Here is a 72089-nt window from a genome sequence, read left to right as displayed (position 1 = left end):
GCACCCTAGGGAACAAGGACGAATAAAACAGGCACATTCTCTGCCCTTATGGACCTAGTCTAGGGCGTTAGGGAAGACAGACTATCAATCAAATAACCCCACAAAGAGAAAATTACAAAAGGCTAAGTGGAAAAGGTTTCCATCCCCACCAGTAGTAACAAAGAAGATGACCTGGTTTGTCAGGAAAGGCTTCTCTAAAGAAGTAATGCCCCAGCTGAGATATGAAGAGGTACAGGGATTCACTAGAGGATGAAGGGTTTGGAAAGAGCATTCCACAGAGAGGGAACAGCAGATGCAAAGGCCCTGAGGCAAGATAATGTATCACCTGTGCAGGTGACAGAAAGAAAAGCCAAAGGGCCACTGGGCAGAGGGAATGGGGAGGGCCGACCTGGGAGACACAGGGAGCAGGTGTTCTGTCAACTGCCAGGAGCAGCGCCTGATCCAGCCTGGCTTCCTATCAATGTGCACCAGAGAAGTGACTTTATGTTAGCCTGACCTACATGCATCAGTAAATAGATTCCACTATGAAGTTGTAAAACCCAGAACCAGGAAAAGACAAAAGAGTGGCTGAGGACATATCACCCTGAAAAGGCTCCAAAAAGCAACCTAAACCCAAAAACATTCTGTTAAGGTGTGTGTGCCTAGGCAAGGTTAGGGGACAGGTGCATATATTTGCTACAGTAGAGTGTCAGGTGATTATTCTTGGCTTTTCTGTCATGTGAAATGTTCACAAACAGAAAAATAAGAGCCAACCACCACTCTGTGAAATGAAAATGAACAATTAAAATACTGTTGTGTGTTTTAAAACTAAATAAAGAGCTAATAGTTGATAATGCTCTGATTTGGAGAGGGATAGTTGGCATTTGGGAATGTGGGAAATAAATTGGAAATTCAGAATTTTCTACAGGTCCTAGAACATTTAGTCTGGGAAAACAGTCATGGATTTGGAGACCCTACTTGCCATACATTTGAAAAATGCAGGGAAAACAGTCCCCTCTGTGGAGCATTAAAGAGCTGGCAATTCAACTGAAATGGCCATGATGCCCTGGGATTCTACCTGAGGAAACCTAACTATGTCAAAAGAATTTCTTGTAAATTACTAACTTAGAGAAAAACGAATCTTAGGCTTAACCAACCACAAACAGCCAATAAAGATCTGACTACTGTTAGGGACAAACCGCCCCAAAAACAGCTTCTTGGTACTGCCAACATCCCCCACCCAAACCTCTCCTTGCCAACCCTCCCCTTCTCCCAAGCCTTTGTACATTTTGAAGTCCTTATCTAAGCGCAACTGTGAAGCCAGTCGACTTTACCTATCAGGCCTTGCTTCAATAAAGCAAACACCAATTACAAACCATCTGGACCACACAAAGGGAGGTCGTGGAAGCATAAACAAACTTTACCTACACCTTTTAGTACCATAAACATCACAAGGTAATATGTGGCAGAAAAACAAACAACACTGGGATGCTGCCATAACAAAGGACTCCCTCAAACTCCCTCCCCCAATATAAATCCCTCATTCTGTAAGCTTGGGGCTGCTTTTCTTTACTGTTAAGGGGGCAACTGGCAGGTTTAATAAACTTACTGCCTGAACTTGGGTGTCTCTCTCTCTCTCTCTCATTCTTTCTCTCAGATAACCCTACGTTCTGGTACCAAAAACCGGGAAGGGGATAGACACTGGCCAGGACTCTCTTTCTTTCCTTTTTTTCTCTTTCTCTCTCTCGCTCGCTCTTGCTCTCTCGCTGTCCCCTATCACTCCTCTCCTGGCCAATCTCCCCTTCCCTGAACCTGCCAAAAACCCAGAGAATCTCCTAGACTCTCCCATTGTTGGTGACTTCATCCACCATCAAAGCCTCCATCAGGACGAGGAAAAAGAGACTGTTGCTGTTCCCTGGAACCCTTGACCATCAGTCTCTCCATTTCTGAAAGACTCAGCGCTGGGCCAAGGGCTTCCTTCTGCCTCTGGGCCTCTGGTTCCTCCGTTTCAGGGACGCCTGACTTGGTGGTTACCTCCTCTATTCTGGACAAGTTCTGCAGGAAAGACAGGTTCTCTTCCACCATCCTTGTCACTGACAGTCTCTTTCTCCTCTACCCTCCCCTCCTCCATTCACTATAGAAACCTCTCAGTCCACCCCTTCCAAGACCACCCCCCTTGGGTGTCTCCTCTGCAATCTCAGTGCTCTCGGCCTTGGTTCAGAGATCTAAGAGGCTTATCTTTCTCAATGTACTTAAAGACAGACAACTTTTGCCATCGCCATGGAAAATGGCCTGAGATTCCTTATGTTCAGGCTTTCTTCCCTCTCTGTAACTGCCCTTCCTTCTGTCAGTCCTGTTCTACTTTTCAAATTCTCCTCGCCCACTCTAAACATGATTCACCTCCTGCTTCCCTCACCCCAATAGCCCCAGCTATGACTTCTCCTTCGATCCTGCCAATCTCTCCCCTCCTCGACAACACCCTAATTCCCCACCAGAACAGCATGACCTCCCACTGTATGCCTCCCGCTCTGTCTCTACCTCTCTGTCCCCCTCTCTCCAACCATCCCGCCTCTGACTCTAAATCCTCCCCATCTCCACCGCTTGTTCTCAACCCCAGTATGTCCAACAGCCCTTGCTTCCTCTCTGGGAAGTGGCAGTGGCCAAAGAAATCGTCCATATTCACATTCTCTTTTCCCTCTCCAATCTCTTCCAAATTAATAAATGTCTCAGATCCTACACCTCCAGTCCCAGCACTTATATTAAAAAATTTAAATATCTTTACCAGTCTTAGGAACTAACCTGGAATGACCTCTATGTTATCCTCTCTTCTACCCTCACCCCAGAAGACCTAGACCATATCTGGATCCTAGCTCAGGCACATGCTGATACCATTCATCACCAGGCTCCTGCCCAGCCTACTGGCACAGAGGCAGTCCCTAACCAAAACTCCCACTCAAACCCCACAACAAGACCTTCTTAACTTAGCCTTCAAAGCCTTTAACAATCATGATGAGGAAAAAAAAGGCAAAACCAGGCAGAGTTTCAAATGCTTGCCTCTGCCATCAGGGACCCTGCAGGCCCATGGGGCTCCACACAGAAACCTCCTAGCAATCCACCTCTGCTTGGCGCATGTTTCAAGTGCAGCAGCCAAGGCCACTAGTCCAGACAATGCCCTAACCCAGGTAAGCCTACCAGGCTGTGCCCCCTCTGTGGAGGACCCCACTGGAAGTCGGACTGTGAGCGGCCCCACAAGGACCGTCCCCATCCCTTCCTAAGCCGGCCAAAACCTCCTACTCAGATCTCATAGGCCTTGCCACTGAAGACTTACAGTGCCTTGGAACGAATGCCCCAGCAACTACCATCACTTCATCTGAGCCAAGGGTAATCCTGATGGTGGCAGGTAGGCCAGTATTTTTTTTAATCAACTCTGGGACAACCTACTCTGCTTTACCTAGTTTTTCAGGACCCACTGAGTCCTCCCAGGTCTCTGTTGTGGAATTAGTGAACAAGTCTCCAAATCCCAAGCCACTCCTCCACTCTTCTGCTCCCTGCACACCTTTTCCTTCACTCACTCTTCCTTAGTCCTGCCCTCATGTCCAACTCCGCTCCTGGGCAGAGACATCTTTTTCAAACTCCAGAATATTCTCCACCTCCATGGTAACCTTCTTAGGAATTCAACTTTCCCCTGGGGCCAAGCTATGACCCCAGCCTGAACAGCATTAAAACATAATCTACCGCCACCCTCTTCCAAAAGCAAAATCCTTTCCTTCCTAGGGCTAGCAGGCTTTTTAAAAATATGGATTCCCGACTTTGCCCTCCTAGCTCTCCCCATCTATAAAGCAGCCAAAGGTTCTCTCAATGAACCCCTAAATCCCTCACTTAATATACTTCCCAGCTTCTGCAAACTCCAAACTACTCTTGTCACTACATCAGCTCTGTCCTTACCTGATATCTCCCAATCTTTCACTCTATACTGCCAAAAGCCAAGAAATAGCCCTTGGTGTCTTAGGATAACAGAAAGAAAATCCTCCTTCCTTTGCTCTTGTAGCCTACCTCTCTAAACAATTAGACAGCACAGTCAGAGGATGGCCAACCTGTCTTAGAACACTAGCAGCAGTGGCCAACTTAGTTCTAGAAAGCAGGAAACTAACATTCAGCCAAAATACCACTGTTAACAGTTCTCATAATATACAGGATCTCCTCTCCTCTGAGCATTAGGCTACCTTCCTCCTTCCTGAATTCAATTAATCCATGCCATCTTTATTGAAAATCCTGAATTCAGTCTTGCCAAAAGTGCTCCCCTCAACCCAGCATCCTTACTCTTACTCATCCTTACCCTGTATACTCTTCCCCTCCTACTCATTCTTGTGCTGACAACCTAGATCACTTGCAGCCACAATTTCCAAACATTTACTCCGAGCCTCTCACCAACCCTGCTGACCAGCTATTTAAAGATGGCTCCTCTTCCGGGCCCACTGGCTCCCTCAAAATTGCTAGGTATGTGGTTATTTCCCTCGACCGAGTAATTAAAGCTAAGCCCCTACCTCCAGGAACCTCTTCTCAAAAGCCAGAACTCACAGCTCTCACCAGAGCCCTAACACTTCCCAAAGGCAAACAAGTCAACATTTACACAGACTTCAAATATGCATATCACATTCTTCATTCCCATGCTGCCATCTGGCATGAGAGGGGATTTCTTACTGCCAAAGAGACCCCCATCACTAATAGCTGCCTTATTTACCAACTCCTTCAGGCTGCACACCTCCCAACTGAAGTGGGAGTTATACACTGTTGGGGACATCAAATAGGAACAGATAAATTCTCAAGAGGGAGCAGAAAGGCTGATGAGGCAGCAAAAGAAGCCTCTCTTTCTTTCCCTTTGGTCTCCCTCCTCCTCATTACCCCAGCAATCCCATCTCAATACTCCCCCACCGAAAAGGCCTTATTACTACAACAAGGAGCCTTCCTTCGGGGGAATGGATAGTTAAGGACCAGAAGCTAGTCCTTCCTCAAGGCCAAACCAACAAAATCCTAACATCTCTCCACCAATCCTTCCATATTGGTGCACTTTCCCTGTATCTCCTCTGCCACCACCCGTATTTCTTCTCCCCTCACCTATTCACCTCACTAAAAAACATAACTTCAAACTATCATATATGCTCTGTTATCTCCTCTCAAGGAGCCCTCCATTCCCCATCTATTATACTACTTACTCTATTGTTTACAGTGAAATTATATAATGTAACTCCTTACAATTGGAATACCAGCCAAAAAGTCTCCCTCATTTTAGGCTTCTGCCTAATTGTTATCCTTATAGCAGAAATCACAATCAGTAACAAACAAACATTCCCACACCCTCGCTAGATGCCCTGCTTTTGTCTATCCTTCACACCCTCACACAAGATATTTCCTGGTTCCGCCCACAGAACACCACCCTGGAAGCCTTTTTTAGAGTGGATAACCGACATTTTCTTCCCAGGCTCTTGCTATGGCTTTGCTCCAGGTGAAACCAACATTTACTTTTCTGCTCACTCTGTGCCTTTCTAACCTGCCTCATAATCAATGCCCCAACACTTCTTTCAGCCCAACCAATACCTACAACCCCTGAACACCTACACAGAACACTTAATCTCACACACTCCTTACTAAAAAATTCCAATTCCTCCCTAGCAAAAAACTGCTGGCTCTGTAGATCCCTCCTCTCCACAACATACAATGCAATCCCTGCCTCAGCCTATAACTTGACTTCCACCCAAGTAACCTAACATCCCGAAACAGCCCCCACAAACTCAACATACAGGCATTAACAAACATCTCCCCCCAGTTAGCTAGCAGGTTTGGTCTGGCTATTACATTTCTACTTATACAACCTATCCCCCTACCACAGTCATAATAAACCCATAGTAGGAGTTGTAACAACCCACACAATCTTATCCTATCCAGCACCACTGTACATCCAACAACATCTACCCTCTGGCATTCCCCTTGGACACCTAAATTCCAATCTGTGCAACTATACCCTACAACTCAAACCTTCCACTGAACATACTACTCTCAAGGCCGCCAACAATAGACAGGCTTCACTTCTCTAGTCCCTCAGCCCTTGACACCTCCCACCTCCTTAACAAAAATCAGAGTACTGCAATGGCCGACACTTCCCCTATTTATCACTCTTTCCTTGGCTCTCCTCTCCATGCATCATTCCTACACCCACAACCCGAAACTGTCTCCTTGTACCAACATTCAACAACACTCCCACATGCATCATAGTGGATACAAAATGCTTCCTCTGACACTGGAAAAAAACAAAAGCCTCCCAGCCTAAACCAAACACCCCTTTACAACCACTTACAGCAGCAGCCCTAGCCAGGACTCTAGGAGTATGGATGCATAAAAACAACAAAATAGTACATCTTTTTAGCATACACAACCAGTTCTGTCTACTAAGCCAAGACATACTTTTCCTATACGGTACCTCAAGTTATATTTGCCTCCCTTCTAACTGGACAGGCAACCGCACCCTGGTTTTCCTCAGTCCAATCCATTAAAACTCTCCAATCACAAATAAATTCTTTAGCAGTGGTAGTTCTTCAAAACCACAGAGGCTTAAGCTTACTCACAGCCGAAAAAGGAAGACTCTGCCTTTTTCTAAATGAACGCTGTTGCTTTTATCTTAATAAATTCAGCTTAGTACAAGATGCTGTAAAAAGACTAAAGGACTGAGCACAAATAATTAAGGAAAACGTCCCCTGATGGCCAGCATGTCCCTCCTTTAGTACCTGGTTCCCATGCCTAATGCCCCTCCTAGGCTCACCCATAACAATTCTTCTCTTTCTAGCATTCGGCTCGTGTCTCCTGAGCTTTCTCACCCAGTTTTTACAGGACCATATCAGAGCCTTCACCCATAGGACAATACAAGATATGACGCTGCTCCAGGAATACCAACAGCTCCAAGAACAGCAGTCCGTACCATCCAGCCTCGCCCCCACAACCGTTGCCCCTTCCCAGCAGGAAGCAGCCAGATGACAATGGCGCCCCCCTTCTATTACCTATTAAAAGACAGGAATGTTAGGGACAAACTGTCCCAAAAAAGCTTCTTGGTACTGCCAACCCCCGATCCCCAACAAACCTCTTCATGCCACCTCTCCCCTTCCCCCAAGCCTTTTTACATTTTGAAGCCCTTATCTAGGTGCAGCAGTGAAGCCAGCAGACTTTACCTATCAGGACTTGCTGTGATAAAGCAAACACCAGTTACAAATCACTGGGACCACACAGGGGTAGGTCATGGGAAGCATAAACAAACTTTACCTACACCCTTTGGTGCCATAAATGTCACAAGGTAATATGTGGCAGAATTAACCAGCAAACAACTCTGGGATGTGGCCATACCAAAAGACTCCCTCAAACTCCCTCCCCCAATATAAATCCCTCATTCTGTAAGCTTGGGGCTGCTTTCCTTGACTGTTAAGGTGGCAGCTGGCAGGTTTAATAAACTTACTGCCCCAAACTTGGGTCTCTCTCTCTCTCATCCTTTCTCTTGGATAACCTTACAACTACATAACTGGAACATTTCCACCTGATGAGTGCAAATGCAATATATAACTGTATCAAACCAAATATTTAATTTGGTTTGCTTCCTCATGCTTCTTACAAAAGACTTTTCTTCAAGTCCCACCTTTGAGTTCACAAACAACAAACCATAGCTGGGTGCTGTCTGATTTATAAAATGCTGTTTGGGTAAATAAATGGTTTGTATTAATTCATTCCTGCATTTTTATAAAGAAGTAACTCAGACTGGATAACTTATAAAAAACAGGTTTAATTGACTCATGATTCCACAGGCTGTACAGAAAGCAAACACCAGCATCTGCTTCTGGGGAGGTCATGGGAAGCTTAAAATCATGGTGGAAGGCAAAGCAGGATCTTGCAAAGAGGGCAAGAGGTATGAGGAGTGGTATACACTTTTAAATGACAAGATCTCCTGAAAACTTACTATTGAAGAGACAATACCAAGAGCGGTGCTAATAAACTACTTATGATAAATCTGTCCTCATAATCCAATCACACCCACCAGGTCCCACCTCGAAAATTGAGGATCTCATTTCAATTTGAGATTTTTGCCTGGGAAACACATCCAAACTATATCACTGCTTAACATTCTAAAGATACCTAAATTTAGGCTGGGGCAGTGGCTCCGGCCTGTAACTCCAGCATTTTAGGAGCCCCGAGGCAGGCTGATCACTTGAGCTCAAGAGTTCGAGACCAGCCTGGGCAATGCAGCAAACTCTGTATCTACATAAAAATACAAAACTTATCCGGGAGTGGTGGCACATGCCTGCAGTTCCAGTTACTTGGGACCTGGGGTGAAAGGATCACCTGGGCCCGGTAGGTGGGGACTACAGTAAGCCCTGATTATGCTACCACACTCCAGCCTAGGTGGCAGAGTGAGATACCACCTCAAAAAAAAAAAAAAAAAATCTCAATTTAATTTTTAAGTGGAGAAAGAAGGAACTGCTGGCCCCATGGCCCACCACTTCGTCCACGGAAAAACTCTGGACCCCAAGTGGGGATTCCCTCCCCTCAGTCTTTCCAATGGTCTCCACACAATCTGAAGGAGACTAGCGGTTGCGCACAGAGCTGCCCAGAAAGAGCTGGGGAGTAATTAGCGCTCATGGACCGGGGAAGACCCACGGGATCTGGCTACTGGCTCAGCCCCTAATCTGTGATGGAGGTCACGGAGGGCCTAGCTGTGCCAGAGGGAACTGGGGTCTGCAGACTCCAGAACTGACCACAAGGTCCAGATCCCACCGCAGCCTCTTCCCCCGTCTCAGGACGCCCGCCCTGTGCACTCACCATTTTCCAGCCTCCGGATGTTCCGGTGTCCTCCCTAGGGATGTCCCAGTAGCTGCAGGTCACAGAACAACAGGTGTTGTGGTAGAGTCACCTACGAGTTCCTGGAGCAGAGGAGATGGAACAATGGAGACAGGAACTGAACTCAGATCCCAGTCGCTAGGAGACAAAGACCCCTGCAGATTGCAGAGGCCGCCTCTTCCTATTTTGCTGGGTGCCTAATCGGACAGTTTTCATGCTAGGGCCAGTAATTGGCTAGGGTTCCAGGCCCCAACTCTTCTGGCCTTGAGCGACAGGAGACGTAATCAGATCCTGGGTTGAATAAGGTGACAGTGGCAGGTTTTTGGCTGCAGAGTTTCCAGGCAGAGATTCCTCCCCGTACTGGGACCTGGCCTTGCCTGAGGGACATTAGCATTTAACCTTGCATGTATGATTATATCACTTTCTGAATTATATTTGTGTGAGTAAATATATGCACGCTTACACAGTACACGTATGTTACTCACAAATTAAAACAATATAATGACAATTATTTGAAAGTTTCTGATCTCATAACCTTCCTGGTCTCTGGTCTTCTGATCAGGCAACCTGAGCTTTAAAAAAAGGCAGCAATGGGAGGCAGAGGCGGGCGGCCAGGCAGGTCGAGAGGGTGAGTGGGGCGTGCGGGGCTCTGGGTCAGAGCTGGAGTCGGGTGGGCGTGTGGTGGGGCTACGGCAGGGTTTGGTGCACTGCAAACGCTCCCACATCAAGGTGAACCTGGTGGAGGAGGCGCAGCTGCCGCCGCTGATGGTACAACCGCAGGATATGCTCAGAGACCTAAGCGCCCAGCTGGTGACCCGGACCCGGAGCTCATGAGATTACACCTTCTACTACCACGCGATGGCTGGACGACCACTCGACGGTGTGCCAGTGCCTACAGGATGGCCAGTGCTGCTACTCCTTGGTGACCCCAGGTAGTCTGGGCTGGGAGGGGTAGAGCCATGACCAAGGAGACCCGGGTACTGGCTGAAGGAATAGGCAGTGATAGGGGGCACTTTGGGAAGGCACTTCTCCCACCTCCTGGGAGCTTAGACGTCACTCCAGGGTCTGGGGCTCCCTGGCTAACAGTGGAACACTGGCCTGACTGACTGATGCACACTGCCTCGGACTCTCCCGCTGGAGCCCCAGCCCCTGACATTGACCTAGGACATTGCTGTTCCTGCCCAGCCTATTAGGAGGGAGCTTTGAGCCTTCCAGCTCTACTGTGTGACTTCAAGGCTGTTGCTCCCCTCTTGGGGCCCTGGGTGTCCTGTCTTCAGTGGAAAGTACGCCATCTTGGAAGGTTCCCATGGGCAGCCAGAAGGCATCACATACAGAGTGGCACAGAGAGGACAGGAGAGGAGCTCTGGAGCACCTATTCTTTGCCCAGGACATTCAACCAGACCTTTGTCCTAGCCATGCCCCCTGCCTGGAGCACCTTTCAACCTCTTCTCTGCAGCTTCAATCCACCTGGGATTGCAGCCTCTTTCAGGAAGTCTTACCGAATTTCCTCCTTCCCAGCCTGAGAGCACCTAGCTCTCTTTGGGGCCCCCATAAGACTTTTGTTCAGTGGGAGCCTCAACTGCAGGCATCTACCTTTCAACTCCTGTTTGCCTGAGAGGAGGGAGAGATGGAGAGGAAGACAGAGAGGGGGATCCCCCACTTCACTCCTGCAGGTAGACCTGTTGGACCTGCTATGCAGAGTGACTTGGGTCTTGCAGGCCCTGGGGTGTGCCTGAAGGGGAGTCTTTCTGTACCCCCATCCCTCCCTACGTGCCTAGCCCAGGACCCTGTCCCCAAAGACCCCACCATGTGCCCCAGGGGCTCCTCCTAGAGCAGTGTCTTCTAGCCCCTGTTCTTCAGTGGGTAAACTGAGGCCCAAGGAGGTTGTCAGGGACACAGACCAGGGAGAGGCAGCCCAGATCCCTGTGCATGTGTGGCTTGGGCCTCTGCCAGAGCTGGGTCACATGCATATATCTTGAGCTTGGGTCCCCTCCATCATATTCCCTTGTGCATATTCGGGGACCTCCCTCTGCCAGGGTTTGGCAATAAAATGGGGCATTTTATATCACCCTGGTAGAGAAAGAAAGGAGGGTTTCCTGCTTCTCAACTGTAGGTGGAGGTGAGAGAAAGCATTTTCAAGGTGTTTTGACATTTAACAAACAGTATGCAATTTGCATGCAAATCATCGCCTATTTCTTAAGCGTTGACAGCACTGGTTGTTCTGAAATAATGTTGTACTTGTCCCTTGGTGATGGCCTAAGTGGGGAGGTGCACAACCTTTTCCTTCCTCCCTCCTCTCTTCCGATCCCATCTCTTCTTCTTCCTTTCTCCCTTCCTTCGCTTCTTTCCCTCTCCCTCCCTATCTTCCATTTTTTCTCTTTTCTACCTTCACATCATTTGTCAAAGTCCTCCCTGGTCTGAGATGAACATAAGCAGCAAAAGTGTCTTCCAGCAGCCCATTTATCAGATTGGGAAACTCAGGCACGGGCCTGAGGTCCATAGACACACTGTTGAAAGCAATGCCCACAGAGTGTCATTGTGCACGAAAATGCATGGTCCCTGTGACCCAAGGAGGAGAGATGACAGTGGCTGAAGAAGTCAGGGCTGCATCAAAGAGGCTCCAGGCCTGACAGGGCTTGACAGAGCCAAGTGGAACTATTGTGGTGTTTCTTGGCCTTGAGTGACAGGCTACCAATCTTGGATCTGGAGAAAGCTCACACTGACTCTTCCTGCTCCTCCAATCTCTCTTTCTCCTGCTCATCCATCCACGTGTCCCTGAATTCTGGCCATAGTTCCTCCACTTGGTTTGCATGTCCCATCTTCTCTGTTTGGCAAGCTCCTATTCATCCTTCAAAGTCCTAGCTTAAATGGCCCCCTCTTCATGCAGCCATTTCTGTTCTTTCAAAATGAGCATACATCCCTTAGGGCTCCTGCTGCTTCTAGTCTCCCCTTCTGGCTCACCCGGGATCCATCAAACTGGGAGGTCTGTGTCTTCTCCTAGCAGTCAGAGTCATTACTACTTTTGGGGCCCCAGGATCACCCAGCTTGGGACTAGATACACAGATGTCATTTTGAGAGTGTAGTGAATAAAAGATTAAATGTTTGAAAACAAAAAACAGAAAAATTAAAAATTAAAATATTAAATTAAAAATTGAAAATAAAAATAAAAAGGAAGCAATCTTGTAAGGCAGCAATGTCTCCTATAAATAAAGTGTGAGTCACACATGTCATTTAAAATTTTCTAGGCTGTGTAGCAGTGGCTCACGCCTGTAATCCCAGCACTTTGGGAGGCTGAGGTTGGTCGATCACGAGGTCAGGAGTTCAAGACCAGCTAGACCAACATGGTGAAACCCTGTCTCTATTAAAAATACAAAAATTAGCAGTGTATGATGGTGTATACCTGCAATCCCAGCTACCCAGGAGACTGACGCAGGAGAATTGCTTGAACCCGGGAGGCAGAGGTTGCAGTGAGCTAAGATCACACCACTGCACTGAAGCCTGGATGACAGAGCAAGACTCCATCTCAAAAAAACAAAATAAAGTAAAAATAAAATAAAATAAAATATTCTAGGAGCTGCATAAAACTAATGAAAGAGAAATAGATAAAATTGATAGGAATAATTAATTATCCCAATATAACCAAGATATTGATTTAATATGTAATCAGTATAAAAGTATTAGTGATATATTTTTGGTACTTGATCTTCAAAATTCACTGTATATTTGAATCTTCCAGCACTTTGGTTCAGAATAGCCACATCCCAGGTTCTCAGTAGCTATGAGGGGTCTAAGTCCCCTGACCTTAATAAGGTGAAGGACCTGAACCCCCTTACTACCAGAGGTGAATAAACACCCCTCTCTGTTAACATCTCTCTTTTAAGGCACAAGGGTGTTAAAGGCGGTACCCCAAGAGAGAGCAGAACACTGCAAGCAGAAAGTGTCCACAGGTGAACCACAGCTGCCCACCTGCTACTTCATGGGGGTCTATCCACATTCCAGGAAGCAGACAGTGAACATAGAATAATGGAGCTGCAGTAAGAGAAAACACCATGTCTTTAGATTTGTTCACAGCCTTGACCTCCACAATTTAGATGTGGAGAAAATATATTAAAGGCAAAATTCTTATTTTGTATTTTAGTTTTGACCCTAATTATCAGGCTATGGTTGTATTTCTTCCTGTGGTGTGAAGAACTTTCTCCATTTAAGCACCAATTAAATGCATATGTGTCTGCATCTATTCCTGGATATCTCAACAACATCTAACAAAAGATATACCTTTAACTAAGGGATAAAGAAAACTAGTACCTCTACAGTGCCTATTGTTTGTCAGGTAACTTGCAATCAAACTGTCCTTGAATGACAGGAGATGCAATCAGACACTGGGCAGAATGAGGCAAAAGTGACAAGCATTTTTTCTGTAGCCTTTCAGAATTCCCACACTTTCCTTGAATCCTGGCACCCTGTCTGCAATGGGTGTATGTATTAATTGGCTATCACTGCACAACAATCCACCCTAAACTTACAAGTTCATGATTGAGCTGGTCAGCTATTTAGGTTTGGCTCAGCTAGGCTCCTTCAGGCATGTGCAGGCAGCCATTGGTTGATAAGGTGGCTGTTTTTGTGGGTGAGCTGGGTGTCAACAAGACAACACACTGAGCAAGACCTGGAGACTGGGATCTGGAGGCTGTAGGGCAAGTGTTTGAGGGAGGCAAGAAAGAGTGAGGTTTAAAGGAATTCTGGGCCATGGTATGTGTGTTTGTGTGTGTGTCTGTGTGTGTGTGTGTGTGTATTTTCTCACTGAAAGTTTAGTTGAAAAATATCAGTGATTAGCTGTGTCTAGTCTGGACTAATAGGAAAAGAGATTTGTTTGTTCACAGGAAAGTGGTGGGTGTGGAAACTGGAGGCGCTGGTAATAGGATGTAGTGACAGCAGCTGGGCTGTTGAACAAAGATAATGAGCTGTGGAATTAGTAGGTTTCTGCCTCCCATACTGGTCCATTCTGCTGCCAAGTGGCTTTGTGTAGGCTCTTGAGGGAATGTTTTAGGTGGGGCTTCCTTTCTTCTCTAGAGTAGTCTAGGATAACCCCAGGGAGCCAGTCCCCTAGTGCTGCTTCTGTCTGCACTGCTCCTGCTCCTCCACAGGGAAGGGCACCCAGCCTGCACTAGAGATGGGGATGAGAGACTCAAATTTCTTTTTTCAAAGGAGAAAAAAACTTGAGAGTGCTTATGTCTGGAGGAATGATGGTGAGAACAATGGTTATAGCTACACGAAACTGTGCCCTCAGGACGTCCTGTATGTAGGTAGGGTCTCCATCTGATATGGTTTGGCTGTGTCCCCACCAAAATCTCAACTTGAATTGTATCTCCCAGAATTTCCATGTGTTGTGGGAGGGACCCAGGGGGAGGTAATTGAATCATAGGGGCAGGTCTTTCCCACACTATTCTCGTGAGAGTGTATAAGTCTCCTGAGATCTGATGGGTTTATCAGGGGTTTCCACTTTTGCTTATTCCTCATTTTCTCTTGTGGAACTTCAAGTCCAATTAAACCTTTTTTTTTTTTTTTTTTTTTTTTTTAATTTCCCAGTCTCAGGTATGGCTTTATCAGCAGTGTGAAAACAGACTAATTGGTACCAGTAGAGTGGGGTGTTGCTGAAAAGATACCTGAAAATATGGAAGTGACGTATCTTCAGGAAAAGATACCTGAAAATATGGAACTGGGTAACAGGCAGAGGTTGGAACAGTTTAGAGACAGGAAAATGTGGGAAAGTTTTGAACTTCCTGAAGACTTGTTGAATGGCTTTGCCCAAAGCGCTGATAGCAATATGGACAATAAGATTCAAGCTAAAGTGGTCTCTCAGATGGAGGTGAGGAACTTGTTGGGAACTGGAGCAAAGATGACTCTTGTTATGTTTAGTGAAGAGACTGGTGGCATTTTGCTCCTGCCCTTTTGTGGAACTTTGAACTTGCTCCTGTTCTTTTGTGAAACTTTGAACTTCAGAGAGCTGACTTAGGGCTTAGGGCAGAAGAAATTTCTAAGCAGCAAAGCATTCAAAAGGTAACTTGGGTGCTGTTAAACACATTCAGTTTTAAAAGGGAAACAGCATAAAATTTCTGAAAATTTGCAGCCTGATGATGCAGTAGAAAAGAAAAACCCATTTTTTTTTTTTTTTTTTTTTTTTTTTTTGCGGGGGAAATTCAAGCAGGCTGCAGAAATTTGCATAAGAAGCAAGGATCCCAACGTTAATCCCCAAGACCATGAAGAATATGTCTCCAGGCCATATCAGAGACCTTCATGGCAGCCCCTCCCATCACACGCCTGGAGGCCCAGGAGGAAAACGTGGTTTCATGGGCTGAGCTCGGGGTCCCTGTGCTATGTGCAGTCTAGGGACTTGGAGCCCTATATTCCAGCAGCTCCAGCTATGGCTGAAAGGAGCCAATGTAAAGCTAAAGCTGTGGTTTCAGAGGGTGGAAGCTCCAAGCCTTGGCAGCTTCCACAGGTGTTGAGCCTGTAGGTGCACAGATGTCAAGAACTGAAGTTTGGGAACCTCCATTTAGATTTCAGAAGATGTATGGAAACACCTGGATCCCCAGGTAAAAGTTCGCTGCAGGGGCAGGGCCCTTGTGGAGACTCTCTGCTAGGACAGTGAGGAAGGGAAAGGTGAGGTGGGAGCCCCCACACAGAGTCCCTACTGGGGTAGTACCTAGTGGAGCTGTGAGAAGAGGGCCACTGTCCTCCAGACCCCAGAATGGTAGATTCACTGACAGCTTGCACTGGGCACCTGGAAATGCCACAGATACTCAATGCCAGCCCATGAAAGCAGCTGGGAAGGAAGTTGTACCCTGAAAAGCCACAGGGGTGGAGCTGTCCAAGACCATGGGAACCCACCTTTTGCATCAGCATGACCTGAATGTGAAACCTGGAGTCAAAGGAGATCATTTTGGAGCTTTAAAATTTGTCTGCCCCGCTGGATTTTGGACATGCATGGGGCCTGTAACCCCTTTGTTTTGACCAATTTCTCCCGCTTGGAATGGCTATATTTACCCAATACCTGTACCCCCAATTTATCTAGGAAGTATCTAGCTTGCTTTTGATTTTACAGGCTCATAGGCAGAAGGGACTTGCCTAGTCTTACATGAGACTTGGGAGTGTGGACTTTTGGGTTAATGGTGAAATAAGACTTGGGGTAACTGTTGAGAAGACATGATTAGTTTTGAAACGTGAGGACACGATATTTGGAGGAACCAGGGGCAGAATGATATAGCTTGACTGCATCCCCACCAAAATCTCAGGTTGAATTGCTTCTCCCAGAATTCCCATGTGTTGTGGGAAGGACCACAAGGGGGAGGTAATTGAATCATGGGGGCCAGTCTTTCTTATGCTATTCTTGTTATAGTGAATAAGTCTCATGAAACCTGATGGGTTTATCAGGGGTTTCTGCTTTTGCTTCTTCCTCATTTTCTCTTGCCACCGCCATGTAAGAAGAGCCTTTTGCCTCTGACCATGATTCTGAGGCCTCCCCAGTCATGTGGAACTGTAAGTCCAATTAAATCTCTTTCCCTTGTAAATTGCCCACTCTTGGGTATGTCTTTATCAGCAGTGTGAACACGGACTAATACACCATCACACTTTTGAGTTGTGAAAACAGTCTCAGGGAGGCCCAGCTGCATGCCCAAGGTTACACACTCAGTGAGTGTTGGGAGCCGGAAGTGAACCTAGAATCAGAGCTTATTGGAGATGGTGGGAGCATTGTATCAGCTGACTCACGCCAGTTATCCAGGATACTAGTTCAGTGTGACTGGGATATAACTGCTTGAGGAGAGCATAATCTCATTGACCTTGTCCTGACCCTGGCAGTCGGGGACTTCTAAGTTAGCCACCCTGGAGAAGAACACACAAAAATCCCAAATGTTGCAAAAGCACCAAAAAGGCAGTGTCCCTGTAATGGGGAGGAACTCCAGGGAGTCAGAGAACAAGCCTCCTCTTTCCCAGCTGGGGGCCTTTACTTCAAAAGAGCAAGGGGCCTTCCTCTCCTAGCCCTTCTTTTCTGTGGCCACAGTCCCTGAAATGCCTCTATAAAATAAATAAAAGTCCTGGAAGAGCTGGACTCAGAGTGGAATCTGGAAGTGGTGGGGCCAGGGATCCTATAACATTGTGACATGTTAAAATCCCACCACAGAGGTAACAAGGAGGTGCTTGGTGTTCTTGGAGGCCAGCTGTGAGTGGGGAGAGAGTTGAGAAGAGGCAGCTGAATGTCTTTGCATCTTCCAAGTAGGAGATCTGGGTAGGGGGTATCCAGGAGACAGGGGCTTATGAGATTTCAAGCGATAGGCCTTGGGTAGACACCCAAAAGTGGGGGCTCATCATCATTACCACCTCAATGGCACAAAGTGTTGCCCCATCCTGGGCACATTTTCCAGTGATCTGGTGATGGTAGACACTGCCAGGAAGGATTATGTGGATGGGAATGAATCTGGGATGGGCAGGGCTGGGACCAGAATCCTGAGGCTTGGGAAGGAGCCCCAAACTGCACACTTAGATCTCAGCACTTGGCAAAGCTTCTCTCATGAGAGCCTCACAGCTGCGCCTGTGAGCTGAGGCATCAGGCTTATCTCACCCATGACTGCCGAAGACTGGATATCAGCCACCATTCCCTGCTCCCCAAGTGGTGAAGTTGCAGAGCTGCCTGCTTGCAGAGCTCAGTGAGCTTTGGCCTGAGCTAGACTCAGACTTTCTCTCAGGTGGCGTCCGTTAAAGGAGAGTTAAACTTATGCCCCTCCAAGGGCATGCAGCTCCTATGTGGATAGGAGTATCTCATTTGTCATCACAGAGAGTTGGGGCAGAAGGCCCCTGAGGCCCAGCTCCCACTGCCCCCTCCTCTAGACCCAAGAGCCTGATGCAGGCTCAAGTCCTGTTTTGTGAACATTCCCTGACCCTGAACCTGGTGAACCTAGTAGTAATGCAGTATACAGGAAGTGGGGAGGGGACCTAGTCAGGGTCCAGGGGACCTTTCTGATGGACTTGGGCTCTCTGCCTTCCAGGGAAATATGATTGACACCCAGGAAAGGAGGAAGGTGAGCAGCTGGGGCAACACTGGGGGAGAGTAAGGACAGAAAAGACAGAGATGCCCCTGGAGAGGACACTCTCTGGCTCCATCCACTGCATCTTAGATTTATTGAAAAGGTTTGATACACAGAAAAGGAGGAGACCTAACACAATGGAGGGTGAGTAGGGTATTAAAATCAAGAACCAATCCCTGGAGGAGCTGTTTGTATCCAACTCTGAGGACACAGTGAAACTGCAGGAGATTGTAGAAGAGGAACAGGCCCCTTGAGAGATAAGGCCCCAAAGCCAGCCCCTGCTCCCTCTTTTTCCCACAAGACCCCTTTAACATCTTTCACTCAGCCTCTGTCAGCATCCTGTCCTTCCCTTTAATTGCAGGAGATTAATGTCCTCCAGGAGATGCACCTGCTCCAGCTAGCTGCAGACAATTATCACATTCAGTCTGTGGCACACTTTTGAGTTTGCTTCCAGTTAATGGAGTGGTTCAGTAAGACTGAGAGGTAAGGGCCTAGCAGACTGATGGAGGGCACAGAGAATATTTATTTTGGGCCAGCTTCCAAGAGCCTATGGCCATGGCTCCCTGGTCAGTGTCAGGCCCTGCTACATGGTGATGACTGGGGCCTAGGATTCCAGCTGGGCAGGCATTGGGAGGGAGACCTGGGGTGTAACATCTGCCTCTCTGACCTGTAGTTACAACCTGTCCTGCCAGCTTGAACTCCCATACCAGTAGGCCAGCAATACCACCCTCAAGGCCATGGGGAACATGCCATGATGAATCGTAGAGGACACTGAGTGCCTGGACCAGCAGGAGTGGAGTGCCTCAGCACTCAGTGACATGTGGGCTAGGCACGGGCTCTGGGTGTCAGACAGCTACACTGGGCTCCCAGCTCCATCACTGACCAGCACTTACTGGGGCAGAGGACTCACTGCTATGGTACTTGAGGCACCATTGTCATGAAATTTAATGCAACCTGCCAATTTCTTCTTCTCTTACATCTGTTTATTTATAATAATTATGTACTTCTGATCTCGGTGATTTATTCAAATTAATAAACATATGCTAAACATTTTTATCATTCTTCCTTATGATTTCTTTGCTACACTGTATGATTCCGCTCGTGTGTGGTATTAAGAGTAGTTAAACTCACAGAAACACAAAGTAAAAGAGTATTTCCCAGGAGCTTGAGGGAGAATAACAAGGAGCTGTTGTTTAATGGATATAGAGTTTCAGTTTTGAAAAATGAAAAAATATTCCCTATGTATAGCGATGATGGTAGCAAAACAATGAGTATACTTAATTCATCTCACCTGCACACATAAAAATGCTTGAAATAGTTAATTTTATGTGTATTTGAACATGATGATTAAAATTATTTATATATATATGAGACTCTTGCTCTGTTGCCTAGACTAGAGTGCAGTGGTACCATTATAGCTTCCTGTGGTCTTGAACTCCTGGGATCAACTGATTTTTCTGACTCAGCCTTCTGAGTAGCTGGGACTACAGGCATATGCCACTATGCCTGTCTAATTTTTAAATTTTTTTTAAGACGTGTCTCACTATATTGCCTAGTCTGGTCTCAAATTGCCAGCCTTGAGGGAACCTCCCACCTCAGCCCCCAAAAGCACTGAGATTATAGGCATCAGCCACCATGTTCAGCCTAAAAAAATATATATATATTTTTAAATTTATTTATTATTATTGTACTTTAAGTTGTAGGGTACATGTGCATAACGTGCAGGTTTGTTACATATGTATACTTGTGCCATGTTTAAATGAACAAACTATAGCTATCTGCAGCAGCATGGATGAATATTACAAATATAATGTACAAAATAAAGGAGATGTAAAAGCACATATACTATATAATTTCACTTATATAAAATCCAAAAAGAAAAAAATGAGGTTCTAGTTTTCAGTATTGGTGGAGTAACTTGTTGAACTAATATCCTGAGAGATAATGGTAAAATCTAGACACAATATTATATATTGTTACATAGAAACACACATCTATAAATAATAAATATGAGATATATATGGTTATAAAAACTGAGTGAGGATGTTAGCTGTGCCCACTGCAGGGAAGACAGGTATCTGAGTTTTAATGCAGCCAAATTAACTTCCTCTTCAAAAAATAACAACACTCTTCAGAGGAATACAACAGAATCCAGATTCTCTATAAGTATTAGGTGTAGTTTCTATTCTACAATTTTAAAATTTATGAGACATGAGAAGAAACACAAAAATGTAATCCAGGCTGGGTGTGGTGGCTCATGCCTGTAATCCCAGCACTTTGAGAGGCTGAGGTGTGTGGATTACCTGAGATCAGGAATTTGAGTCCAGCCTGGCCAACATGACAAAACTCCATCTATATTAAAAATGCAAAAATTAGCCAGCTGTGGTGGCATGTTTCTGTATCCTGGCTACATGGGAGGCTGAGGGGTGAGAATTGCTTGAGTCTGGGAGGCGGAGGTTGCAATGAGCAGAGATTGTGCCACTGCACTCCAATCTGGGTGACAGAGTGAGACTCCATCTCAAAAATATAAAATTAAATAAATAAAATAAAATAAAATGTAATTCATATATAAGATAAAAAGTAGGCATTCTAAGCTATTTCCAAAATGTTCAAGATGTTGTAATTACCAATCAGGGTTTTGAAAGAAGATATTAAAATTATGCTCATGGGATAAAGAAAAACAGTCTCTTAATAAATGACCACATGTGGAACCTCAGCAGAGAAATGGACATTATTAAAAAGAATCAACTAGGAAGACAATGAAATTTGTATTTTTGGGTTTATTCATAGATAAGAACAATATAAATTATTCAATCTAAAGAAAAGAGTAAATAATGTTTGAAGATAATGAACACAGCCTTAGTGATCTGTGGAAAGAGTGCATTCCAGAAACAGAGTGAAGAGACAGAAAAATTAAATAGGGTAGAAAAGTAAATCAACAACTAAGAGCTGAAAACTTGCAAAAAATTGGTCAAAACCCCAAACTTTTATATCCAAACAGTCAACAAACCCCAAAAAGAAAGCAGAAGTAAAATCATATCAAAACTATATTGTGATTCAGGAAACTGGTAGGGCAGGGCTTTCTATTGACTAGCAGTGATTTCTAACTTTTACTATTTGTAATAACGGAAAATAGGTTATCCTTAGAGGTTTTAACTTGGAGAAAGTCTCACATATCAGGCACAGATGACTGACAGTTATTGAAGGTGGATGACTTTCTAGCCTTGTTTTAAAGTTTCATTTTCTTACCTTGGAAATAATTTGTTTCTTCCAAGTCTTGTAAAATTGATTCTCCAGAAAGATGTGTCTATGATATTCTGTCCTGCTGCAACCCCCTTGCCCAGAATTGAAGCTATGCCTACTCCAGCTTCAGAAATGTACAGTAAAAATTACTTGAAGTGAATCTGAAAAACTAAAAGAAAATATGAGGCCAGGTGTGGTGGCTCACACCTGTAATCCCAGCACTTTGGGAGGCCCAGACGGGCAGATCACTTGAGGTCAGGAGTTCGAGACCAGCCTAGCTAACATGGTGAAACCCCATCTCTAATAAAAATACAAAAATTAGTCAGGCGTGTTGGCGGGTGCCTGTAATCTCAGGTACTCGGCAGTCTGAGGCAGGAGAGTCACTTGAACCCACGAGGCGGAGGTTGCAGTGAGCCCTAGATTGTGCCATTGCATTCCAGCCTGGGTGATGAGAATGAAACTCTGTCTCAAAAAAAAAAAAAAAAAAAAAAAAAGAAAATATGAATTAGGATAATTATTACTGTTGCACTCCATTGGCAAATTACTAAAAGTAGTTCCAAAGGGATATTTTTAAAAGGTTATTAAGAGTTTCCAAGGGATCCCTATGCAGGGCATAAAGACGTTTTCCATTAGCTCAGTACGCAAACTTTCCTAATGTTTTGGGAAGGATCAAGGGTCACGTTTGGACCTATTGGCCTGTGTTAACACTAGGACACTTAAGTCTCGGGAATCAGCCTGTGTGGGAGTCAGAGAAGTGGTGGATGTGGCTCCCAAAGTGACTTACTGGGGTCTCTTCTCTTTGCGGCTGAGTTTCCTATGTAGATGCAGCAGGGGCCAGGCCTAGCCCCTGTGACGTTTTCTCCTCTTCATTACAGTGGCAGAAGAGTCCCTGTGAGAGGCCTAACCCAGGTGTGGAACTGTGTAGCCAGCCTGGGTGGTCCACGAGGTTTTATTGGGGTACAGGGGAGGATTTGTGACAGCTCAGAGAGACAGAGGGGAAGAGGTGGCTTTCAAAAGGCAAGTGCAGCTGGGCACAGTGGCTCACGCGTGTAATCCCAGCACTTTGGGAGGCTGAGACGGGCGGATCACGAGGTCAAGATTTCGAGACGAGTCTGGGCAACATGGTGAAACCCCGTCTCTACTAAAAATACAAAAAATTAGCTGGGCATGGAGGAGCGTGCCTGTAATCCCAGCTACTCAGGACGCTGGGGCAGGAGAATCGCTTGAACCCGGGAGGCGGAGGTTGTGAAAGGAGCTGGGCACATTCCTCAGCCCTGGGCTCAAAACTCCCTGAGCCTAGCACAAACACATCCCATCCTCCCATCCCACCACCATATATCTCTCAAACTCCCTGAGCCCAGTATAAACACCACCTGGAAAGTCTCCGATAAGGGGACAGCCGTACAAGGTTACTGAAAGCGCAGGAGCCAAAAGAATTTCTTTGTTCCCCTACAACTTTCGGGCTATAAAAAGCAAACGCTCGCATTGTTCAGGGCCCTCTTGTATACTGTGTAAAGGAGGGACCAAGTTCGAACTTGTAGTAAAGATCCTTGCCGCTTGGCTTTGACTCTGGACTCTGGTGGTCTTCTTTGGGGAACAAACAGTCTGGGCATAACAGTTGCAGTGAGCCGAGATCGAGCCACTGCACTCCAGCCTGGGCGACAGGGCAAGACTCCACCTCAGGAAAAAAAAAGAAAAAAGAGGAAAAAGACGAAAAAGAGAGAAAGAAAGAAAGAAAAGAAAAGAAAAGAAAGAAAGAAAGAAAGAAAGAAAGAGAGAGAAAGAAAGGAAAGAAAGAAAGAAAAGGCAAGTACAAACTTACCAGAGACGGGCTATTTTCATTTTAGACAGCGAACGAACGGTTTCAGACGCTTACCAGAGAGCTTCCACCTTGGGCTCCCAAAATCCCTGACAACAGCAAGGCCCGCGGGCCATTAGCTCCACCCTTACGGAGGGGCTGCACTACCCTTGTCTGAAGGGGTGTAGGGCAGAAGGGGCTGGGATGAGGGAAAGGACGAGGTGAGGAAAGTGGAGGGGTGCGCCCAGCTGCGGGATGGTAAACCTAACTATGGCACCTTTGAGCAGACTGTGAGAGGCTCCTGGCCCCTTGCAGATTTGTGAGAAATCAAACTTCCGCATAAGTCAGGAAGCCGGCATCTCGGGGAGGGGCGTGTCACAGTCAGAGTTGGAGATCTGCTGCCCTGGCCACACTCACTCCCTGCAGGCAGAAAAGACTTGGAAACAGCCAGGATTCCCCGGGCATGTGGGAACTGCTCCTGACGTGCAGAGAGGCGGAGCCAAAGCGGCGCCTTCACTGTACATGCAGGAAGCTGTAGTCTCTTAACCGCTCCTAGCCAGTTGGTGGCAAGGCTATGGGACTACAATCCCAGAATGCTCAGGTTTAGGGGGCCAGGAGAACCCTTGGGGAACTGACGGGGCAGATCGCGGCTTGCCCAGGTATGCTGGAATCTGTAGTCTTTTAACCTCTCCCAGTCCCTTGTTTGCAGGGCTGCAGGACTGCAATCCCAGCATGCTCCGGGCCTGGGGTCGGGTCACAGCCTTGGAGGGAGGGGCAGGGCGCAGCGCACCTCGCTGCGCATGCTGAGAGTTGTAGTTTCTTAACGACTCTCGGTCGTTTGGTCGCAAGGCTGTGCCACTGCAATAAGAGGCAGGGCGGTGTGGACTCTCAAACTAGGTCTGCCCGTTAACCTCTTGCTGCCCCTTCTCCATGGGAGTGAGTTGGGTGAGGGACAAGAGGAAAAAGTCTAGGCTGGATAGTGAGGAAGGTGAGACCCTCCGAAGTACACTTCACCTTTCCCCAAATCTGACCTGTCCCACTACCGGCTGTGCAGCTTGGTTTCCTCTTTCCACAGCATCAGACCTCCTCCAGCCCAAGGAGACACCTGCTTTCCTAAACTACGACGGAAACTGCCTTGATGTCTGTCTGAGACATTGTACATTGTGCCATTGGCTTCTGCTTACTCCAGGCAGAGTGCCAATTCAAGAGAACTGGGAGAAATTTGCTGCCTGGGTCGTCCATGCAGAACTTCAGCTTTGCTGGGGATAATATGGTCTGTGGTTTCCTGAAAATGTCAACCTCACGGGCCCCTTTCTCTTGGAAGTAGAAGTTGAGACATGAGGGAGAGTAATTATTGAGCTGCCCAGGATCTGCTAAGAATAGAGAAGAAAGCCCCAATATTCCCAGGCATGTGTCTGGTGGGCCATTTTCACCAAAACATGTAAGAGGCTAGGCCTGCAAAAGTCAACCTAGTGATGATTGCTTCAGTATTTTACAGGTATAATCATCGACCTCATCACCTGACGCCTGACTGGCCAAGTATCTCAAAGACACAGATGTTGACCAGCACTCTTCAGAATAGACGGTGCTCCAGCTTTGTGGGAGCATCTTTGAAGGTGTGGATCACTTGGAGGTCGTTAGAAACTTGTTAGGTTCACCGTGTATGGTGGCTCACTCCTGTAATCCCAACACCGTGGGAGGCTGAAGTGGGTGGATCACTTGAGGGTCAGGAGTTTGAGACCAGCCTGGCCAACATGGTGAAACACCATCTTTACTAAAAATACAAAAATTAGCTTGGTGTGGTGGTGCATGCCTGTAGTCCCAGCTACTTGAGAGGCTGAGGCAGGATAATCACTTGAACCCGGGAGGTGGAGAGGTTGCAGTGAGCCAAGATCATGCCACTGCACTCCAGCCTGGCAACAGAGTGAAACTCTATCCCCCTCCATGCCACCCCCCTCACCAAAAAAAAAAAAAAAAAAAAAAATTAGCTGGGTATGATGGCACACGCCTGTAGTCCCAGCTACTTGGGAGGCTGAGGCAGGAGAATTGCTTGAACCCGGGAGGCAGAATTTACAGTGAGCGGAGATCTCACAACTGCACTCCAGCCTGAGGGAGACAGAGTGAGACTCCATCTCAAAAAAAAAAGAAACCTGTTAGGTTGAACATCACTGCTTTGGGTGGAAAGCTCATCACCCTCAGCAATCAGGGATGTAACTTAACTTGCTGGGACTGATCTATTGAAATTTGCTGTCTAGACTGTGGAAATATCCAGAAGCACTTCTGCTTCCATGTAGCTTCTTAATAACAGATGCCTCTAAAATCCTATGTCCTCAGGATAGTTACTTTGATTCTCAGATGGTACCAGCTTTCATGTTTTTATATCTAATCTGTAAAACCTGGGCATTATCTACATGAAAATAATATTTGTTCATTTCACATATTCAAATAGTTTTTCGTTTTTGATTATTGAATGTAGAATACTATCAAAAATGAAAAAGCATGATTGTGGAAATTGAACTCTATTACTGTACTTTGTGGAGAATTTACCATGTCAGGATTAATTACACCTGAGTTCCTTAGTGTCTTTGTTTAAAAACAAAAAAAGGAAGAAAATCATGTGTCATCTATGCAGGTGGCAAGCTGAGAAGGTATAGGGAGACTGTGGCCCCAGGATACTAGTGCCTTTCTCTTGTTTTTAGTAGGGCCTGTAGGGACAGTCCGTGTGATAAAGTGCATGCATCCCTCCACCATCCTTCAGTATTCTCATACTACTCTTTTCTGTGCCCTCTTTAGTTGAGGGTGTCTGGTTACCCTGGACCACAAGTGTTGAACGGGGATGTTGTAATGCAAATATATCCATCATCTTACAATGAGGATTAAAGGAGAGAGTCTTTGGAACTATGTTCAGATACACTGCTCTTAGGTGTGTGGCTGCAAAGACACTGTGCTCTCAGCCGTCCCATGGCAGCTGACTGAGAAGATTGGTCCTGATGCAGCCATGGCTGCTGTTCATAGAGCTGGGTACTCCTTGTAGTTTTGTGTCTTCTGAATAAATTTTGTGGCTCTGACCCTCCTCTGCATGGCTATTTCTGGCATTATTTGCTGGGTTGCCTATTTTGTTCCACTTGTTTCCTGAGAGCCTGTTGTGTAACTGTATTTCCCAGGGTCTTTAAGGATTCCACCCTCACTAGAACAATCATTCACTGGACACTGGCCATGTACTTGTTGGAGCATCCACACTCATCTTTTCTACTGGAGCTGTGAAAAATTGCAGTTCCTTGTAGATCATCTCATTCTGATGTTGCTAGGCTGTTAACGAAACTGGGAATATTGTCTTTGGTCTCATCAACATTATTCCTTTGGTTTATTTGAAGTCTAATACTATTTTGTCATTAATAATAATGTAGACCCTTGCAGTAACAGCCACTTGTGTATATTAGTGAATTTAACTCTGGCAACAACTTGGTGAATTAAGCATGCAATCCTCATTTTACAGGTCATAAAACTGAAACCTAGAGAGGTTAAGTAGTTTTATAAACTTTACAAAAGTTTTTGGTGCATTTCAAATCTTATCCTATAAATCTTCCAGGGTATGTAAGCTTATCTGATATTCTACTTTCTTCTCATTGCTAGAGTCCTCCAGGGTACACATCTCATTCTGACTCCATTTTCTACTTGTTGATATAAAACTTGCAAAATAGGTTTATGGCAAGGGAGAAAACCAGCTGGATCTGGGCCTTTCCTCTCCTCTTCTTTACTTTTGATAGTTGTTAGGTTTTCTTGAGTGAGCTAGAGCAGTGGCAGAGTCTGAACAGTTCTCATCTAGACAATTTATTGTGTAAAGATAATCTGCTTACCTTTTGCAGGTGTGATTTTTCCCTCCTAATTATAAAAATAACTGAGTTTTCTCTTACAGGTTCATGCTGTGCTCTAAAACACAATACACATATTGATGAAAATAAAACTGTTGCCCTTTTACCCAATGGTAATAACACTTATTTTTGTCTTTTGTTTCTAATTTAGAAGAAATACATGCTGTAAAATAATGTCAAGTTATACAGTTTTTTGTTTGTTTGTTTGTTTGAGATGGAGTCTTGCTCTGTCACCCAGGCTGGCATGCAGTAGCATGATCTCAGCTCATTGCAACCTCTGCCTCCCAGGTTCAAGCAATATTCCTGTCTCAACCTCCCAAGAAGCTAGGATTAAGGGCATCTGCCACCATGCCTGGCTAATTTTTGTAGTTTTAGTAGAGTAGGGGATTCACCATATTGTTCAGGCTGATCTCAAACTCCTGGCCTCAGGTGATCTGCCTGCCTCAGCCTCCCAAAGTGCTGGGATTACAGATGTTAACCACCGCACCCAGCCAATATACAGTTTTTATAAAGTGAAAGTCTCTTCTTTCACTCCCTTCCATTCAAACTCACTATTTTCTTAGAAGGTACTATTTTTAACAGGTTGATGTTCATTTTTCTAGATTTTTGTTGTTGTTGTTTGTTTTTTTGAGACGGAATCTCACTCTGTTGCCTAGGCCGGAGTGCAATGACACAATCTCGGCTCACTGCAACCTCTGCCTGTCAGGTTCAAGTGATTCTCCTGCCTTAGCCTCTGGAGTAGTTGGGATTACAGGTACCCACTACCATGCCCAGCTAATTTTTGTATTTTTAGTAGAGATGGGGTTTCACCATGTTGGTCAGGCTGGTCTTGAACTCCTGACCTCAAGCAGTCCACCCACCTTGGCCTCCTAAAGTGCTGGGACTATAGGAATGAGTCACCATGCCTGGCCTGATTATTTTCTATAAACTTACAAGTCATATAAATTGTTTTAACTCAAACCATATTATACTACATTATTTTCTTATTCTGCTATTTCTCAAGCTATATATTATTGGCATTTTTACATTATTGCATGTGATTCTAACTTACTATTTATAATGTCTTAAATGTATTTCAAATAATGGGTGTATATAATTTGTTTAACTGTTATATTATTTTTAGTTTCACAATTCTAAAAAATGATGTAGTAAAATCCTTGCACCTAATTTACTACACTAATATATAACTGATCAACTTGCCTTGCTTTCTTTTAGTTAGAGAATATGTCATATTTTAAACATTTGTTTTATAAGAATTATTTTTTGATTAATAGGAAAATTTAATTCACATGTTGATGTTGTATCTTGTGACATTAATGAATAAGTTTAGAAGTTCCAGTGAGTTTTTAGCAAATTTATTAAAACTTTTTTATGTGGAAGATTGCGTTGTGTGCAATGAATAACAGTTCTACTTTTCTTTAGTTTGGAGAATTTATTTCACTTTCTAGTGTAATTTTCCTTGCTAATATCTGCAGTACAATGTTAAATAGAGTGTTTAAAGTGGAAATGTTCTTTTAGTCATTTATTCAAGTAATATTGTGTATTATCTTAATTGGCTTTTGGATATTAGATGAGCATTGCATTTGTGAAAATAGGATCTCATTTGGTTATGGTGTGTAATTATTTTTCTATGTTCCTTGGATAAATTTGCTGGTATTTTCTAACATTTTCTGTATTTGTATTAGTCAGAAATGTGTGCTTATAAGCTTCTTGTGATGCTTTCTTCTAGCTTTAGTATCATGGTATTCCTTGCCTTATAGAGTAAATTGAGAAGTGTTACTTCTATTTTTGGAAGTCATTTTGAAGAATTGGCATCGATTTTTCATTTAATATTAATAAAACAAACAATTTAATGCTTTTGATTCAAAGTAGTTATATATTAAAACATTTTACATTAATATTTTATTTTTATTTGTTATATGACTATCCATGTACACATGACCCAGACCAATTCACTACATGTCAATAAATACTTTTCATTTCACCTCATGAAATCCATTATCAAGGGGCTGGTTTTTACTCTGTTAGTATTCTGGGACTTCTACTTTTTATTTGAATTAAGATGTTTTCAGGTGCATACATGATGATCTCTCATTCAGGCATCAGAAGCAATCCCTGCACTTTCATAGAACCAACGTCTTACCAACAGCCTGTCTAGAGAATGGAGCCATTCACACCATCCTGCCTACTAAATCCCTAATTAGCTGTATTACCTAAAGATGTCCTGCTTCTCTCCTAGTTTAGTTTCAATCCCAGAGATTTCTGCATAAACTCTCTATTATAAAAGTAAAACTGCTAAAGTTCTTTCCTCAATTATCAAGATGATAAATGTCAGTTTTAATTGCTTTATGACAACCATGATGTTACATCAAAATAATCAAGTCTTGATCCACTTCCCGAGACTTCACATAGTCCAGGGATACTCTACTGTGCTTGGAAAGCTACTCAGTGTCCAGTAATAAAGACAGTTTTTAAAAGTTATGTGAGGATATCTTCAATACCAGAACATCTTGTAAAATTTTACAGAACAATTTTGCAGTTACCATTTTTTTATTATTATTATCTTTAATATTATTATTATTATTATTTTGAGATGGAGTATCACTCTATTGCTCAGGCTGGAGTGCAGTGGCATGATCTCGGCTTACTGCAAACTCTGCCTCCTGGGTTCCAGTGATTCTCCTGACTCAGCCTCCCAAGTATCCGGGTTTACAAGTGCATGCCACTACAAGTAGCTGAAATTAGAGGCATGTGCCACCACGCCCAGCTAATTTCTGTATTTTTAGTAGAGATGGGGTTTCACCATGTTGGTCAGGCTGGTCTCAAACTGCTAACCTCAGGTGCTCCACCCACCTCAGCCTCCCAAAGTGCTGGAATTACAGTTGTGAGCCACTGAGCCTGGCTCATTTTATTATTTTTAAGCTGAATTCACATGTGATTATTCTGCAATTTTAATTCATGACTAAGAATAATTCAGCTTCATGACACAGAAAAATTGAAAACTACTACATTTACTCAGATTCTTCTGAGTAAGAAATGTTTTCAATTATATTTTCAATGTGACTTTTTGCTGTACCATTTTATAAATGAAAATATGGAAGACAATGCAGAAATGTTGACAATTAGTATTCCTGTTTCATAATTTGAAATCAATCAGGTAGAAAATTGTGCTAAAACTATCTGATACATTTGGTTGTATAAAGAAAGCATTTGTATACTTGATTAAATGGTTATAACTCTGTAAATAAACATGTTTTTCTTAACTATATGTTCCATGAAATGGCCATATATGCAAAATGACCCCCAAATGCCAAGAAACCAAAGGAGGCAGAACATCTATTGTGTCAGTATTTGTGAATTTATTGACAAAACTTAAACACATAAGCGTGGTCTTTCTTGATTACAAGACAGGTAAATCTCTGCGCTATTACTCTCCAGACCCAAGGCATATATGCAATAGGAAAAAAAAAAAAATGTGTGTGTTCTGCGCAAGACAAAGTCAACCATTCAGAACCTGCAAGAATACTTTATGCATCATAGCCTATAATTCATGCAACAACATCAAGTTTGCTTTGGTCTACAAGCAGGAGTACACATTCTTACACTAGGAACATTTGAAAACAGGAGACATTCATAGGATTGGGCTAACCAGAAGTTAATGTGGTATAGATAAAGTCATTTTGTGTTCAGACTCCATCTCTTTAACCAAGCTCTTGCAATCTCACATACCCACCTGTTCAGTGATAATTCCTGAGACACTAGGGCGAGAGGTGCTGAAGCTATTTTGATGTTGTGGGTGACACATTGTATCAATTTGTTTTCTGCTTGTAAGCAGAGGTCAAAGCAACGATACAAACATCAAGAGGCAATAATATTTATGCCAAGCATAAGACCAAATTAACGTCTTTGAACACCATGTTTCTCATGATCTAAACTGAGAAGTCTTTGGTAAGGCAGAGCAGCAGAAGAAAAAGAAAGACTAAAAATGCAGTGGAGCCTTGTAGCAATTCTTCTCCATCAAATGAAATTACTGTGGTGGTTTCATATTTATTATGGCGTAGGCAGCCCAAGGATTATGGGCTGGAAGGTGCGTAACAAACCATGTTGCCTTAGGGCTGAAGGTCTTAGTAATATTTGTTACAGGGAGTACAAAGTGTTGGAAGCTGAAAGCCTGAGGGTTGTGACCAACTCAGCATTCCACTGGATGACATATGATGGAACAGCAAACTGTTTATCATAAATGCAGAATGTGGGCAAACTCGCATCTGTGTCTGCTGCCAGAAGGTATGCTGAGGGCAATCACTCCCTAGTGCCATGCTCCTCGAGGTTATCTACTGGGACATCTGGAACCTACTGTTCAAAGAATGCAGTCATGCATGCCTGCACTAAGCCAAGCAGCTGACTGATAACCCCCCCTTTCTTGCCATCTCCTTTACTCAATAAACACGAAGGGCTCTAGAAGCTCAGGGCCATTGTTTACTAGAAGCAAGGGGCACCCTGACCCATTCTTCCAAACATATTCTTTTTGTCTTTATTCCTGCATTTGTCCTTCTTTGTTCAGTCCAGCAGGGTCCATGGCAAAGTGGCACCTGCAAATAGGGACTCGAGGACATGAACAAAGAATGTCTGCTGGAGCAGAGGAAGTGAAATTGGCCAGATGAATGAGTACCCTTGGACAAATCTGCTGGCAGTGGATATGAGGTCAGTGCTCTAAAGAAGTACTGGGAATGCTAAGTTTCTGAGCCAGGGTAACATGGGGCAGAATTTGTTAAAGAAAATCATTATGTGCTATTGCTTAAAGTTTTGCTGAAACAATCTGGAGCTCAAGTTAATTTGCAGACATTAACTAAGCTTCTGCAGGAGGTTGTTATGCATAACCCATGGTTTCTGCAGGCAGGCACTCTCGATGTGGAAAATTGGGACAGAGTGGAAGAGGGATTGAAACGGGCTCATCAAAAATGTCTTAAATTAGATGCTTCTGTTTTTTCTGCTTGGGGTTTGGTGTGCAAGGTCCTACTGCTGCTGTCTCCTCGTTCTGTTGGACAACAGGAGTCAGGTTCTGAGTCCCAAGAACCGAAAAGGTAATTTGTTCCTCTGACAGCACCTATTGAAAATAATGAGCATGAGAAAGGGGAGGAAGATTGGCTGTTTGCTAGGCAAGAAAAAGGAGAGGAGAGACAGCCTTTGCCACCTCCTCCAGTAAAAAAAGTAGAAACTCCCATACAAAAATTTTGCATGCTGCTGCTATGGCTGGGGAACTTTTTGGACCTTGCACTTTTCCTACTACTGTGAGGCCTGATCTGAATGATCTGCAACATCTTTTACATGAACTCACTCCCATAGAGTTTAAATAACTAAAATAATTAAAAGCTAGTGTGGTTAATAATGGAGTACAAAGCCCATTTACTATAGAGCTGTTAGAATCAGTGTTCGGAGCCGTGCACCTTCCACCTTTTGATATAAGACATTTGGCTCACAGTTGCTTATCCACCAGTGCATATCTGATGTAGAGTTTAAATTGGCAAGAAATGTGTGCAGAGCAAGCTAGGCAGAATCACACCACTGGTCAAGCATACACTAAAGAGGAAATGTTGACAGGCAGAGGCCCCTTTTCAGATCTGGTACAACAATTAACACTCCCAAAGGCTGCTTAATGCCCGTCTGACTTAGCTGCCAAGCATGCTGGAAGTACAGTTCCTGAAGAGAGAGTTCCAGTGCAGTCTTTCCTACATGTCATACAGGGATCATGGGAGCCATATGCACAATTTGTCTCGTGGCTGCAAGAGGCAATGCGGCCTCAGGTCCCTCATGCCTCTGCTGCAGAAATGCTTACCATAACTCCAGCCCATGAAAACGCGAATGCAGATTGCAAGCATGCAATGGCTCCTGGGGAATTACCTTAAAGCCTGTCAGGATGTAGGAACTGAATTTCATTGTTCTACAATGTTAGCTCAAGCAATGGCTAGTTTAGTAACTAAACTTATCTAAAAGGAGATAAGAGTCAAACCCTAAAGTGGGAAAAGGTTATAATCATGGAAAAACTGGACATTTTAAAAAGGAATGCTGCCAGACCTCAGGACAGGAAGAATCTTAGAATGCGGTACTCCCCAACCCCAGTGAAAAAAATTCTAGGACTCTGTCCTTGTTGTAACAAAGGAAATCATTGGGCTAATCAATGCTGCTCAAAATTTCATTAGTATGGCACCCCACCATCGGGAAATGAGGGGCTTGGTCCTGCTCCCCTCAAACAATGAGGGAATTCCCAGTTCAGACCACAACCCCACTTAAGGGGTGGCTCCCAGGAGGAATATTGATTCCCTTTCCCCGGGAACACCAGGAAGCACAGGATTAGATCTCCCCATCAGAGAAAGAATTACATTAATTAGAGGAGACAAACCTACAAAAGTTCCCACTGGCATTTGGGGACATTTACCAACAGGATATATGGGACTAATTTTAGGCAAGAGCCCCCTTAACTTGCAAGGCATCAGTGTAGTCCCCAGAGTAGTTGACTCTGACTATGAAGGAGAAATTCAGGTAGTTTTAATGCCACAAGATCTTTGGGTTTTTGAACAGGGGGAATACATAGCACAATTATTGCTTATTCCCTGCAAAGTACACCCTTCTCCATGAAAAGAGAAACAAATAAATAAAGGGTTTGGGAGCACAACTACATGAGAAATCTATCTCTCCCAACCCATACCTCTAATACACCCATCTGTGTAGTGCAATTAAAGGAGAGAAATTTTATGGGATTATGGACACAGAAGTTGATGTGTCAGTAATATCCAGTATGGATTGGTCCCTATCCTGGCCCCTCAGACTAACCTCCACATCCTTAGTGGGAGTAGTAGCAGCTCAAAGCATTCAACAGAGTGCTGAGATTTTACCTGGTCTTGGTCCAGATGGACAATCATTTACTTTCCAGCCTTATGTTGCAAATATAGCTGTCAATTTATGGGGTCGAGAGTCACTTACTGCATGGGATATGAGACTTACAAATGAAAACTTTGATAACCCAGGATTTAAAATGTTGAAGGACATGGGATATCAGAGTGGAAAAGCTTTAGGAAAATTTCTGCAAGGAAACCCTAACTTGATATCAATAACTGGAAAGACAGACCGAAAAGGATGGGGACATCAGGATTTATAATTGGGGTCATTGATACTTCTCCTCCATCCACTACCTTGCCATTATAATGCCATTAGAATGCCTCAGTGACGGGCCAGGCGCGGTGGCTCACGCCTGTAATCCCAGCACTTTGGGAGGCCGAGATGGGCGGATCACGAGGTCAGGAGATCGAGACCATCCTGACTAACACGGTGAAACCCCGTCTCTACTAAAAATACAAAAAAAAAAAAAAAAAAAAAAAAAAAAAAAAATTAGCCCGGCGCGGTGGCGGGCGCCTGTAGTCCCAGCCACACGGGAGGCTGAGGCAGGAGAATGGCGTGAACCCGGGAGGCGGAGCTCGCAGTGAGTGGAGATTGCGCCACCGCACTCCAGCCTGGGCGACAGAGCGAGACTCCGTCTCAAAAAAAAAAAAAAAAAAAAAAAAAAAAAAAGCCTCAGTGACAAACTTGTGTGGTTGGTTGGATCAATGGCCCCTAACACAGGAGAAGCTAGCTCAACTTTATCTGTTGGTAAAATAACAATTGGATGCAGGACATATAGAGGAGTCAGTTAGTCCCTGGAATTCACCAGTGTTTGTTATTCCAAAAACGTCTGGAGGATGGCAACTGCTGCATGATTTGAGAGCTATTAAAGCACAAATTTAACCAATGGGTGCATTACAGCAGGGCTTGCCATCCCTAGCAGCCATTTCTAGAACCTGGTCTCTTGTAGTGATAGATCTTAAAGATTGTTTCTTTACTATACAATTACAAGAGAAGGATAAACCTTGATTCGACTTCTCTGTGCCTTCTATTATTCAAGGAGAACCTGTTTCTTGCTATCAATTTTGCCTCAAGGCATGCTTAACAGTCCTACATTACGTCAGAATTTTGTGGGAAGAGCATTGAAGGAGCCTCAAAATATGTTTCCTACTGCATATATCATTCATTACATGGATGATATTCTTTTGGCCACACCTACAGATCAAATTTTACAACAGTTATTCAGAGAAACAAAACAGACTTTGATTAAATAGAATCTCAAAATTGCTCCAGAGAAAGTACAAACAACTTCCCCATACAATTACTTAGGGACTATTATTATGGAGAGGAGTGTACAGTCTCAGAAAATAGTTCTTCATAAAGACAGGTTACAGAATTTAAATGATTTTCAACAATTATTAGGGGACATTAATTGATTGTGACCAATGCTAGGTATTTCCACTTATCAACTTACACATTTTTACCAAATCCTGCAAGGAGATTCTTCCTTAAATTTCCTGTGGCGGCTTATGAAAGAGGCAGACGCTGAGTTACAAACTACAGAACAAATCCTTCAGCAGAGACATGCCTCCAAGCTACAGACACAAAAAGCTTTGCTTTTGTTTATTCTCTCTAACCCCCATGCTCCAAGGGGACTCCTAGGCCAATGCTTAGACAAATTTGTAACAGTAATAGAATGGTTTTTACCTAATCAAACAGTAAAATCTTTGCAAATTTATCTTTTCTTAATTACACAAATTGTGACTATGAGCAGACATAGGTCAAAAATACTTACAGGATATGTCCTTGATAAAATTGTTGTCCCTTTAGACTCCGAGCAACAGGCCACAGCATGAGAAATGCCAACTGCATGGTAAATTGCTTTTGCAGATTTTGTAGGTGACTCATCACAAGCCTATTCCTGGTGGCCAGACTTACAGCTTTTCTAAAGGTCGCACAGCTATTTATGGACCTAAATATACTCAAACAATAATGACTTCTGGGGTTTCAGCTCAATGCTCAGAGTTAATTGCAGTCATTCCAGTTTTAGAGCTCACAGCTTCAACTCCTATTAATATTGTCTGTGATTCAGCTTATGTTGTAAATGTTGCCAGTCACATTGAGACTGCTACTATTAAAAGTACAGTAGAGCCAGAACTGCTTAACTTGTTTTTGAGATTTCAACAAGCTGTTCAATCTCATGCGCTCCTTTTCATATTTCTCATACTCATTCTCACACTCAACTCCCTGGACCATTATCTTTAGGCAATGACAAAGCAGATAAATTGATTGGGTCTGTGTTTCGGCAAGCTTAAGCCTCTCATGCACTACTGCAGCAAAATATTTCTGCTGTTACTTACATGTTTCATTTACATCACAGCCAAGCTAGATCTATTATACAAGCCTGTCCTACTTGCCAGCTTGTCCCTGGAGCCACACCTGTAGAAGGCTGTAACCCATGAGGTTTGGCTCCAAATGAAATTTGGCAGATGGATGTAACTCCTATAGCTGCCTTTGGCAAGCTCTGCTATGTTCATGTGACTATAGACACTTATTCTCACATGCTGTATGCTACATGTCAAACAGGTGAGACAGCTTGTCACGTATGGTGACAATGTCTGTTGTCATTTGTTCATAGGGGACCCCTAAACAATTAAAAACTGACAATGGACCCACTTATACTAGTTATGCTTTTTGAAATTTCCTACAGCTTTGGGCTATAACTCACAAAGCAGGAATTCCTTACAACCCTCGAGGACAAGGAATTATAGAGTGGCCAAATCAAACATTATAATGCATGTTGGAAAAACAAAAGGGGGAATAGGAAGTCAGTTGCCACCACAAACAAAACTACACTTAGCCTTATTTACTTTAAGTTTTTTGACTCCTGGTATGGATGGTAAGACTCCAGCAGAAAGACATTGGTAAGTGTTAGAGAAAAGGAGCAAAGTGCATTCAAAAATGTTATGGAAATTCCCTGAAGAAGGACAGTGGAAAGGCTCAGTAGGTTTACTAACGTGGGGATGAGGGTATGCTTATGTTTTTACAGGAGATGGACAAATCGTGTGGGTGCCCTCAAGGTGTGTGTGATCATGGAACAGGAGACTGGAGGAACCCAGGGTGGCCAACCATGGGCCCGAGCCCTCTTGTATGGGCCATGAGCCAGCTGAACCTGAGTGAGAAGATGGAGAGCAGGCCGACTGGATTCATGATGACATCAACCCCCATAACCTGGGGACAACTAAACAAAAACAAAAACAAAAACAACAACAACAAAAAAAACCACAGGAAGTTGAGAAACTACTGGAGTGTCAAGGCCAGGCAAAAATCCGTGATTCAATGTTCTTTGCCATGTTAGCCATAAAGCCCTGTGTGGTATGTTTTCCCTGTGCAGAGGGAAAAACATATTGGGCATTTATTCCCAAACCCCCAGTAGTACAACCTGTACTTTGGAGTGACACTCCTCCTGAGATCTATCATGATCAGGGAGTGTGGGCTCCAGGACCACTAACTCCCTCTGACATAGAACAGTTAGACTCTCAGAACAATGTCATCAATTATACCCCTCCACTGGAAGGACTCCCCTTGTGTATCACTATAAAGATGTTGCTCAACCATAGTTGGCTTACAATTCAAGTTCATGCATGGTTTAGTCATCGTGAAAAAGTTATGTACTTGTTAGGTGTTGATTCTATAAATGTAACTAGTATGTGCTAACCAACCATTCCCAGCCCAATCACCCCAATTGTGTTGATTATAAGGAATGGATTCCCTTCAATAGTTCCTACCCCCCTCCATGGACCCAGTGTCTTGGCCCACTGGCTATAAAACAATCTATGTTAACTGGAGACTTTGTGGATTGGGGACCTAAAGGTCATCCAGATGGAAAAGATGAAAATCAGAAATCATGATTGCTTTGTGATGTGCAGATTAATCACACAGAGTTAAAACTTTCATTTGATTCAGCAGGTTGGAAATACTCTTTTTGAGATCTGTGAAGGGACGTTGGGGAGATCATTAAGACTTATGGGGAAAAACCGAATATCCACAGATAAAACCTAGAAAGAAAATATATGTGAAACTGCTTTCTAATGTGTGGATGCATCTCACAGAGTTAAACTTGTCAGCATATTGGAGACAGTCTTTTTGGAGAATCTGCAAAGGACCATTTGGGAGCATTTGAGGCCTATGGAGGAAAACTGAATATCCCCAGATAAAAATAAGATACAAGTTAGCTGTGAAACTGCTTTGTGATGTGATGATTCATCTCACCAAATTAAAACTTTCTTTTGATTTAGCAGGGTGGAAAACACTCTTTTACAGAACCTGCAAATGGACATTTGAATGCCCATTGAGACCTGGGGTGCAAAATCGATTATCCCTAGATAAAAACCAGAAAAAGGATATCTGTGAAACTGCCTTGGGATGCATGGATTCATCTAACAGACTTAAACCTCTCTTTTCATTAGTCAAGTTGGAAACACTCTTTTTGAAGAATCTGTGAAGGAACATTTGAATGCCCATTTACGACTATGGGGAAAAATTGAATTTCCCCAGATATAAACTAGAAAGATGCTATCTGTGAAACTGCTTTGTGGTGAGTGAATTCACGTCACAGAAATAAACATTTTCTTTTGATCCAGCAGTTAGTAGACACTCATTTTGAGGATCTGTGAGGTGATATTTGGGAACCCATTGAGGCCTATGTAGAAAAACCAAATATCCCAGATACAAACTAGAAAGAAATTTTATGTGAAACTGCTTTGTGATGTGTAGATTCATCTCACAGAGTTAAACCTTTCTCTTGATCCAGCAGGTTGTAAACACTCTATTTATATAATCTTCGAGAAGACATTTGGAAGCCCATTGAGGCTTATAATAAAACAGAATATCCCCAAATACAAGCTAGAAAGAAAGCATCTATGAAACTGATTTGTAATAAGTGCATTCACATCACAGAATTAAACATTTTCTTTAGATCCAGCTTAGTGGGAACACTCTTTTTGAAGATCTTGAAGTGATACTTGGGAGCCCATTGAGGCCTTTGGGGAAAAACAGAATGTCCTTAGATAAAAACTAAAAAGAAGCTATCTGTGAACTTCTTTGTGAAGTGTGGATTCATCTCACTGAGTTAAATCTTTATTTTCTTTCTACTCTTTTTGTAGAATCTGTGAAGGGACAATTGGGAGCTCTTTGAAGCCTATAAGTTAAAACAGAATATCCCCAGAAAGAAACTGGAAAGGTGGTATATGTGAAAATGCTTTGATGTGTGGATTCATCTCACAGTGATAAACATTTCTTTTAATTCAGCAGGTTGGAAATACTCTTTTTGGAGATTCCATGAAGGGACATTTGGGAGTCAATTGTGACCTATGAGGAAAAAAAATCTCCATTAGAAAAATAAGAAAGAACTTACCTGTGAAACTACTTTTTGATATGTGGGTTCATCTCACAGAGTTCAATGTTTCTATTGATTTAGCAGGTTGGAAACGCGTTTTTTATAGAATCTGTGAAGAGACATTTAAGAGCCCACTGAGGCCTATGGAGAAAAACAAAATATCCCCAGATAAAAACTGGAAAAGTCTCTCTGTGAAAATACTCTGTCATGTATGGATTCATCTCACAGAGGTAAACCTTTCTTTTGATTCAGCAGGTTGGAAATACTCTTTTCAGAGAATCTGTGAAGGGACATTTGGGAAACCACTGATACCTATGGGGAAACATGGAATATCCCCAGATAAAAACTAGAAAGGAGATATCTGTGTAACTGCCTTGAGATGTGTGGATTCATCTAACAGAGTTAAACTATTCGTTTTATTCAGCCAGTTGGAAACACTCTAATTGCAGAATCTGCAAAATGCCATTTGAGTGTCCATTGAAGCCTATGGGGAAAAACTGAATATCTTCAGATAAAAACTAGAAAGATGCTATCAGTGAACTAGCTTTGTAACCTTTCTTTTAATTCAGCAGTTTGGAATCACTCTTTTTCAGAATCTGTGAAGAGACATTTTGATGCCCTTTGTGGCCTGTGGCAAAAATGCGAATATCCCCAAATAACAACTAGAAAGACGCTATCTATAAAACTCTCTTGTGATGTGTGGATTCAGCTCACAGAGTTAAACCTTCCTTTCCATTCAGCAGGTTGGAAACACTCTAACTGGAGTATCTGTGAAATGATGTTTGTGAGCCCATTTAGGCCTGTGGCGAAAAACAGATTATCCCAACATAAAACCTAGAAAGAAGCTGTCTCTGAAACTGCTGTGTAATGTTTGGATTCATCTCACAGAGATAAACATTCCTTTTGATTCAGCAGGTTGGAAACACTCTTTCTGGAGAATCTGTGAAGGGACATTTTGAAATCCATGTAAACCTATGGGGAAAATCTGAATATCCCAAGATTAAAAACTGTAAAGAAGTTATCTGTGAAACTGCTGCAAGATGTTTGGATTCATCTCACCGAGTTTACCTTTTCTTTTAAACAACAACTTGGAAGTACTGTTTTTGAAGAACCTGCGGAGGAACATTTTTGAGCTCATTGATACCTACGGTGAAAAAAAAGTATCCCCAGATAAAACTATAAAAAAGCTATCTGTGAAATTGCCTTGTGATGTGTGGATTCATCTCACAGAGCTAAACTTTTCTTTTGAATCAGGAGGTTGGAACACTTTTTTTGTAGAATCTGCACAGAGATATTTGGGAGCCAGTTGAGACCTATGGGGAAAAAGCTAATATCCCCAGATGAAAACTAGAAAGAAGCTCTCTGTGAAACTGCCTTGTTATGTGTGAATTCATCTCACAGAGTTAAACGTTTCTTTTAGTACAGCAGGTTGGAAGCATTCTAATTGCAGAATCCATGAAATGACATTTGGTAGCCCATTGAGGCCTGTGAGGAAAAACCGAATATCCTAAGATTAAAAGTATAAAGAAACTGTCTGTGAACCTGATTTGTTATGTGTGGATTCATCTCACAGAAGTTAAAACTTTCTTTTGATTTAGCAGGTTGGAATTTTGCTAATTGGAGAATCTTCGAAGAAATGTGTGGGAGCCCAGTTGGCCTATGTGAAAAAACAGAATACCTCCAGATAAAAACTAGAAAGAAACTATCTTTGAAACCTCTTTCCAATGTGTGGATTCATCTCACAGGGTAAATCCTTCATTAAATTCACCGGGTTGGAAACACTTATTTTGGAGAATCTGTGAATAGACACTTGGGAGCCTATTGAGGTCTGTGGGGAGTAGCCAAATAACCATAGATGGAAACTACAAAAAGCTATCTGTGAAACTGCTTTGTAATGTGTGGATTCATCTTACAGAGTTAATCCCTCCTTTTGATCCAGCAGGTTGGAACCACTCTTTTAGGAGGATCTGTGAAGGGACATTTGGGATCTCATTGAGGCCTATGGGGAAAAAACAAATATCCCCAGATAAAAACTAGAAAGAAGCTATCTGTGAAATTGCTTTGTATTGTGTGCAATCATCTTGCAGAGGATAAGGTTTCATTTGATTCAGAAGGTTGGAAACTTTTTTTTGGAGACTCCACTAGGAGACATTTGGAAGGCCTTTGAGGCATATAGGAAAAAGATAAAGAATATCCCCAGATAAAAACCAGGAAAAAGATATCCATAAAATTGCTTTGTGATGTTTGGATTCATCTCACAGAGGTAAATCTTTTTTTTTTTTTTTTTGATTCAGCAGGTAGAGAACACTCTTATCGTATAATCTGTGAAGGTATACTTGGGAGCTTCTTGAGTCCTATGGGGAAAATTCTAATATTTCCAGATTAAAAATTAAAAAGAAGCTTCTGTGAAATTGTTTGTGATATGTGGATTCATCTCACAGATTTAAACCTTTCTTTTGATTAAGTAGGTTAGAAACACTTTTTTTTTTGTATTTTTTTATCATTATTATACTTTAAGTTCTAGGGTACGTGTGCATACCGTGCAGGTTTGTTACATATGTATACATGTGCCATGTTGGTGTGCTGCACCCATCAACTCGTCAGCACCCATCAACTCATCATTTACATCAGGTATAACTCCCAATGAAATCCCTCCCCCCTTCCCCCTCCCCATGATAGGCCCCGGTGTGTGATGTTCCCCTTCCTGAGTCCAAGTAATCTCATTGTTCAGTTCCCACCTATGAGTGAGAACATGCGGTGTTTGTTTTTCTGTTCTTGTGATAGTTTGCTAAGAATGATGGTTTCCAGCTGCATCCATGTCCCTACAAAGGACACAAATTCATCCCTTTTTTATGGCTGCATAGTATTCCATGGTGTATATGTGCCACATTTTCTTAATCCAGTCTGTCACTGATGGACATTTGGGTTGATTCCAAGTCTTTGCTATTGTGAATAGTGCCGCAATAAACATACGTGTGCATGTGTCTTTATAGCAGCATGATTTATAATCCTTTGGGTATATACCCAGTAATGGGATGGCTGGGTCATATGGTACTTCTAGTTCTAGATCCTTGAGGAATCGCCATACTGTTTTCCATAATGGTTGAACTAGTTTACAATCCCACCAACAGTGTAAAAGTGTTCCTATTTCTCCACATCCTCTCCAGCACCTGTTGTTTCCTGACTTTTGAATGATTGCCATTCTAACTGGTGTGAGATGGTATCTCATTGTGGTTTTGATTTGCATTTCTCTGATGGCCAGTGATGATGAGCATTTTTTCATGTGTCTGTTGGCTGTATGCATGTCTTCTTTTGAGAAATGTCTGTTCATATCCTTTGCCCACTTTTTGATGGGGTTGTTTTTTTTTTTCTTGTAAATTTGTTTGAGTTCTTTGTAGGTTCTGGATATTAGCCCTTTGTCAGATGAGTCCTCAGAAATAATACCACACATCTACAGCCATCTGATCTTTGACAAACCTGAGAGAAACAAGAAATGGGGAAAGGATTCCCTATTTAATAAATGGTGCTGGGAAAATTGGCTAGCCATAAGTAGAAAGCTGAAACTGGATCCTTTCCTTACTCCTTATACGAAAATTAATTCAAGATGGATTAGAGACTTAAATGTTAGACCTAATACCAGAACAACCCTAGAAGAAAACCTAGGTAGTACCATTCAGGACATAGGCATGGGCAAGGACTTCATGTCTAAAACACAAAAAGCAATGGCAGCAAAAGCTAAAATTGACAAATGAGATCTAATTAAACTAAAGAGCTTCTGCACAGCAAAAGAAACTACCATCAGAGTGAACAGGCAACCTACAGAATGGGAGAAAATTTTTGGAAACACTTTTTAAAAAGTTTATGTGAAGGCACGTTTGGAAACCCACTGGGGCCTATGGAAATAAACTAAATATCCCCACATAAAAAGCACAAGGAAGATATGTGTGAAACTGCTCTGTGATGTGTGAATTCATCTCACAGAGTTAAACCTTACTTTTGATACACTAAATTGAAAACACTCTGGAGAATCTGCAAAGAGATATTTGGGAGCCCATTGAGGCTTATAGGGAAAAATTGAATATCTCCAGATAAAAACTAGAAAGGAGCTATCTGTGAAACTGCCTTGTGATGTGTGGATTCATCTCACAGAGTTAAACCTTACTTTTGATACACTAAATTGAAAACACTCTGGAGAATCTGCAAAGAGATATTTGGGAGCCCATTGAGGCTTATAGGGAAAAATTGAATATCTCCAGATAAAAACTAGAAAGGAGCTATCTGTGAAACTGCTTTGTGATGTGTGGATTCATCTCAGACAGTTAAAACTTTTTTTTGGTTTTGCAGTTGGAAATACTCTATTTGGAGAATTTGCAAATAAAGATTTGGGAGCCCATGGAGGCCTATGGGGAAAAACCGAATATGCCCAGTTAAAAACTAGAAAGAAGCTCTCTGTGAAACTGCTTTGTGATGTGTGGATTGACTTCACAGAATTAAAATTTTCTTTTGATTCAGGAGGTTGGAAACACTGTTATTGGAGAATCTGTGAAGGGACATTTGGGACACCATTTAGGCCCATAGGGAAAACCCAAATGTCCACAGATTAAAACTAGCAAGAATCTATCTGTGAAACTACTTTGTTATATGTGTATTTACCTCACAGAGTTAAACCTTTCTTTTGATTGAGCAGGTTGGAACTTATTTTGGAAAGTCTGCAAATGGACATATGGGAGCCCACTGAGGCCTACAGGAAAACACCTAATATCCCAAGGTAAAAATTAGAAAGACATCATCTGTGAAACTTCTTTGTGATGTGTTGATTCATCTCACAGTGTTAAACCTGTCTTTTGATTCAGCAAGTTGGAAACACTCTTTTTGGAGGATCTACAAAGGGAAATTTGGAAGCTCAATGAGGCATATGGGAATAAACCAAATATAGCCAGATAAAAACTATGAAGAATCTATCTGTGAAACTGCTTTGCAATGTGTGGATTTGTCTCAGAGACTTAAATGACTATTTTGATTTAGCAGGTGGAAAATACTCTTTTGAGATAATCTGCAATGGGACATTTGGGAGACCATGGAGTCCTATAAAGATTAATCACATATCCCAGATAAAAACTAGAAAGAAGCTATCGGTGAAAATGCTTTGTGATGTGTGGATTCATCTCACAGAGTTAAAACTTTTTTTTTTTTTGATCAACAGGTTGGAAACACTCTTTTGGGAGAATCTGCAAAGAGACATTTGGTGGCACATGGAGGCCTATGGGGAAAAATTAAGTATCACCAGATAAAAACTAGAAATAAGCTATCTGTGAAACTTCTTCGTGTTGTTTGGATTCAACTCACAGATTTAAACTTTTTTTTCAGCACGTTTGAAACACTTTTTGAAGAATCTGCAAAGGGATATTTGTGAGACCTTTGAGACCCATGGGGAAAAAACGAACATCCCCACATAAAAACTAGAAAGAAGCTATCTGTGAAAATGCTTTTTGATGTGTAGATTCTTCTCTCAGAATTAACACATTCTTTTGATTCAGCAGGTTTTAAACACTCTTTTTGGAGAATTTGTGAAGGGACATTTGGGAGCCTATTGAGGCCCATTTGGAAAAATCAAATGTCCAGAGATAAAAACTAGAATGAAGCTGTCCATGAAACTGCTTTATGAGGTGTAAGTTTATCTCACAGAGTTAAAACTTTCTTTGATTCAGTAGGTTGGAAACTTTTTTTGGAGAATCTGAGAAGGGATATTTGGGAGCCCACTGGGACTTATGGGGAGGAACAAAATATCCCCAGATAAAAACTAGACAGAAGCTGTCTGTGAAACTGCTTTGTGATGTGTGGATTCATCTCACAGTGTTAAAACATTATTTTTATTGAACTGGTTGAAAACAGTTTTTGAAGGATCTGTGAAGGGACACTTGGGAGCCCATTGTGGTCTATGGGGAAAAGCAGAATATCACTAGATAAAAATCTGAAAGAATTTATCTGTGAAACTCCTTTTTTTTATTATTATACTTTGAGTTCTAGGGTACATGTGCATAATGTGCAGGTTTGTTACATATGTATACTTGTGCCACGTTGGTGTGCTGCAGCCATCAACTCGTCAGCACCCATCAATTCGTCATTTACATCAGGTGTAACTCCCAATGCAATCCCTCCCCCCTTCCCCCTCCCCATGATAGGCCCCAGTGTGTGATGTTCCCCTTCCAGAGTCCAAGTGATCTCATTGTTCAGTTCCCACCTATGAGTGAGAACATGCGGTGTTTGGTTTTCTGTTCTTGTGATAGTTTGCTGAGAAGGATGGTTTCCAGCTGCATCCATGTCCCTACAAAGGACACAAACTCATCCTTTTTTATGGCTGCATAGTATTCCATGGTGTATATGTGCCACATTTTCTTAATCCAATCTGTCACTGATGGACATTTGGGTTGATTCCAAGTCTTTGCTATTGTGAATAGTGCCGCAATAAACACACGTGTGCATGTGTCTTTATAGCGGCATGATTTATAATCCTTTGGGTATATACCCAGTAATGGGATGGCTGGGTCATATGGTACATCTAGTTCTAGATCCTTGAGGAATCGCCATACTGTTTTCCGTAATGGTTGAACTAGTTTACAATCCCACCAACAGTGTAAAAGTGTTCCTATTTCTCCACATCCTCTCCAGCCCCTGTTGTTTCCTGACTTTTTAATGATCGCCATTCTAACTGGTGTGAGATGGTATCTCATTGTGGTTTTGATTTGCATTTCTCTGATGGCCAGTGATGATGAGCATTTTTTCATGTGTCTGTTGGCTGTATGAATATCTTCTTTTGAGAAATGTCTGTTCATATCCTTTGCCCACTTTTGGATGGGGTTGTTTTTTTTTTTTCTTGTAAATTTGTTTGAGTTCTTTGTAGGTTCTGGATATTAGCCCTTTGTCAGATGAGTAGATTGCAAAAATTTTCTCCCATTCTGTAGGTTGCCTGTTCACTCTGATGGTAGTTTCTTTTGCTGTGCAGAAGCTCTTTAGTTTAATGAGATCCCATTTGTCAATTTTGGCTTTTGCTGCCGTTGCTTTTGGTGTTTTAGACATGAAGTCTTTGCCCATGCCTACGTCCTGAATGGTACTACCTAGGTTTTCCTCTAGGATTTTTATGGTATTAGGTCTAACATTTAAGTCTCTAATCCATCTTGAATTAATTTTCGTATAAGGAGTAAGGAAAGGATCCAGTTTCAGCTTTCTACTTATGGCTAGCCAATTTTCCCAGCACCATTTATTAAATAGGGAATCCTTTCCCCATTTCTTGTTTCTCTCAGGTTTGTCAAAGATCAGATGGCTGTAGATGTGTGGTATTATTTCTGAGGACTCTGTTCTGTTCCATTGGTCTATATCTCTGTTTTGGTACCAGTACCATGCTGTTTTGGTTACTGTAACCTTGTGGTATAGTTTGAAGTCCAGTAGCGTGATGCCTCCAGCTTTGTTCTTTTGACTTAGGATTGTCTTGGAGATGCGGGCTCTTTTTTGGTTCCATATGAACTTTAAAGAAGTTTTTTCCAATTCTGTGAAGAAACTCATTGGTAGCTTGATGGGATGGCATTGAATCTATAAATTACCTTGGGCAGTATGGCCATTTTCACGATATTGATTCTTCCTATCCATGAGCATGGTATGTTCTTCCATTTGTTTGTGTCCTCTTTTATTTTACTGAGCAGTGGTTTGTAGTTCTCCTTGAAGAGGTCCTTTACATCCCTTGTCAGTTGGATTCTTTGGTATTTTATTCTTTTTGAAGCAATTGTGAATGGAAGTTCCTTCATGATTTGGCTCTCTGTTTGTCTGTTATTGGTGTATATGAATGCTTGTGATTTTTGCACATTAATTTTGTATCCTGAGACTTTGCTGAAGTTGCTTATCAGCTTAAGGAGATTTTGGGCTGAGACAATGGGGTTTTCTAAATATACAATCATGTCATCTGCAAAGAGGGACAATTTGACTTCTTCTTTTCCTAACTGAATACCCTTGATTTCTTTCTCTTGCCTGATTGCCCTAGCCAGAACTTCCAACACTATGTTGAATAAGAGTGGTGAGAGAGGGCATCCCGGTCTTGTGCCAGTTTTCAAAGGGAATTTTTCCAGTTTTTGCCCATTCAGTATGATATTGGCTGTGGGTTTGTCATAAATAGCTCTTATTATTTTGAGGTACGTTCCATCAATACCGAATTTATTGAGCGTTTTTAGCATGAAGGGCTGTTGAATTTTGTCAAAAGCCTTTTCTGCATCTATTGAGATAATCATGTGGTTCTTGTCTTTGGTTCTGTTTATATGCTGGATTATGTTTATTGATTTGCGAATGTTGAACCAGCCTTGCATCCCAGGGATGAAGCCCACTTGATCATGGTGGATAAGCTTTTTGATGTGTTGCTGAATCCGGTTTGCCAGTATTTTATTGAGGATTTTTGCATCGATGTTCATCAGGGATATTGGTCTAAAATTCTCTTTTTATGTTGTGTCTCTGCCAGGCTTTGGTATCAGGATGATGCTGGCCTCATAAAATGAGTTAGGGAGGATTCCCTCTTTTTCTATTGATTGGAATAGTTTCAGAAGGAATGGTACCAGCTCCTCCTTGTACCTCTGGTAGAATTCAGCTGTGAATCCATCTGGTCCTGGACATTTTTTGGTTGGTAGGCTATTAATTATTGCCTCAATTTCAGAGCCTGCTATTGGTCTATTCAGGGATTCAACTTCTTCCTGGTTTAGTCTTGGAAGAGTGTAAGTGTCCAGGAAATTATCCATTTCTTCTAGATTTTCTAGTTTATTTGCGTAGAGGTGTTTATAGTATTCTCTGATGGTAGTTTGTATTTCTGTGGGGTCGGTGGTGATATCCCCTTTATCATTTTTTATTGCGTCAGTTTGATTCTTCTCTCTTTTCTTCTTTATTAGTCTTGCTAGCGGTCTGTCAATTTTGTTGATCTTTTCAAAAAACCAACTCCTGGATTCATTGATTTTTTGGAGGGCTTTTTGTGTCTCTATCTCCTTCAGTTCTGCTCTGATCTTAGTTATTTCTTGCCTTCTGCTAGCTTTCGAATGTGTTTGCTCTTGCTTCTCTATTTCTTTTAATTGTGATGTTAGAGTGTCAATTTTAGATCTTTCCTGCTTTCTCTTGTGGGCATTTAGTGCTATAAATTTCCCTCTACACACTGCTTTAAATGTGTCCCAGAGATTCTGATATGTTGTATCTTTGTTCTCATTGGTTTCAAAGAACATCTTTATTTCTGCCTTCATTTCGTTATGTACCCAGTAGTCATTCAGGAGCAGGTTGTTCAGTTTCCATGTAGTTGAGCGGTTTTGATTGAGTTTCTTAGTCCTGAGTTCTAGTTTGATTGCACTGTGGTCTGAGAGACAGTTTGTTATAATTTCTGTTCTTGTACATTTGCTGAGGAGTGCTTTACTTCCAATTATGTGGTCAATTTTGGAGTAAGTGCGATGTGGTGCTGAGAAGAATGTATATTCTGTTGATTTGGGGTGGAGAGTTCTATAGATGTCTATTAAGTCTGCTTGCTGCAGAGATGAGTTCAATTCCTGGATATCCTTGTTAACTTTCTGTCTCGTTGATCTGTCTAATGTTGACAGTGGAGTGTTGAAGTCTCCCATTATTATTGTATGGGAGTCTAAGTCTCTTTGTAAGTCTCTAAGGACTTGCTTTATGAATCTGGGTGCTCCTGTATTGGGTGCATATATATTTAGGATAGTTAGCTCTTCCTGTTGAATTGATCCCTTTACCATTATGTAATGGCCTTCTTTGTCTCTTTTGATCTTTGATGGTTTAAAGTCTGTTTTATCAGAGACTAGTATTGCAACCCCTGCTTTTTTTTGTTCTCCATTTGCTTGGTAAATCTTCCTCCATCCCTTTATTTTGAGTCTATGTATGTCTCTGCGTGTGAGATGGGTCTCCTGAATACAGCAGCCTGATGGGTCTTGACTCTTTATCCAGTTTGCCAGTCTGTGTCTTTTAATTGGAGCATTTAGTCCCTTTACATTTAAGGTTAAGATTGTTATGTGTGAACTTGATCCTGCCATTATGATATTAACTGGTTATTTTGCTCGTTAGTTGATGCAGTTTCTTCCTAACCTCGATGGTCTTTACATTTTGGCATGTTTATGCAATGGCTGGTACCGGTTGTTCCTTTCCATGTTGAGTGCTTCCTTCAGGGTCTCTTGTAAGGCAGGCCTAGTGGTGACAAAATCTCTAAGCATTTGCTTATCTGTAAAGGATTTTATTTCTCCTTCACTTGTGAAACTTAGTTTGGCTGGATATGAAATTCTGGGTTTAAAATTCTTTTCTTTAAGAATGTTGAATATTGGCCCCCACTCTCTTCTGGCTTGTAGGGTTTCTGCCGAGAGATCTGCTGTGAGTCTGATGGGCTTCCCTTTGTGGGTAACCCGACCTTTCTCTCTGGCTGCCCTTAAGATTTTTTCCTGCATTTCAACTTTGGTGAATCTGGCAATTATGTGTCTTGGAGTTGCTCTTCTCGAGGAGTATCTTTGTGGCGTTCTCTGTATTTCCTGGATTTGAATGTTGGCCTGCCCTACTAGGTTGGGGAAGTTCTCCTGGATGATATCCTGAAGAGTGTTTTCCAACTTGGTTCCATCTTCCCCCTCACTTTCAGGCACCCCAATCAGACGTAGATTTGGTCTTTTTACATAATCCCATACTTCTTGCAGGCTTTGTTCATTTCTTTTTCTTCTTTTTTCTTTTGGTTTCTCTTCTCACTTCATTTCGTTCATTTGATCCTCAATCGCTGATACTCTTTCTTCCAGTTGATCGAGTCGGTTACTGAAGTTTGTGCATTTGTCACGTATTTCTCGTGTCATGGTTTTCATCTCTTTCATTTCATTTATGACCTTCTCTGCATTAATTACTCTAGCCATCAATTCTTCCACTTTTTTTTCAAGATTTTTAGTTTCTTTGCGCTGGGTACGTAATTCCTCCTTTAGCTCTGAGAAGTTTGATGGACTGAAGCCTTCTTCTCTCATCTTGTCAAGGTCATTCTCCGTCCAGCTTTCATCCGTTGCTGGCGATGAGCTGCACTCCTTTGCCGGGGGAGATGCGCTCTTATTTTTTGAATTTCCAGCTTTTCTGCCCTGCTTTTTCCCCATCTTTGTGGTTTTATCTGCCTCTGGTCTTTGATGATGGTGACGTACTGATGGGGTTTTGGTGTAGGTGTCCTTCCTATTTGATAGTTTTCCTTCTAACAGTCAGGACCCTCAGCTGTAGGTCTGTTGGAGATTGCTTGAGGTCCACTCCAGACCCTGTTTGCCTGGGTATCAGCAGCAGAGGCTGCAGAAGATAGAATATTTCTGAACAGTGAGTGTACCTGTCTGATTCTTGCTTTGGAAGCTTCCTCTCAGGGGGGTACTCCACCCTGTGAGGTGTGGGGTATGAGACTGCCCCTAGTGGGAGATGTCTCCCAGTTAGGCTACTCAGGGGTCAGGGACCCACTTGAGCAGGCAGTCTGTCCCTTCTCAGATCTCGACCTCCATGTTGGGAGATCCACTGCTCTCTTCAAAGCTGTCAGACAGAGTCGTTTGCGTCTGCAAAGGTTTCTGCTGCGTTTGTTATTGTTTACTCTGCCCTGTCCCCAGAGGTGGAGTCTACAGAGACAGGCCGGTTTGCTTGAGCTGCTGTGAGCTCCACCCAGTTCGAGCTTCCCAGCAGCTTTGTTTACCTACTTAAGCCTCAGCAATGGCAGGCGCCCCTCCCCCAGCCTCGCTGCTGCCTTGCCGGTAGATCACAGACTGCTGTGCTAGCAACGAGGGAGGCTCCGTGGGCGTGGGACCCTCCCGGCCAGGTGTGGGATATAATCTCCTGGTGTACCCATTTCCTTAAAGCGCAGTATTGGGGTGGGAGTTACCCAATTTTCCAGGTGTTGTGTGTCTCAGTTCCCCTGGCTAGGAAAAGGGATTCCCTTCCCCCTTGCGCTTCCCAGGTGAGGCGATGCCTCGCCCTGCTTCAGCTCTCGCTGGTTGGGCTGCAGCAGCTGACCAGCTCCGATTGTCCAGCACTCCCTAGTGAGATGAACCCAGTACCTCAGTTGAAAATGCAGAAATCACCAGTGTTCTGTGTCGCTCGCGCTGGGAGTCGGAGACTGGAGCTGTTCCTATTTGGCCATCTTGCTCCGCCCCTCCGAAACTCCTTTTTGATGTGTGAATCCATCTGAAACAATTAAATATTTATTTGATTCAGCAGGTTGAAAACACTTTATTTTGGGAGCATCTACAAAGGGACCTTTGGGAGCCCTTTGAGAGCTATGGGGACAACACGAACATCCCTAGAAGGAAACTAGAAAGATGCTATTTGTGATGCTGATGAGAAGTATGGATTCATCTCACAGACTTTAACCATTCTTTTTATTCAGCAGGTTGGATACATTCTTTGTGGAGAATATGCAAAGGGACATTTGGGAACCATTTGAGGCCTATGGGGCAACACAGAGTAGCTCATATAAATATTAGTAAGAAGCTCTATTTGATACTGCTTTCTGATGTGTGGATTCATCTCACAGAGTTAAACCTTTCCTTTGATTCAGCAGGTTGGAAACACTCTTTTTGTAGAAATTGTGAAGGGACATTTGGGAGCCCATTGAGCCTTATGGGGAAAAAGCAAATATCTCCTCAGATAAACTAGAAAGAAGCTATCTGTGAAACTGTCTTGTGATGTGTGGATTCATCTAACAGAGTTAAACCATTCTATTAATTCTGTAGGTTGGATGCACTCTTTTTGGAGTATCTGCGATAGGACATTTTGTAGCCCATTGAGGCCTATGGGGGAAAAATGGAATATCCTCAGATAAAAATAAAAAAGAAGATACTTGAGAAACTGCTTTGTGATGTGTGATTCATCTCACAGAGTTAAATCATACTATCATCAGAAGTTTGGAAACACTCTTTTTGGAGAATCTACAAAGGGACATTGGGAGCCCATTGGGGCCTAGGGGAAAAATAGAATATCCCCAAATAAAAACCAGAAGGAAGCTATCTGTGAAACTGCTTTGTGATGTGTGAATTCATGTCACAGAGTTAAACCATTATGATTCAGCACATTGGAAACACTGTTTGTGGAGAATCTGTGAAGGAACATAGAGGAAGACTTTGAGGCCTAACAGGAAAAACAGAATATCCCCAGAAAAAAACTGAAAAGAAGATATCTGTGAAACTGCTTTGTGATATGTAGATTCATCTCATAGAGTTAAAACTGTCTTTTGATTCAGCAAATTGGAAACACTCTTTGTCTAGAATCTATGAAGTGGCATTTGGGAAATCATTGAGGGCTATGGGGAAAAATGGACTATCCCCTGATAAAAACTAGAAAGAGCCTATTTGAGAAACTGCTTCATGATGTGTGGTTTCATTTCACAGACAGAAAACTTTCTTTTGATTCAGAAAGATGAAAAGACTCTTTTTGGAGTGTTTACAAAGGGACATTTGGGAGTCAATTGAGGCCTATGGGGAAATCCGAATATCACCAGAGAAACACTAGATAGAAGCTATCTGTGAAAGTGCTTTATGACGTGTGGATTCATCTCACAGAGTTAAACCTTTGTTGTGATTCAAGAATCTGTGAAGCGACAGTTGGGAGCCCATTGGGGCCTAAACAGAAAAAAAAGAATACCCCCAGATAAAAACTAGAAAGAAGCTATCTGTGAAACTGCTTTGTGATGTGATGATTCATCTCATAGAGTTAAACCTTTCTTTTGATTCAACTGGTGGGAGACAATCTTTTTACAGACTTTGCGAAGAAACATTTGAGAGACAATAGAGACCAGTGGGATAAACTGAATATTTCCAGATAAAAACTAGAAAGAATCTATCTGTGAAACAGCTTTGTGTTATGCTTATTCACTTCACAGAGTTAAACCTTAGTTTTGATTCAGGAATTTGGAAACACGCTTTTTGAAGTATCTGCAAAGGTACATTTGGGAGCCCACTGAGGCTTATGGGAATAAAATAAGTAACCCTGGAGTAAAACTAGAAAGAAGCTATCTGTGAAACTGCTTTGTGATTTGTGGATTCATCTCGCAGAATTAAACCATTTTTTTAATTTAGGAGGTTGGAAACACGTCTTTTTGGAGAATCTGCAAAGGGACATTTGGGAGCCCCTTGAGACCTATCGGAAAAATCCAAATATCCATAAAAAAAACTAAAAAGAAGCTATCTGTGAAACTGCTTTGTGATTTGTGGATACATCTCACAGAGTTTAACCATTCTGTTGATTAAGCAAGTTGGAAACACTCTTTTTGGAGAATCTCTGAAGGGATATTTGAAAGGCCATTGATGGCTATGGGGAAAGATAAATATTCCCAGATGGAAATTAGAAAGAAAGTATCTGTGAAACTGATGTGATGTGTTGATTTACCTCACAGAGGTAAAGCATTCTTTTGATTCAGGAAGTTGGAAACACTCATTTTGGAGAATCTGCAACAGGAGATTTGGGAGCCCATTGAGGCCTATGAGGAAAAACTGAATATCCCCAGATAAAAACTGGAAACAAGCTGTCCGTGCAACTTCTTTGTAATGTATGCACTCATCTCACCAATTTAAACCTTCCTTTTCATTCAGCAGATTGGAAACACTCTTTTTAGAAAATCTGTGAAGAGACATTTGGGAGCCCCTTGTGCCCTATGGGGAAAAACTGAATATCCATAGATAGAAATTAAAAAGAAGCTATAAGTGAAACTACTTTGTCATGTATGGATTTGTCTCACAGAGTGAAAACTTTCTGTTGATTCAGTAGGTTGTAAACACTCTTTTTGGAGAATCAGCAAATGGACATTTGGGAGCCTATTCAGGTCTATAGGAAAAAAAGGAATATCCCCAGATAAAAACTAGTAAGAAGCTATCTGTGAAACTTTTTTGTGACATGTTGATTCATCTCACAGAGTTAAACATTTTGTTTTTAATTAAGCATGTTGGAAACATTCTTTTTGGATAATCTGAGAGGAAACATTTGGGAGTCCATTGAGATCTATGGGGAAAAACCAAATATATATAGATAAAAACTAGAAAGAAGCTATCTGTGAAACTGCTTCATGATGTTTGGATATATCTCACAGAGTTGAAACTATCTTTTGATTCATGATGTTGGAAATACTCTTATTGGAGAATCTGCAAAGGACATTTGGAGCCCATTGAGGCCTATGTGGAAAAACTGAATATCCCCAGATGGAAACTAGAAAGAACTTATCTGCAAAACTGTTTTGGGATGCGTGCATTCATCTCATAGAGCTAAACTTTTGTTTTGGTTCAGGAGATTGGAAACCATTTTTGAAGAATCTGTGAAGGAACTTTTGGGAGCTCATTGAAGCCTATGGGTAAAAACTCAACACTCCCAGATAAAAGCTAGAAAGAAGCTCTCTGTGAAACTGCTTTGTTATGTATGGGTTTATCTCACAGAGTTAAACCTTTCTTCTGGTTCAGGAATTTGGATACACTCTTTTTGGAGGACCTGCCAATGGACTTTCAGGAGCCCATTGAGGCCTATGGGCAAAAAACAAATATCCCCAGATAAAAACTAGAAAGAAAGCTATCTGTGAAACTGCTTTGTGATGTGTGGATTCATCTCACAGAGTTAAACCTTTGTTTTGATTCAGCAGGTTTGAAACATTCTTTTTGGAGGATCTGTGAAGGGACATTTGGGAGCCCATTGAGGCCTATGGGAAAAAAACAATATCCTCAAATAAAAACTAGAAAGGAGCTATGTGAAATTGCTTTTGATGTGTACATTCATCTCACAGTGTTAATTTTTGCTTTTGATTCAGCAGGTTGGCAACACATTTTTGGAAAACATATGAAGAAACTTCTGGGAGGCAATTGTGGTCAAACAGGAAAAAGGAATATCTCCAGATAATAACTAGAAAAAACTGTGTGAAACTGCTTTGTGATGTCTGGATTTATCTCACAGAGTTAAATGTTTCTTTTGATTTGGAAACCCTCTTTTACAAGAATCTACAAAGTGACATTTGGGAATGCATTGAGGTCTATGGGGAAAAAACGAATATCCACAGATTAAAAACTAGAAAGCGACTATCTGTGAAACAGCTTTATGATGCGTGGATTCCTTTTACAGACTTAAACTTTCTTTTGATTCAGCAGGTTGGAAACACTCTTTTTGTAGAATCTCCTAAAGCACATTTGAAAGCCCATTGAAGCCAATGGGAAAAACCGAGTATCACTCGATAAATACTAGAAAGAAACCATCTGAGAAACTGCTTTGTGATGTGTGGATTCAACTCACATAGTTCAACCTTTCTTTTGATGCAGCAGGTTGGAAATACTCTTTCTCCAGAACCTATGAAGGGACATTTAAAAGCCCATTGTGGTCTATGTGGAAAACCTTAATATCCCTGGATAAAAACTAGAAAGAAGCTGTCTGTGTAACAGCTTGTGATGTGTAAATTCATCTCCCAGAGTTAAACGTGTCTTTTGATTCAGCATGTTACAAAAACTTTTTTTTCTAGAATCTGCGAAGTGACATTTGAGAACCAATTGAGGCCTATGGGGAAAAGCCAAATATCCACAGATGAAAACTAGAAAGAAGATACTTATGAAACTGTTTTATGATGTATGGATTCATCTCACAGAGCTAAATTTTTCTTTTCATTCAGCAAGTTTGAAACACTCTCTTTGTAGAATATGGGAAGGGACATTTGGGAGCCCATTGAGGCCTATGGGGCAAAACAAAATACATCCATATAAAAAGTAGAAAGAAGCTATCTGTAAAACTTTTTTGTGATGTGTGGACTCATGTTAGAGAGTTAAATCTTTCTTTTGATTAAGCAGGTTGAAAACACTATTTTTGGAGAGTATGCGAAGAAACATTTTGGAGCCTATTGAGGTTTATTTGGAAAAACTGAATATCCCCAGATAGAATCTAGAAAGAAGCTATCTGTGAAACTGTTTTGTGATGTGTGGATTTACCTCACAGACTCTAACTATTCTGTTGATTAAGCAGGTTGGAAGCAGTCTTTTTGGAGTATCTGTGAAGGGACATTTGGGATCCCGTGAGGACTACAGGGAAAAAACAAATATCTCTAGATAAAAAACTAGAAAGAAGCTATCTGTGAAATTGTTTTGTGATGTGTGGATTTATCTCACAGAGTTAAACCTTTCTTTAGATTCAGCAGGATGGAATCACTCTTTTTGGAAAATGTGTGGGGAACCCTTTGAGACCTATGGGGAAAAACAAAATATCCACAGATAAAAACTAGAAAGAAGCTATTAGTGAAACTGCTTTGTGATGTATGGATTTATCACACAAAGTTAAATCATTCTTTTGATTCAGCAGGTTGGAAACACTCTTTTTGGTGAATCTGTAGGGCACATTTGTGGACCCCTTGAGGCCTATGGGGAAGAACTGAATATTCCAAGATAAAAATTAGAAGGAAGCTATCTGTGAAACTGCTTCGTGATGTGTTCATTCATCTCACAGAGTTAAACCATTCCTTTGATTCAGCAGGTTGGAAACACTCTTTTTGGTGAATCTGTGTAGGGACATTTGGGAACCCATTGAGAACTATGGGGAAAAACCAAATATCTCCAGATAAAAACTAGAAAAAAAGATAACTGTGAAACTGCCTTGTGATGTGTGGATTTGTCTAACACAGTTAAACCATTCTTTTGATTCAGCAGTCTGGAAATCCTCTTTTTGGAGAATGTGCAATAGGACTTTTGGTAACTCATTGACAACTATGGGGAAAAATGGAATATCCTTAGATTAAAAAATGAGAAAGAAGCTATCTATGAAAACACTTTGTGACGTGGGTATTCATGTTACAGAGTTAACACGAATCTTTTGATTCAGCAAGTTGGAAACACTTTTTATAGAATCTGTGAAGAGACATTTGGGGACCCTTTGAGGGCTATGGGGAAAAACTGATGATCCCCAGATAAACACTAGAAACAGGTTATCTGTGAAACTGCATCATGATGTGTGAATTCATTTCATAGGCTTAAACTTTTTTTGATTCAGCAAGCTGGAAACTCTCTTTTTGCAGAATCTTTGGATGGACATTTGGAAGTCCATTGAGGTCTATAGGAAAAAGGTAAATATCCCTAGATAAAAACTATAAAGAAAGTATCTGTGAAACTGATTTGTGATGTATGGATTCATCTCACAGAATTAAACCTTTGTCATGATTCAGCATGTTAGAAAAGTTATTTTTTGCAGAATCTGTGAAGAGACATTTGGAAGTGCATTGAGGTTTATGATGAAAAACCAAATATTCCATATAAAAACTAGAAAGAAGCTGTCTGTGAAACCACTTTGTGATGCATGGATTCATCACACAGAGCTAACCCTTTCTTTTGATTTAGTAGGTTGGAAACACATCTTTTCGAGAATCTGTGAAGGCATATTTTGGAGCCCTTTGAAGTCTGTGGGAGAAAAATGAATATCCCCAGATAAAAACTAGAAAGAAGCTATCTGTGAAACTTCTTTATGATGTGTGGATTCATCTCATAGAGTTAAAACTTTCTTTTGATTCAGCACATTGGGAACACTCTTTTGGGAGAATCTATGAAGGGACATTTTGAAGCCCCTTGAGGCCTAAGAGTAAAAACAAAATAATCCCGGATAAAAACTAGAAGGAATCTATCTGTGAAACTACTTCATGATGTGTAGATTCATCTCACAGAGTTAAATGTCTCTTTAGTTCAGCAGGTTGGAAATACTCTTTTTGGAGAATGTGCGACAGGACATTTGGGAACCCATTGAGGCTTTGGGGAAAAATTGAATATCTCTTGATAAAAACTATGAAGAAGGTATCTGTTAAACTGCTTTGTGATGTGTGGCTTCATCTCAGAGCTAAACATGTCTTTTGATTCAGTATGTTGTAAACACTTTTTTTGGAGAATCTGTGAAGAGACATTTGTGAGCCCTTTGATCCTATAAAAAAATACTCAATATCCCCAAATAAAAACATGAAAGCAGCTATCTGTGAAATTGTTTCATGATGTGTGGATTCATCTTACAGAACTAAATCATTCCATTGATTCAGCAGTTTTAAACACTCTTTATGGAGAATCTGTGAAGGGACATTTGAAAATCACCCAAGGTCTATGAGAAAAAACTGAATATCCCCAGATAAAAATGAGAAAGAAGCTACCTGTGAAACTGCTTTGTGATGTGTGGATATATCTCACAGAGTTAAAACTTTCCTTTGTCTCAGCAGGTTGGAAATACCTTTGGAGAATCTGTGGAGGGACATTTGGGAAGCCATTGTGGGCTATGAGGAAAAACCAAATATCCCAAGATAGAAACTAGAAAGAAGCTATTGATGAAATTGCTCTGTGATGTGTAGATTTTTCTAATAGAGTTAAAACATTCTTTTGATTCATCAGGTTAGAAACACATTTTTGAATATCTGTGAAGGGACATTCGTGAGCCCATGATGGCCTATGGGAAAAATACGAATATCCCCAGATAAAAACTAGAAGGAAATTATTTGTGAAACTGCTTTGTGATGTGTGGATTTATGTCAAGCAATTAAAACTTTTCTTTGATTCACCAGGTTGAAAACACTGTTTTTGGAGAATCTGCAAAGGGACAATTTGAAGCCCATTGAGGACTATGTGTAACCAAATTTCCCTAGACAGAAACTAGAAAGAAGCTGTCTGTGAAACTGATGTGATCTGTGGATTTACCTCACAGAGTTAAACCATTCTTTTGATTCAGCAAGTTGGAAACACTGTTATTGGAGAATCTGGGAGGTATCATTTGAGACCCCATTGAAGCCTATGGTGAAAAACTCATATCCCTAGATAAAAACTAGAAAGAAGCTCTCTGTGAATCTGTTTTGTGATATGTGGATTACTCTCACAGAGTTTAACCATTGTTTTTATTCCATAGGTTGAATCCACTCTTTGTGGAGAATCTGCAAAGGGACATTTGGGAGCCCTTTGAGGCCTATAGGGCAAAAGTGAATATTCCCAAATAAAAATTAGAAAGAAGCTATCTGTAAAACTGATTTGTGATGTTCAGATTTATCTCACAGAGATTAAACATTCTCTTGATTCAGCAGGATGGAAAAACTGTTTTTGGAGCATCTGCAAAGGGACATTTGGGAGCCCCTTGAGGCCTATCAGAAGAAAAACAAATATCCCTAGATAAAAACTAAAAAAAAAAAAAAAAAAAAAAAAAAAAAAAGCTATCATTGAAACAGATTTGTGAGTGTAGATTCCTCTCACAGAGTTAAACCACTCTTTCTGTTAGCCAGGTTGAAAACACGTTTGTTTGAGAATCTGCAGAGAGACGTTTGCGAGCCCATTGAGGTCTATGGGGAAAAACTTAATATCCCCAGATAAAAATTAGAAAGAATCAATATGTGGCCAGGTGCAGTGGCTCAAGCCTGTAATCCCAGCACTTTGGGAGGCCAAGACAGGCGGATCACGAGGTCAGGCGATCGAGACCATCCTGGCTAACACAGTGAAACCCCGTCTCTACTAAAAAATATGAAAAACTAGCCGGGCGAGGTGGCAGGTGCCTGTAGTCCCAGCTACTCAGTAGGCTGAGGCAGGAGAATGGCATAAACCCGGGAGGCGGAGCTTGCAGCAAGCTGAGATGGGGCCACTGCACTCCAGCCTGGGTGACAGAGCGAGACTCCGTCTCAAAAAAAAAAAAAAAAAAAGAAAAGAAAGAATCAATATGTGAAACTGTTTTGTGATGAGTGGATTCATCTCGAAGAGCAAAACCTTTCTTCTGATTCAACAGGTTGGAAACACTCTGGAGAATCTACAAAGGTACATTTCGGAACCCATTGAGTCTTATGGGGCAAAACCGAATATCCCCAGAAAAAAAACTACTAAGAAGCTATCTGTGAAACTGCTTTTTGATGTGTGGATTTATCTCACAGAGGTAAAGCTTTCTTTTGATTCAGCAGATTGGAAAAATTCCTTTTGGAGTATCTGCCAAGGGACATTTTTTAGCCCATTAAAGTATGCGGGAAAAATCAAGTTATCTCTAGAAAAAAACTAGAATAAAACTATCTGTGAAACTTCTTTGTGATGCACGGATTCATCTTACAGAGTGAAACCTTTTTTTTTTCTTTTTCTTTTTTTATTCAGCACGTTGGAAAGACTGTTTTTGAGGAATCCGCAAAGAAACATTTGGGAGCCCATTGAGGCCTATGAGGAAAAACTGTATATCCCCAGATAAAAACCAGAAAGAAGCAATCTGTGAAAGTACTTTTGATGTTTGGATTCATCTCAGAGTTAAACTTTTCTTTTGATTCAGCAGGTTTTTAACACTTTTTGGAGAATCTGTGAAGGGACATTTGGGAGCCCATTGAGGCCTATGGGGAAAAACAGAATATCTCCAGATCAAAACTAGGAAGAAGCTATCTGTGAAACTTCCTTGTGGTTTGTGGATTCATGCAACAGAGTTAAAGCATTATTTTGATTCAGCAGGTTGGAAACAATCTTTTTTGAGAATCTGCAATAGGACATTTTGGAGTCCATTGTGGCCTATGAGGAAAAATAGAATATTTCCAGATAAAAATAAGAAAGAAGCTATCTGTGAATCTACTTTGTGAGGTGTGGATTAATCTCACGGAGTTAAACCATAATTTTGATTCAGCAGGTTGGTAACACTCTTTTTGGAGGATCTACAAAGGGACAATTTTAGCCCATTGAGGCCTATGGGGAAAAACAGAATATCCCCAAATAAAAACTAAAAGGAAGCTAGCCGTGAAACTGCTTTGTGATGTGTGGATTCATCTTACAGAGTTAAACCTTTCTTTTGATTCCACATGTTGGAAACACTCTTTGTGGAGAATCTGCAAAGGGATATATAGGAAACCTTTGAGGCCTATGGAGAAAAACCGAATATACAACAGAAAAAAAAAAAACCTAAAAATAAGCTATCTGTGAAACTGCTTTGTGATGTGTGGATTCATCTCACAGAGTTAAACTTTTGTTTTGATTCAGCAGGTTGAAAACCCTTTTTTTCTAGGGTCTACAAAGTGACATTTGGGAACCCATGAGGGTTATGGGGAAAAAACGATTATCCCCAGATAAAAACTAGACAGAGGCTATCTGTGAAACTAGTTTATGATTTGTGGATTCATTTCCTAGACTTAAAACTTTATTTTAATTCAGCAAGATGAAAAGACATTTTTTGGAGAATGTACCAATGGACTTCTGGGAGCCCATTGAGGCCTATGGGGAAAAAACCAGAATATCACCAGAGAAACACTAGAAAGAAGCTATCTGTGAAGCTGCTTTGTGACATGTGGATTCATCTCACAGAGTTAAACTTTTGTTGTGATTCCCCAGGTTGGAAAAACTCCTTTCACAGAATCTCTGAAGGGACATTTGGGAGCCCATTGACGCCTATGGGGAAAACCAAATTTCCCATATAACTACATAGAAGATATCTGTGAAATTACTTTGTGATGTGTTTATTCATTTCACAGAGTAAAAACTTTGATTTCATTCAGCAGATTGGAAACACGCTTTTTGAAGTGTCTGCAAAGGGACATTTTGGAGTCCATTTAGGCTTATGGGAAGAAAGCGAGGAAAAAACTTGAAAGAAGCTACATGTGAAACTACTTTGTGATGTGTGGATTCATCTCATAGAGTTAAACCTTTCTTTCGATTTAACATGTTGGAAACATATCTTTTGGAGAATCTGTGAAGGGACATTTGGGAGCCCACTGAGGACTGTGGGGAAAAACCGAATGTCCTCATATAAAAACTAGAAAGAAGCAATCTGTAAAATTATTTTTGATGTGTAGATTCAACTCACAGAGTTTAACCATTCTTTTGATTCAGCAGTTTGGAAAAGCTTTTTTTGGAGAATCTGCAAAGGGTCATTTCGGACCCACTTGATGTCTGCCAGAAAAAAAATGAATATTCTTACATAAAAGCTAAAAAGAAGCTATCTGTGAAAAGGTTTTGTGATTTGTGGATTCCTCTCACAGAGTTAAACCTCTCTTTCTCTTAACCAGGTTGGAAACACTTTTTTTGGAGAATCTGTGAAGAGACTTTTGGGACCACTTTGGGAGCTGTGGGGGAAGACTGAATATCCCCAGACAAAATTTAGAAAGAAACTATAGGTGAAACTGCTTTGTGATGTGTGGATTCATCTCACATAGTAAAGTTTTTCTTTTGATTCAGCAGGTTGGAAACACTCTTTGTGGAGAAACTGCAAAGGGATATTTCAGAGCCCATTGAGGCCTGTGGAGAAAAACAGAATATCTCCACATAAAACCACTAAGAAGCTATCTGTGAAACTTCTTTTTGATGTGTCGATTCATCTCCCATAATTAAACTTTTCATTTGATTCAGCAAGCTGGAAAAACTAGTTTCGGAGTAATTGCTAAGGGGCATTTAGGAGCCCATTAGGGTCTATGGGAAAATAACAGATAGCTCCAGATAAAAACTAGAATGAAATTATCTGTGAAACTTCTTTGTGATGTGTGGATTCATCTTACAGAGTGAAACCTTTCTTTTTGATTCAGCACCTTGGAACCACCACCTTTGGAGAATCTGCAAAGAAACATTTGGTATCCCTTTGAGGCCTAAGGGGAAAAACTGAATATGCCCAGACAAAAACTAAAAAGAAGCTATTTGTGAAATTGCTTTTTGATAACTCACAGAGTTAATCATTTCTTTTGATTTATTCAGCAGAGTGGAAACACTCTTATGGCAGAATATGCAAAGGGACATTTAAGAGCTCATTAAGGTCTATAGGGAAAAACCGAACATCCTCAGATAAAATAGTAAACAGCTCTCTGTAAAACTGCTTTGTGATGTGTGGACTCATCTCACAGAGCTAAACCTTTTTTTTTGATTCAGCAGGTTGGAAACACTCTTTTCAGAGGATCTGCATAAGGACATGTCAAAGCCCATTGAGCCCAATTGAGAAAAACTGAATATCTCCAGATAAAAACTAGAAAGAAGCTATCTGTGAAACTGCTTTGTGATGTGTGATTTCATCTTGGAGAGTAAAACCTTACTTTTGATTCACTAGGTTGAAAACACTCTTTGTGAAGAATCTTCAAAGGGACATTTGGGAGCCCTTTGAGGCCTATGAGGTGAAACTGAATATATCCAAATACAAACCAGAAAGAATCTACCTGTGAAACTGCTTTTTGATTTGTGGATTCATCTCACAGAGTTAAATCTTTCTAATGATTCAGCAGGTTGGAGAATTTTCTTTTGGAGAATCTGTGAAGGGACATTTTGGAGCCCATTAAGGTCTATGGGAAAAAACTGAATATCCTCAGACAAAAACTAAAAAGAAAGTATCTGTGAAACTTCTCTGTGATGTATTTTTTAGTTGTACAGAGTGAAACCATTTTTTCTTTGATTCAGCACGTTGGAAACACTGTTTTTGGAGAATCTGCAAAGAAACCTTTGGGAGCCCATTGAGGCCTATGGGGTAAAACCAAATATCCCTAGATAAAAACTAGAAAGAAGCTATCTGTAAAACTGCTTTGTGAGATGTGTATTCATCTCACAGATTTAACCCTTTTTATAATTTAACAAATTGAAAGCACTTTTTTTACAGAATTTTCAAAGTAACATTTGGGAGTCTATTGAGGCCTATGTGAAAAAAACGAATATCTGCAGATAAAAACTAGAAAGAAGCTAAATGTGAAACTGCTTTGTAATGTGTCAATTCATTGTATAGTGTTAAACCTTCTTTTGATGCAACAGGTTGGATCAGTCTTTTTCCAGAAACTGTGAAGGGACATTTGGGAACCCATTGAGGCCTTGGGGAAAAACCAAATATCCTCATATAAAAACTAGAAGGGAGCTAGCTGGGAAACTTTTCTGTAATGTGTATTCATTTTGCAGAGTTAAACCTTTCTTTTGATTCAGCAGGTTGAAAATACTGTATTTGGAGAATCTGTGAGGGATATTTGGGATTCCATTCAGGCCTGTGGAAAAAAACTGAATATTCCCAGGTGAAAACTGGAAAAAAGTGATCTGTGAAGCTGCTTTGTGATGTGTGGTTTCATTTCACTGAGTAAAACCTTTCTTTTGATTCAGCAGGTTGGAAACATTCTTTCTGGAGTTCTGCAAAGAAACATTTGTTATCCCATTGAGGCCTAGAAAGAAAAAGAGAATATCCCCTTATAAAACCTAGAAAGAAATTTTCTGTGAAACTGCTTTGTGATGCATGGATTGATCTCAAAGAGTTAAAAGATTCTTTTGATGCAGCAGGTTAGAAACACTCTTTTGGAAAATCTGTGAAGGGACATTTAAGAGCCCATAGATGTCTATGGGTAAACAATGAATATCCCCACATAAAAACTAGAAAGAAGCTATCTGTGAAACTGCTTTCTGATATGTGGATTTATCTCATTGAGTTATAATTTTCTTTTGATCCAGCAGGTGGGAAACACTCTTTTTGTAGAATCTATGAATGGGATATTTGGGATTCCACTGAGACCCATGGAGAAAAACTGAATATCCCTAGATGAAAACTAGAAAGAAGATGTCTGTGAACTGATTTGGAATGTGCAGATTTATCTCATAGACTTATATCTTTCTTTTGATTCAGCAGGATGAAAATACTCTTTTTGTAGAATCCGGGAAGGAAAATTTGGGAGTCCACTGAGGCCTATGGAAAAAAAATAATATTCCCAGATTAAAAACTAGAAAGAAGCAATCTGTGAAACTGCTTTGTGATGTGTGAATTTATCTCACAGAGTTTTAAACCTTTCTTTTGATTCAGCAGGTTAAAATTTTTTTTTTTGTAGAATCTGCAAAGGGATATTTGGGAGAACTTTGAGGCCTGGGGGAAAAACCGAATATCCTTAGATAAAAACAAGAAAGAAGCTATCTGTGAGACTGACTTCTGATGTGTGGACTCATCTCACAGAGATAACATTTTCTTGAGATTAAGCAGATTGGAAACCCTCTAATTGTTGAATATGTGAAGGGACATTTGGAAACCATTGAGGCCTATGGGAAAAAAGAAAATATCCCTGCATAAAAACTAGAAAGAAGCTATCTGTGAAACTGCTTTCTGATGTGTGGATTTGTCTCATTGAGTTAAACTTTTCTCTTGATCCAGCAAGTGGGAAACACCCTTTTTGGTAGAATCTGCAAAGAAATTTTGGGAGTCCTTTGAGGCTTATGGTGAAAAACTGAATATTTACAGATAACAACTAGAAAGAAGCTACTTGTGAAACAGCCTTTTGATTTGTGAAATCATTTAACGAAGTTAAGTCTTTTTTTTGATTCATCAGGTTGGAAACAGTCTTTTTGGAGAATCTCCAAAGGGACACTGGGGAGCCCATTGAGGACTAAGGGATAAAAAAGCATATCCCATATGAATTTAGAAAGAAGCTATCTGTGAAACTGCTTTTTGATGTGTGGATTCATCTCACAGAGGTAAACCTTCCACTTGATTCAGCAGGTTGGAAACACTTTTTTTGTAGAATTTGCAAAGAGACATTTTTGAGCCCAAAGAGCCCTATGGTGAAAAACCAAATATTTCCAGATTAAAAGTAGAAAGTAGATATATTTAAAACGACTTTGAGAAGTGTGGATTAATCTCACTGAGTTAAACCTTTCTTCTGATTCAGCAGCTTGGAACCACTGTTTTTGGAAAATCTATGAAGGGACATTTTGGAGCCCTTTGATGCCTATGAGGAAAAACTGCATATTCCCAGATAAAAACTACAAGGAAGCTATCCATGTAACAGATTTTTGATGTGTGGATTCAGCTCACATAGTTGACTTTTCTGTTGATTCAGCAGGTTGGAATCATTCTTTTTTGAGGATCTGCAAAGGGACATTTGGGAGCGCATTTTGACCTATGGGGGAAAAAGTGAATATCCTCAGATAAAAACTAGAAAAAAGCTATCGGTAAAGCTGATTTGTGATGTGTGGATTGATCTTACAGAGTTAAACTTGTCTCTTGATTCAGCAATTTTGAAATGGTCTTTTTGTAGAATCTGTGAAGAGACATTTGGGTGCACTTTGAGGGCTATGGAGAAAAACAGAATATCCCTAGATACAAACTAAAAAGAATTTATCCGTGAAACCGCTCTGTGATGTGTGGGTCCATCTGACAGAGCTAAAGCTTTCTTTTCATTCAGAACGTTGGAAACAGTCTTTTTGGGGAATTTGTGAAGAGATATTTGGGATCCCATTGAGGCCTATCAGGAAAAGCCAAATATTCCCAGATAAAAATTAGAGTGAAGCTATCTGTAAAACTGCTTTGTGACATGTGGATTATCTCACAGAGTTACACGTTTCTTTTGATTCAGGAGGCTGCAAATACTCTTTTTGGAGAATCATCAAAGAAACATTTGTGAGCCCATTAAGGCCCATGGGCAAAATCAGAATATCTCCACATAAAAAATAGAAAGAAGCTATCTGTGAAACTGATTTTTGATATGTGGATTCATCTCACTGAGTTAAATCTTTCCTTTGATTAAGCAGGTTGGAAAAACTTTTTATGTAGAGTCTGAAGGGACATTTGGGATTCCATTGAGTCCCATGGCAAAAAAACCTGAATATTTCCAGATAACAACTAGAAGGAAGCCACTGGTGACACAGCCTTTTGGTGTTTGAATTCATCTCACAAAGTTAAATCTTTCATTTGATTCAGCATGTTGGAAACACTCTTTTTGGATAATCTGTGAAGGGACATTTGTGATCCCTTTAAGGCTTATGAAGAAAAGTCAGATATCTGAGATAAAACCTTGAAAGAAGGTATTTGTGAAATTGCTCTCCAATGTGTGGATTCATTTGACAGAGTTAAAACATTCTTTTGATTCAGCAGGTTGGAAACACTCCTTTTGGAGAATCTGAGAAGGGACATTTTGGAGCCCATTGTGGCCTATGGGGAAAAAACAAAATATCCTCAGATAAAAACTAGAAAGAAGGTATCTGTGAAACTGCTTTGTGATGTGTGGATTCATCTCACACCAGTAAACCTTTCCTTTGATTCAGCAGGTTGGACACACTTTTTTTGTAGAATCTGGAAAGAGACATTTTGGAGTCCATAGAGGTTTACGGCCAAAAAAACAAACAAACAAACAAACAAACAAACAAACAAAAAACCCACGAAAATTTCCAGATGAAAACTAGAAGGTATCTATCTTTGAAATGGCTTTGAAATGTGTGGATTCATCCCACTGAGTTAAAACCTTCTTTTTATTCAGCCATTTGGCAACACTCTTTTTGGAGAATCTCTGAAGAGACATTTTGGAAGACTTTGATTCCTATGTGGAAAAATTGAATATCCCCAGATAAAAACTAGAAAGAAGCTATCCATGAGTCTGATTTGTGATGTGTGGATTCAGCTCACAGAATTAACCTTTATTTTGATTCAGCAGGTTGGAAACACTCTTTTTGGTGGATCTGCCAAGAGACATTTTGGAGCACATTGAAGACTATGGGAAAAACCTAAATATTCCGAGACAACAACTACAAAAAAGCTATCAGTAAAACTGCTTTGTGATGTGTAGATTGATGTCACAGAGTTAAATCTTTCTCTTGATTCAGTAGTTTGCAACTAGTTTGGTTTTTTTTTTTTTTAGAATTTGTGAGGAGACATTTGTTAGCATTTTGAGACCTATGGAATAAAACAAATATTCCTAGATAAAAACTAGAAATAAGTTATCCGTGAAACTGCTTTGTGATGTGTGGAACTATCTCACAGACTTAAAGCTTTCTTTTGATTCAGCATGAATCAAAACAGGTTGGATCAGTTTTTTTCCAGAAACTGTGAAGGGACATATGGGAGCCCATTGAGGCCTATGTGGAAAAGCCGAACGTCCCCAGATAAAAGCTAGAATGAAGTTATCTGTGAACCTGCTTTATGATGTGTGAATTCATCTCACAGAGTTAAACCTTTCTTTTTATTCAGTAGGTTGGGAACACTCTTTTTGTAGAATCAGCAAAGAGACATTTGGAAGCACATTGAGACCAATGAGGAAAAATTGAATATCTCAGATAAAACTAGAAAGAAGCTATCTGTAAAACTGTTTTGGTGTGTGGATTCATCTCAATTCGTCTCATGGAGATAAACTTTTTTTGAATCAGGAATTTGGGAACACTCCTTTTGGAGATTCTGCGAAGGGACATGTGGGAGCTTCTTTGGCCTATGGGGAAAATCCAGATATCCCCATATAAAAACTAGAAAGAAGCTATCCATGAAACTGCTTAGAAAGAAGCTATCCATGAAATTGTTCTGTGACGTAGGGAGTTATCTCACAGAGGTAAACCTTTCTTATGATTCAGCAGGTTGGGAACACTGTTTTTGGAGAATCTGTGAAAAGATATTTGGGAGCCCTTTGAGGCCTATGGAGAAAAACTGAATATCCCCAGATAAAAACTAGAAATGAACTATCTGCGAAACTGCTTTGTAATATGTGGATTAATCTCACAGAGTTAAAACTTTCTTGTGATGCAGCTGGTTGAAACACTCTAATTATTGAGTCGTTGAAGAAAAATTTGGGAGCGTTTTGAGGCCTGTGGGGAGAAAGAGAATATCCCCAGATAAAAGCTAGAAAAAAGCCATCTTTGAAACTGCTTTGTGGTGTGTAGATTCACCTCAGAGAGTTAAACCTTTCTTTTGGTCAAGCAGTGTGGTCCCACTCTTTTTTTAGAATATGTGAAAAGATTTTTGGGAGCCAATTGACACCAAGAAGGAAAAAGCAAATATTCCCAGATAAAAACTAAAAAGAAGTTATCTGTGAAACTGCTTTGTGATGTGTGGATTCGTCTTACAGAAGTAAATCTTTCTTATTATTCAGAAAGTTTGAAACACTCTTTTTGGAGAATCTGTGAAGGGACATTTGGGAACCCATTGAGGCCTATGGGGAAAAACCAAATATCCCCACATGAAAACTAGAAAAAATCTATATGTGAAACTACTTTGTGACATGTGGGTTTGTCTAACAGAGTTAAAACACTCTTGTGATGTAGTTGGTTGGAAATACTCTAATTATTGAGTCTGCAAAGAAACATTTTGGAATCCTTTGAAGTCTGTGGGGAAAAAGAGAATATCCCCAGATAATAGCTAGAAAAAAAGCTGTCTGTGAAACTGCTTTGTGTTGTGTGGATTCATCTCAGAATGTTAAACCTTTATTTTGGTCAAAGAGGTTGGACAGTTTTTTTGTAGAATCAGCAAAGGGACATTTGGGAGTGCATTGAGGCCTGTGGGTAAAAACAGAATATCCAGAGATAAAAACTAGAAAGCAACTATCTGTGAAACTGCTTTATATTGGGTGGATTGAACTCTCAGAGTTAAACCTTTCTTTTGATCCAGCAGGGTGGAAACTGTGTTTTGGTAAAATCTGCAAAAAGACAGTTGGGAGCCAATTGACACCAACAAGGAAAAACAAACTATCCCCAGATGAAAACTGGAAAGAAGCCATCTGTGAAACTACTTTGTGATGTGTGGATTCATCTCAAAGAGTTAAACTTTTCTTTTGATTCAACAGATTGAAAACACTCTCTTTGCAGAATCACTGAAGGGACATTTTAGAGCTCACTGGGGCCAATGGAAAAAAAGAGAATATCCCCAGATAAAACTAGAGAGCAGATATCTGTGGAACTGCTTTGTCTTGTGTGGATTCATCTCACAGATTTCAACCTTTCTTTTGATCTAGCAGGTTGGAATCTTTTTAAAGAATCTGCAGAGGGACAATTGGTGGCCATTGTGACCTATGAGTAAATACTGAATATCCCCAGATAAAAACTAGAAGGAAGCAATCTGTGAAACAGCCTCACGATGTGTAGATTCAACTCACAGGTTAAACCTTTCCTTTAATTCAGCAGGTTCGAAACACTCTACTTAGTGAATCTGTGAAATGACATATGGGGAACCCATTGAGTCCGATGGCAAAAAACAGTATATCCTCAGATAAAAACTAGAAAAAAGTTATCTGTGAAACTGATTTGTGATGTGTGGATTCATCTCAGAAGGTTAAACCTTTCTCTTGCTTCAGCAGGTTGGGAACACTTTTTTTAATGTACAATGTGCAAAGTGACATTTGTGGGATCATTGACTTCTATTGGGAAAAATGGAATACCTATACCAAAAAACTAAAAAGAAACTATCTCTGAAACAGCCTTGTGATGTGTGCTTTCACCTTACAGAGTTAAACCTTTGTTTTGATTCAGAAGTTGGAAACACTCTTTGGTGAATCTGCAAAAAGACTTTTGGGAGCCCATTGAGTCCTATGGGGAAAAACAGGATATACCCTGATAAAAATTAAAAGAAGCTATATGTGAAACTGCCTTGTAATGTGTGCATTCATCTCATAGAATTCAACCTTTCTCTTGAATCAACAGGTTGTTAACACTTTTTGTGAGAATCTACAAAGGGACATTTATTGAGATCTCATGGGGAAACTGAATATCCCTAGATAAAAACAAGAAAGAAGCTACCTGTGAAACTACTTTGTCATGGGTGGATTCATCTCACAAAGTTAAACCTTTCTATTGATTCAGCAGGTAGGAAACACTCTTTTTGGAGAATCTGTGATGGGATATTTTCAAGCCCATTGATGCATATGGTGAATTTGAGACTATCGCCATATAAAAACTAGAAAGAAGCTATCTGTGAAACTGCTTCTTGATGCGTGGATTCATCTCACAGAGTCGAACCTTTGTCTTCATTCAGTAAGCTGGAAACACTCTTACTGTAGAATCTGTGAAGGGACATTTGGGAGACTATTGAGACCTATGGGGAAAAACAGAATATCTTCAGATAAAAACTAGAAACACTGTGTGAAACTGCTTTATAATGTGTGTATTCATCTCAAAGAATTAAACATTTCTTTTGGTTCAGCAGGTTGTAAACACTTGTTTTTTGGAGAATCTGTGAAGAAACATTTTGCAGCTTATTGAGGTCTGTGGGGGAAAACTGAATATCCCCAGATAAAAAGTAGAAAGAACCTATCTGTGAAACTGCTTTGTGACGTGTAGATACACCTCACAGAGTCAAACCTTTCTCTTGATTCAGCAGGTTGGAAACACTGTTTTTTATAGAATCTGTAAAATGACATTTGTGAGATCATGGAGTTCTATGGGTGGAAAATGGAATGTCTCCACAGACAAACTAGAAAGAACCTATCTGTAACAGCCTTGTGATGTGTGCAATCATCTTACAGAGTTGAACGTTTGCTTTGATTCAAAAGGTTGGAAACACTATATTTGGAGAATCTATGAAAAGACTTTTTGGAGTCCACTGAGGACTACATAGAAAAACCAAATATCCCATGATAAAAAGTAAAAAGAAGCTATCTGTGAAACTGTTTTATGATGTGTGAATTCGTCTCACAGACGTAAAACTTTCTTTTGATTCAACAGGTTGGAAACACTGTTTTTGTAACATCTGCAAAGGGAAATTTGAAGCCCATAGATTTCTATGGGGAAAAACTGAATATCTCCAGATAAAAACTAGAAAGAACCTATCTGTGAAACTGTATCACGATGTATGGATTCTTCTCTCAGATTTTAAATTTTCTTTTTATTCAGCAAGTTGGAAACACACTTTTTATAGATTCTGAAAGATATTTGGCAGCCTTTTGAAGTCTAAGGGGAAAAATGGAATATCCCCACATGAAAACTAGAATGAAGCTATATGTGAAACTTCCTTATGATATGTGGGCTGAGCTCACAGAGTTAAATCTTTCTTTTGATTCATCAGGATAGAAACACTCTGATTTGTTGATTCATCTCACTGAGTTAAACTTTTCCTTTAATTTAGCAGTTTGGAAACACTCTTTTTGGAGAATCTGAGAAGGGACAATTTAAAGCCCAATGAGGCCTATTGAAAAAAAAAACAAATATCACCAAAGAAAAACCCTAAGGAACTATCTGTGAAACTGCTTTGTGATGTGTATATTCATCTTATAGAGTTAAACTTTTCTTTTGTTCAGCAGCTTGGAAACACCTTTTTTAAAGAAAATCTGCAAAGCAACATTTGGGAGCCCATTGAGGCCTATGTGGAAAAACTGAATATCC

General features: G+C 41.2%; 2 long non-coding RNA genes across 2 annotated transcripts; both read right to left on the bottom strand.

Moving 5' to 3' along the window:
* Positions 1-20689: 20689 nt before the first annotated feature.
* LOC135968779 (uncharacterized) lies at positions 20690-23474 on the bottom strand. The gene is made up of 2 exons (XR_010583746.1): positions 21955-23474; positions 20690-21632 (listed from the first exon to the last, which is right to left on the bottom strand). It is a non-coding gene; the product is annotated as an uncharacterized lncRNA (long non-coding RNA).
* A 6703-nt stretch (positions 23475-30177) lies between these two features.
* On the bottom strand, positions 30178-35583 carry LOC141409236 (uncharacterized). The gene is made up of 2 exons (XR_012428646.1): positions 35509-35583; positions 30178-31944 (listed from the first exon to the last, which is right to left on the bottom strand). It is a non-coding gene; the product is annotated as an uncharacterized lncRNA (long non-coding RNA).
* Between the last annotated feature and the right edge of the window lie 36506 nt (positions 35584-72089).

This window comes from Macaca fascicularis, chromosome 20 (genome assembly GCF_037993035.2).
Source record: "Macaca fascicularis isolate 582-1 chromosome 20, T2T-MFA8v1.1".
Lineage (NCBI taxonomy): Eukaryota > Metazoa > Chordata > Mammalia > Primates > Cercopithecidae > Macaca > Macaca fascicularis.
Note: the sequence above shows the minus strand (reverse complement) of the source record. Positions and strands in the feature narration are given on the sequence as shown.